Below are 72,089 nucleotides of genomic sequence, written 5' to 3'. Positions count from 1 at the left end.
TTCCCTGAACCCACCCCACTCAATACAGAGGCTTTATTTCTATCACTGATGTTTCTTTTATTTTTTTCCTTTTTTTCGGAGCTGGGGACCGAACCCAGGGCCTTGTGCTTGCTAGGCAAGCGCTCTACCACTGAGCTAAATCCCCAACCCCTGATGTTTCTTTTATAACCAGTGGATGGTTTTTAAGTATTTCTCAGGGCTGGGAGATAGAATAAACACAAACACTTTCTCTTGCTATGGGTACAATGAGTATTTATAAATAGAAAAATGAAATAGAACAAACAAGGTAGAAAATCCAGCTGCAAAATTAAGAATGAGGGACCAGGGAGAACTCTTCCCAGGGAGGTCTCTGGGTCTTGCTTAGAGTTTAAACTGATTAATAAGGAGTGGTCAGCAAATTATAGCTTCATTCTAGCAGAATATCTACTGTGTTTGAAAAGAAAAGTCCATATAGGACCCACACATAGCAACGTGCCTCAAACTGCCAATCAAGAAACACATTCACTGCATGGCTCTATTGCTGTCCAGCTAAGTGTCCAAGAATGTCCTGAACCAGCTCAGACCCACAGTCTTAGCTGGCAAATGAAACTAATCGGAGCTGTCATTTTGAGGGACTGTGAGGACTAGATGAGGTGACAGGTCTCCACAGTGTGTGTACTAAATGGAATGACATTAGAGATCCTCAAGAAATCTCGCAACGAGGAGTATCCTTGGCCTGTCCCTTTGTAAGCCACCATTACCTGCTGATTAAGAACATGACTTCCTGGCTGCGACTCCTGGTTTTATGGGGAACTAGCTGTCAGTCCTAGAGAAAGTTAGCAACCCCTTCATGCCTCAGGTTCCCCAGCTTTACAATAACTTTGGTGATAACATTGACCTCATAACTAAATAGGCCAATATCTGTGGGCTGGCATATCCTGACAACTATATTGTTTCTTAAATGAGTAAGAGGCTGGAGGATGACTCAGTCTGTCAAGTAATTGCTCTGTAAGCATGATGACCTGAATTCATATCTCTAGCCCACATCTGTATTTCCAGCATCATGGGAGGCTTGGGGTGGGGAAGAGACAGGCAGATTCCTGAGAGCCAACCTAGCTGAATCAGTGACCTTCAGGTTCACTTAGAGAACCTGTCTTAAAAATATAAGGTAGAGAGCAATTAAGGAAGACATTGTGTGTTGACCTCAGATCTCCTACTGCAGGGGCATACATATGCACTTGCATGCACGTAGGCATATACCCCTCCCCCATGCACAGGCACACACATATGCATGACACATTCATAAATACCCCCAAACAAACAAACAAACAAACATTGTTGAAGGGACTAAAATAATACCATAGACCACTCTGAGAGAATAAAAGAAGGGTTGGGACATTGGAATGAGATGGAACTGAGGCGGGGATGGGTGTTGGGGGGAGGGTGTAACAGAGAGAGAGAAATCAGAGAGGGTTAAACTGTTGCTTAACACATACTGCTTACCCTTTGTCTCTTCATGAGTCTTTAAATAAGTATTTCTTGTTTTTGTTCTTTTTTTGTGGGAATGGGGCAGTAGCTAAACTACCCCTTTTTTGTTTTGTTTTCCACCCCACAGTTAACTGTGTGGTTAGAAGCTCCCTCCATATCTGAAAGCTGGGAGGTTGGACAGAGAGAGCTTGGGTATACAACACTGAAAGAAGAGTTATAATTAGTCAAAATAAGTCAAGAGATTGTTGATAGCAACAAGGAAGGAAGGGGCTGGACAGCAGAAATCCTATGTCACTCTCCATAATTATAGAAACTCCTGGGTCACAATTGTTTTGTTTTGTTTTTAGAAACCTACAACACTCTACAACCAGAGGTGCGGTCTTGCTTTATTAACGTTTCTTAATATTAGCATATACTTAATCTTTGAATAAAACAAAACTCCTCACTTGACCTCTGAGTGTCATGTATCAATGTTTTCATCCGAAAATGTGTGTTTTAATTCTATCCATCTTATAGTGTATCCTGGGATTGAACAAAGTAATAACTGTGCAGGACTTAGAATTATGTCAGACAAATAGTGAGTGCTTCCTACGTGGTTAATTTTTGCTATTACTGGTGGAAGAAAGGAGAAAGGATCAAAGGGCAAGGGTTGAACAGATAGATGCAGGAATGGGAGGATAAAAGAAAATAATCAGAAGAATACTGGAAAGACTTGTAGAGAACACAAGCAAGAAGCAAGGTGGTAGACTCATCTGTCTTGTGTCCCTGGAAACTTACTGGCCCTAGGACACATGGAAGACAGTCACAAAACCACAAGAAAGTTGAATCAGAGCATAAGACTGTAAGTTTTGGTTTTGAAAAAGCTTTTCCAGCACAAAGAAGTCATGAGTTCACCGTCTCCAACTTCCCTGGTATCAGTGATTTCAGGGAAGTACAAAGGGCTCTACATACAGTTCTCCTTAGCCCACTATTCCAGTGCTCTGAATGTTGGGGAGGGGTAGAAAAGCAGTATCGAGCTCCATGTTCAGCCCTGAATAGAAGGAACCGCTCCACCAGGGATGGCAGCCGGGGAATCTAGAACATATTATGCCCTTAGGAAGTATCTGCAATAATCCTTAATAGGGGAAACATAGGTACACTTAGGGTAATAGGTACTTCTGACTTCTTTAGGAAAAGGCTGCATCTCTCATTTTGAATATTCATTTTGACAAAATTAATATCTCATCCCTGGTTTCTTTCCAGAACCCCAATACCCTGTACTCGAGTTCAAACTGCTACCATTTTTCAGCCTTTTTAGCTCACTTGGACCATTACACAAACAACAAAGTCCTGACTGGGATCTCTGTACAACAGAGCCAGGACCCTTCCTAACAAAGCATGAAACACAAGTGTGAAACACACAGCATTAGAATCAGCTGATATATACGTGTTTTTAAGACGGCTATCACTATGAATGGAGGTTCTGGCCTGGAACTCCTTATGTAGACCAGAATGGTCTGGAGTTCCTCTGCCTCTATCTCCCAAGTAATAGGATTAAAGGTGTATACCACTATATGAGGCTAATATTTTTTCAAAGACTTGTTATATTCAGACATGCACACACACACACACAGACCACCACCACCATGAACAATAACAACAGTAATAACAACAACAAAAACAAAATAACAGGAATCAACAATCATTGGTTGTTGACATATCTCAATATTACTAGTCTCAGGTCTCCCCATAGAAACACACGGGCTAACAGAATGAATATAAAAACAGAATCTATCTTTCTGCTGCATCCAAGAAATGAAGAGATGGTTTAAAAAATATATATATATCTCATATATATAAAATATATATTAATATATAATATATATTATATATCATAAATATATATAAATATAAAAAATTATTATATATAATATATATATCATATAAAGAAGTGAATGAAAAAACACATGATCATCTCATTAGCTGTAGAAAAGTCCTGGAGAGAGACCAAAGACACAAAGGACAGACATGCACATAATAAAGGCTTCTTTACAACAAAGCCATATCTAATATCAAATTAAGTGGAGAGAAAGTCAAACGAATTCCACTAAAATCAGGCACTAGGCAAGCTTGTCCATTTCTCCATACCTAAGCAACAAGAAACTGAAGGAGATCAAGGGGACATAAACTGATAAGGAAGAAGTCAAAATATCTTTATTTGCAGATGATATGATAGCATACCTAAGTGACCCTAAAAATTCCACCTGAAAAACTCTACAACTGATAAATACATTCACTGAAGTAGCCAGATACAGAATTAACTCATAAAAATCATAGCCATCCTATATGCAAACTACAAATGTACTGAGGAAAAAAAAAATCCAGGAAACAAGACCTTCCATAATAGGCTCAAATTATATAAACTATCTTGTAGTAAGTCTACCTAAGCAAATGAAAGACTTGTATGATAAAAAGTTTAAGCCTTTCAAGAAAGAAATAGAAGAAAATATCAGAAGACAGATCCTCTGTGCTCATAGATCAGTAGGATTAACATAGTAAAAAAAAAAGAATGTGTCCGTCCTACCCAAAGCATTCTACAAAATCAATTCAATCCCCATTAAAATCCAACACAATTCTTCAAAGACATTGAAAGGACAATTCTTAATTTCATATGGAAAACCAAAAAACCCAGAATAACTAAAACAATTCTGAACAATAAAAAAAAAATGCTGGAGGTCTCACCATTGCTGAGCTCAAGTAATATTACAAAGCAATAATAAAAAAGTAACATGATATTGACATAAAAACTGACAAGTTGATCAATGGAATTGAATTGAAAACCCAGACATAAATCCACAGGCCTATGGATACTTGATTTTTTTGGTTTCTTGTTTTTTTAAATAAAGAAGCCAGAAACACACATTGGAAAACAGCATCTTCAACAAATGGTACTGAGAAAACTGGATGTCTGCATGTAAAAGAATGCAAAGAGACCCATACTTGCAAGTTGATCAAAGACCTCAACTTAAGAACTGGTAGAAAGAAAGTTGGGGCACACTGTTGTACTCATTGGCACAGGAGAAGACTTGAACAGAACACGGAAGGCACAGGCAGGAAGATCGACAAGATGGGACTTCTTGAAACTGAAGAGCTGTAAGGCAGAGCGCCCTGTCATTTGGACAAAATGGCAGCCTACAGAATGGGAAAAGATTCTACCGACTCTACATCTGATAGAGGACTAATATCCAAAATACATAAGGAAAAAAAAAACAACTCAAGAAGCTAGATATCAAGAACCTAAATAACCCTACTTGAAAATGGTGGTACACTCCTTCTTTAAAAGGGGAACAAGAATACACTTGGGAGGAATAGGGAAGCAAAGTTTAGAACAGAGGCTGAAGGAACACCCATTCAGAGCCTGCCCCACATGTGACCCATACATATACAGCCACCAAACTAGATAAGATGGATGAAGCAAAGAAGTGCAGGCTGACAGGAACCAAATGTAGATCTCTCCTGAGAGACACAGCCAGAATACAGCAAATACATAGGCGAATGCCATCATTAAACCACTGAACTGAGAACGGGACCCCCGTTGAAGGAATCTTAGAAAGGACTGAAAGAGCTTGAAGGGGCTCCAGACCCCATATGAACAACAATGCCAACCAACCAGAGCTTCCAGGAACTAAGCCACTACCCAAAGATTATACATGGACTGACCCTGGGCTCCAACCTCATAGGTAGCAATGAATAGCCTAGTAAGAGCACCAGTGGAAGGGGAAGTCCTCGGTCCTGCCAGGACTGAACCCCCAGTGAATGGGATTGTTGTGGGGAGGGCAGTAATGGGGGGAGGATGGGGAGGGGAACACCCATATAGAAGGGGAGGGGGAGAGGTTAGGGGGATGTTGGCCTGGAAACCGGGAAAGGTAATAACAATTGAAATGTAAATAATACCCAATTTAATAAATATGGAGGAAAAAATGGTGGTACAGATCTAAACAGAGTATTCTCAATAAAGGAAACTCAAATGGCTGAGAAACACTTAAAGAAATGATCAACATCCTTAGCCATCAGGAAGATGCAAACCAAAATGATTTTTTTTTTCAGAGCTGGGGACCAAACCAGGGACTTGCGCTTGCTAGGCAAGCGCTCTACCACTGAGCTAAATCCCCAACCCAAACCAAAATGATTTTAAGATTTCATTTTATACCTGTCAGAATAGCTAAGATCAGTAACACAAGTGACAACTCATTTTGGAAAAGATGTGGACAAAGGAAAATATTCATTGGTGGTGGGAGGGCAAATTCGTACGGCCACTATGGAAATTAATATGGAAATTAAATTAAAATTCCTCAGAAAGTTGAGCATCAATCTACTCCAAGACCCATTTATACTTCTCTGGGGCATATACCCAAAAGATGCTTCATGAGACTACAGGTACACTTGTTTAACCATGTTCACTGCTGCTCTATTCATATTAGCCCTGAACTAGAAATAATCTAGATGTCTCTTCACAAGAATAAGCAGAGACATTGTGGTACATTTATACAATGGAGTATACTACTTGGCTCTTTAAAAATTGATATAATGAAATTTAAAGGCAAATGGATGGAACTAGAAAAAAGTCATTCTGAGTGAGGTAACCCGAATCCAGAAAGGTAAATATGATATGTATTCAGCCATTAACTAAAGGTTTACCAACCTACATTCCATAGACCCAGAGAGGTTAGGTATAGAGAAAGGAAAAAGGGAGACACATGGATCTCCCTGGGAGAGGTAATAGAATAAATTTTATGGGTGGACTGGGGGTATGTGGGGACAGGAACATGAGGGGAGGAACAGGTGGGGAGCTAGGGTTGAAGGAGGCAATGTAGGGAGAGACACCTGTAATTGACGGGCATTTGTGGATGACATGGAAACCTAGTGCAGTGGAAATTTTCCTAAAATATATGAAGACAACCCTAATGAGGTCCTTTAATAATTGGGGAGATAGAGCTCCAACTGTCCATCTCTTGTCACTCAAGGAAGTTTCCAGTAGCACGTGAGTCTCATGAAAGTCCCCAATGACCTAGGCTGTGGCTAAGTCAATGTGGTTGCTTTTTACAAGGTGGGACCCCGTTGCCAAGGACAATACCCACACAACTCATTAAACACGGAGAAGTTGAGCTGGTGCCTACATGGAGCCTTTGCCCATATGTTCCAGTGTCTCTAGTGTGGAAAGCTAACTCTGTAAGCTACCAAAAGGGAAAGTAAACCCAGCCACAAAACCTTTTATGTATAATCTGACTTGTATGCAAGACATGCTAGGGCAATGGTGACACAGAAGTTGTGGTCGTAACCAACCAATGTCTCATTTGCTTTATGAGGTGGAACCCATACCTAACACTGCTCAGATGACCCAGAGACTAGATAGCCCAGAGACCCTGGGTCAAACCAAACACTGCTGGTTTTAAAAACAAAGTAATCCCCCCCCCAAAGACTCCCAATGACATTCTTCTATACTCACAGATCAGTGTCTTTTTCAGTCATCACCAGAGAGGCTTTCTCCTGCAGCAGATGGGAACATACAGAGACCCACAGCCAGACACTATGTGGAGAGAGAGTCCCTGGAACCCACAGCTCTAAATGGGACAACTCTACCAAATATCTCCCATCGGAACTCAGGGAACCCCACAGGATAGGAGACAGGAAGAGTGTAAGAGCCAGGAGGACACCAGGGTAACAAGACCCTCTGAGTCAATCATCAGGGCTGACCTGAGCTCAGAGGCTGGAACAGCAAGCACAGGACGTACCTGGCTCTGCACGTGCTTTAGTGTAGTAATTTTATGGGACTCCTGAGTGTGTGAATGAGACAGTCTTGTGTCTGCTCTTGGCTTCTTTTCCTCCTGTTGGACTGTGTTGTTCAGCCTCAGTGTGGTGGTTTTTGTTTCATCACATTATATTTTATTTTGACATGTTTGCTTGTTATTTAGAAGCCTGTTCTATTCTAATGAGGGACAGAAAAGGAGTGGATCTAGAAGGGAGGAGGACACTGGGAGGAGTTTAGGGGGTGAAACTATAACCAGGACATATGTAGAAAATACTTCTATTTTCAACAAATTGGGGGTGGGATAAAAAAAAGGGGGGCTGGAGAGATGGCTCAGTGGTTAAGAACGCTGACTGCTCTTCCAGAGGTCCTGAGTTCAAATCCCAGCAACCACACGGTCAGTAGCTTACAAACATCTGTAATGGGGTCTGATGTCCTCTTCTGGTGTGTCTGAAGACAGCTACCGTGTACTCATACACATAAAATAAATAAATCTTAAAAAAAAAGAAAAATAAAGAGTAGCATTGGTTCTTAGCCTGCTTGCTGGTGTTTTCCATTATACAATTCGCGTGATCAGCATTAATTAATTAATTAACTACCCAACAAATATTTATTAAGTGCCTACTTTGTCCCAGACATGCACAGATAAGACCAGTTACGACAAGAGAATTGAATAAGTAGATGGAAATACAAAAGAATCATCAAGCTGAAATGAAGCTGGAAAAGAGAAACTTAACTCAAACAAACAGTGCAGCAACCAAAAGGACGATAGGAAGAGGGGAGAGCAGGGACTGGGACAGCAAGTGAAAGAAGAGTGGTTTAATGCACTGAAGCACATTGTTTGGCTCTTAAGTTCTCCCTCTAGTTCAGTAGTTTGAGTATAAATGAACAGACACCCAGGAAGTTCGGTTGAAACTAGATCAAAGGGACATGCACCTGCCCTCCCAAGAGTAATTTCTAAAAAGTTATGAAATAGGAGTTGAATCCTAACAAGGTTCAGAACTCACAGGTTTGCAGGCAAAGGAACCAGATCCATAGATGGTGCTGGGCCATCTCCAGTCAGACTCCCGACTTGTGGAGAAAAATAACTGTTCTAGTAGCTGCTTTCACTTCAGTTTGATGTTTCCGGAGGCTAGAGAGAGGAGGAAGTGTGAGTTGATTAAGAAGCATTACTTCTTAGCCTACTTACTAGTGTTTTCCATTATATCACTACAGTGCTTGTTGATTTTTTTTGGTTCTTTATTTCGGAGCTGGGGATCGAACCCAGGGCCTTGCGCTTCCTAGGCAAGCGCTCTACCACTGAGCTAAATCCCCAACCCCCAGTGCTTGTTGATTATTAGTTAATTGTCCAGAATATTTATTAAGTGCCTACTATGTGCCAGGCATATCATGGATGTTGATAATTACACAGGGAATTTCAACAGATGGTAATATGCGTTGCAGCGAAAAGAAATGCAGGGACCTCTGAGGGTGGAGGCATGTACTCCAGGCTGGGGTGAGTTGGGGAAGATTTCTGAAAGGAAGTGACAATTTAGCTGAGACAAATACACAGAATGAATTAGTATTTTTAGGCAAAGGGTTAATTACATTTTGAATCACAAGAATAAGCCATGTTCTTTGAGTTCAGCATCTCCATGTTCCGCCATCACCTAGTTAACTCCCCTACTCATGTACCAGCACCAATCGTCTCTACAACTGAATGGCACGTAGCCCGTAGTGAGACAAGACCAACTAAGATGAGAGAACCCTACATTCTGAAATCCCGGTGCAGGTGTGTCAAATTCCAAAAGGCAGACACACATTCCCAGGTAGCAAGGCAAAGACAGAGTCGAAGATGGATCTCAAGTCAGAGCCACGGCCAAACTAGATCCAGAGGAGAAGACCTTGCCAGAGCCCAAATCAGATTCAAACCCAGAGCTGGTCCAGAAAGGTGCTCACCTTAGAGAGAACAGGAAAAATGGTTAGTCACAGAGGATCTCCAAGCATCGAGACAGGTTTGTAGGAACTAGAAAAGGAATATGAGAGATGCCACAGAACATCCGGCAATAAATGGGCCTAGTCCTGGTAGTGACGGTTAGTGAAAAATGGTACCCTACTTTCAGAGGGGGATTAGAGAGACAGAGCTTAGTACCCTAGGCACAGAGGGAAATGACACCCCGGCTGTACTATAACCATGTCCCTCTGGAATATTGCAAATACTCACTGAAACAAAATTGACCTAAGAGAAATTAAGCTTGACACCTTAATTTCTGTGAGCTGTGAGCTCCACTGTAAAATCACATATAACACATACAAAAAAAATTAAAACGACTTGTCTTGTGTTGGAGAGCTAGCACAGTGGTTAGCACTGTCTGCACTTCCAGAGGACCTGATTTTGATTCCCAGCACCTACAACTGTCTGTCGCTCCCATTTCAGGGGATCAAACACTGTCTTTTGACCTCCGAAGGCACTGTACGCATGTGGTGCACGGACATACTTGCAGGACAGTTATACCAATAACATACAAATAAACAAAACCCACCTCTTCCCTAAACTACACACACCCAGAGCAGTGACTCTTAATCAAAGTGACTTAGAAATGAATTTCAACAGAGTGATTATGTTCTCATTTCCTTGACATGATCAAAGAAATGAAGGCCCGCTTAAGGAAATAAAAGTAGGCATAAATAGTTTAATGAGATAGGAAGCTAATTGTTAGATGAGACGTGGACATGAAATTAAATAAAGAGGTGGAAATACAAAAGAAAAAAAAACCGAACTGAATCAATGCTGAAAATGAAAAACTTAAGTAAAATAAATATTCAGTGCAAAGCCTCCGCAACTAAATGAGTCACGGGGAGGAGAAAGTAACAGGAATTGAAGACATAGAAAGGAACTGAGATGTTAGGTCAAAGGTAATGACTGGTTTAATAAATAAGTGTGTAAAATGTGTGATATACTTAGGACACCATGGAAAGACAAAACTAATTGGATTCAATATTATTCCACATAATCATACTCTATTTATAATACATATACCTGTGGGTATGCATATGTGTGTATGTACATGCATATACATCACATACACATGAAATTTGTAGGTAAGGCCATGTGTTGAGGTTTATGGGACAGTGGTTCAGGGAAAGTTGGAAGGGGGAAATGGAGTGGGTAGATATGATCATGATACATTATATACTTGTATGACATTCTCAAAGGATACATTTTAAAATATTTTTAAAAGACGAGGAATGTTGGAGGCCTCACCATACCTGACTTCAAGTGATACTGCAGAGTCATAGTAGTAAAACCTGTAGAATAGAACTGGCACAGATCTAGGATTCAACTGGAGTTCAAAATACTCACCCTCACGATTAGGCTCGCCTGAGTTTTTGATAAAGATGCCAAAAATTATTGGAGGAAAGACAGCCTCCAACCTACAGAGCTGGGAAAACCCTTAGGATCTGGCTGTAAGGCATCTTTTAAATTAGTGATTGAAAGGGGGCCCAGCCCATTGTAGGTGATGCTATTACTGTGCTGGTGGTCCTGGGTTCTGTAAGAAAGCAGACTGAGCAAGCCATGATGAGCAAGCCAGAAAGCAGCACCCCTCCATGAGCTCTGCATCACTCCTGCCTCCAGGTTCCTCTCCTGTTTGAATTCCCGTTCTGATTTTCTTTGTCGGTGAACAGTGCTATAGGAGTGTAAGCCAAATAGACTCCTCCCCAACTTGCTTTTGGTCATGCTATTTTGTCACAGCAATGCAAACCCTAACTATAATAGAGTAGCGATAGGATTTATCATTTTAGAGGTCTCTAGGGCCTCCCTGGCCAATAGCTTGTGAAGAAGTAACTCACCACTGGTACTGGGCTTTTCATTTAACAACAATAACTTTTGGGATTTCCTTTTCCAACCCATGTAGGATACCTTTAAAATAAACAGAATGAAACAAACTTGATTTTGCTGCCTTGGTGGGGGGCAGATATCTCTGATTTATTTTGTCACATACTCAGAGGTTAGCATTAAAACCAAAACAAAATTAAGTGAAACAACAAACAAACAAACAAGTAAAACAAACTCATGTAATACCTTTAAACAAAGGGTGAACAGGTTCTCCAAAACTCTGCAGCAGTTCACTTGTGTCACCAGTTGATCTCGAGAGTTAGCAGCTAAGGGAAAATGCTAGCAAGCTCCAATACAAAGTGAAGATGTATCCCTTCCTCAGCTGTCTGGTTTCCTTCTCCTATGGCACCCTATGAGGCTTCCACACATTTCCCCATCCTTATGGACGTGGTGGGGCCATCTTAAGCAGTTCAGGTCAGGGCCCAGGCAGAAGAGTTGAGTTCGCCTGCCACAGCTGTGCCTGACTGGGTCTGATAGGCTTTTGGTCATAACTGTCACCATGGCCACACCCATTATCTATCACCCACAACACAAATCTTGCACATTTGTCTTCACGTGACATGAGAAGGCATTTTTCTTTGTTCTCTATTCACTCTACATTAGCACTTCATAAACCCAACTTACATGGCAATCTTAGTCATCTAGATCCACCAAACCCCCATCCTAGCTCATAAAGTCCATGTTCCCAATGGGGTTCATTGAGGCTACTGAAGTTGCCATTCTAGTCCCAAGGTCTCTGGGAACCACCATTCTCATTCTTATATACTAGGCATCATGCACTCGGTTAATTTCTTTCTTATCACTTCCCTCAGTGTTCCCTCTCCAATGTCTGACTCTTCCTGAAGCTTTCAAGGATCCCAGGATGATCCCTCTGGGGATCCAAACTCAGGTCCTCACGTTTGCAAGGCATATGTTTTGCTGAGCTCTCTCCTAAGCACAGCATCTGCTTTTACTGAGGTAACATAAGACAAAAATTCTATTTATTACTGTTTATCTATTATGCTATATGTAGAGAGCTATCTGTACACCAAAAATAATAATTTCTGGTACATGGTCACAGAGTTCCACCAGTGTTCTACATCATCCTAGTACCCAGTCATTGCAAATTATTCAAAATAATATATAATTTTATTGTATCTTAGTTCATTCTCTTGTAAACGAATTGCCTATAAACATTTTCAAGTTCACACTTTATGGTATTTAAAAATCACTGGAATAATAAATGAGTCCTCTCCATATTTTTCTCTGAGACAGTAATCTCTACAATCTCTTTTGGCTAAAGAACCAAGAGTCTACAAAATGGGAGATGCTTTGTGTCTTCATCTGGTTTCTTCTAAAGTGTTTCATTACAATGAGTTATAAACTGAGTGACTTCCAAATAGTTTTTGGCCCAGTTTTTGAGGCCAGAAAATTAAGAACAAGGTTCTGGCTTATTCAGGGTCTGGTGAGAGCCTCCTTCCTCAAAAGGTCCCTGTCACTGTGGAGGAATCAAGTCAGAAGAAAAAGGCAACTCTCCTGGACACACACACACACACACACACACACACACACCCTATACACACACACATACACACACACACACTACACACACAGAGACACCCTGCATATATACACACACACGCACACACACACACCCTACACACACACACCCCCACACCACACTCTACACACATCCTATACACACACACACCACTCTTCACACACCCTATACACACACACACACACACACACACACACACACACACATACTTATTTTGTGTATGGGTATTTTGTCTGAATGTATGTCTATGTTCTACATTTTTGTCTGGTATCAGTGGAGATTAAAAAGTTGTGTCAGTTTCAGTGAAAGTAGAGAAGTAGAGATACAGATGGTTGTTTTCTGGGAACGGAATCTGAGTTCTCTGAAAAAGTACCAGCCAGTTAACCATGTCTCCAGCCCCTCCAGGGACACAAGTCTCAATGAAGAGTGGTAATTTGCTTCCCTCTAGTGACCTAACTGCCTTCAAAGGCCTTACACAATACCACCATCTTAGAGGTCAGGAGTTCACCATCAATTTTGAGGAAGCCTAAGTCATAACTTTCTGAACTCATCTATATAAAACATGTAAACCATAGTTTCTGATTCTATGTTAATACTTCCACTCAAAATACATTTCTTATAAGGATATTTTATGATGAAAACTTATTAAATAAATTGTACTTAATTATCATTTTTGGGTAAACTTGGCAAACTTAAATGTCACAAAATTGCAAGCTTTATTAATTTAATTATTATGGAATACAAGATTTTGACTTGTAAATTCTTCACAGATATCAAAAGATATGGAATAGCTTAAGTCTTAAATTCTGAGAGAAATGACAACACTTGATAGGACATCAGTGTTTAATGTTTTTCACATGAATAAAAAAAAAATAGATAAATTTGAAGCTGTGTTTTTAAAGCCACCAGCGAGCTATGGAAACAACAGTACATCATGATCTAGAATTCTACGAGCCAACAACCACCAGCCATTTCCCCACTTTATGGGGCATGGAGAGAAAAGACTGAGTCTATGCATGGGCTGAACATTGAGCTGGGGGAGGGGCGGCAGGGAAGAGAGGGGTATAAAAGAATAACTGAAGCTGTTGAAGAACCATATCAGAAGAAAACGGCAACTCTCCCAGTGTACACTCTCTTGAGTATAGAGAGAAAGTTGGACATATGAAATGGTCCTTTTTTTTTCTCAATGGGAAAGGAATATGTGGGAGGCAAGGAAGCTAGAATGATAATTAGTAAGAGGCAAGTTACAAATTTAGTTTTAAAGGCTTTAATTGGCTTTTTTTCTGGTTTTTGATCCAGGAAACCTTTTATTCCAGAGAATAGAGTAAGCGTTCCGATGAGCTGAGCGGAAGTAGCAGGCTTTACCGACAGAGCATCCCCGAGGAAGGCAGAAGCAAGGAGCAAGGTGTAGATTCGCGCCTCAGCTTTGGTTCTAAAGATGCTTTCCCTAAAAGCTTGGGCCAGGAGACAGAGCAACAGCAAGATAACTGGTGAGCGCTGGCTTACTTTTTATTATTATTTTTTCCTTTTTGCTACATATTAAAGAAAATAGAACTTTATTACCATGCCAACTGAACGTAGCTTGTCAGGACTGGGGCCATAGCTTGGTGGTGGGGGTTGCCTAGCACGAGTGAGTTTGAGCTGCAGCATCACCAAACCAAACAATTCAGAACAAGAACTGCCACGGGAAACAACCCAAACGGGCCCGTTTGGAAAACGTTGCTGTTATTTCTCTCTCTTCTGATTTCTGAAACTGGGTAATAAGTTGCCAGTTAGGGAGCTTGGTACAAGTGACTCCATTTCTAAATCCTAGTTTGGTCTGTCAGGAACTGGGTATGGGAACTTAATCCCAAAAGACAGTGTCATATTGTGAAATCATGGCTCATTCCTACTTCTGGGAGAGCTTTCCATGGTTCTCTCCCTTAACTAATTTACCAGGTTGTGTGAAATACCACACTCAAGTGGTGAGATTGGGTCTTGAAAAGGAAGAGCAGCTAGCTCTGCCATTATCTCTCAGGTGTGAAACAACAGAGAGTTGCCAGGAAGTTGATCAAAAGGCTCAGGAGGCCACACCCAAGGAACTCGGCAAAAAAAAAAAAAAAAAAAAAAAAAAAAAAAAAAAAAAAAAGGAGTCTTACTTAAATTGAAACTCAACCTGACTACATAGAAAAAGGAAGCAGGTTGTCTGATAGAAATATACAACTGGAAGCCTTGGATTCCTCTATATACAGTGTATCTAATTAAAAATTCTGTATACATATATGTGTGTGTGATATGTGTATATATATACATATATAAATCTGTGTGTAGATATATATGTATATATGGTGTGTGTGTGTGTATATATATATGGTATATATACAGTCATATACACACAAAATATGACTGATCAGGCTGTCTGTTGACTGCCTGGTCTGGCCACAAACAAAGCATCTGTATCCCTCCAAGGCTCAGGAAACATCCCAGAAGGAGGGGTGGAAAGTGTTAGCATTCTGTCTAAGCTTCATCCCTATAGTTACCTGGCAACAGCCAGGTATGCCTGACACTATAAAAGGGGCTGCTTACCACCTCCTCACTCTCTTGCTCCCTCTTGCTCTCTCTTGCCCCTTTGTTCTTTCTCTCCCCATTCCCCTCCCCCCTTCTCTCCACAGCTCATGGCCAGCCTCTGCCCTACCACCCTCTTAACTCCCCTCCCCATGTCCTGAATAAAGGATTCTATGCTCTATGGTCGTGTGGCTGGTCCCTCAGGGGAAGGGATGTCTTAGCATGGTCTCACTGAGGTACCCCCTTCCCCCAGACCTCCATAGAAAATATCTATCCTCTCTTTATCTTTTTATAAACACAACAGAAAGCCCGTAAGAACAGGAAGGAGCAAGGGGAGAAGAATGGTCCGGCTGCTGCCTTTTTGAACTCGCAGCAGCTTTGATTTTCTACACAAGTTTATTTTTAGCTGAGCGAGTACGTGATACAGAACACTTAGAACACTTGCTTTCTTTTTCGTCCCTCTGATCCCCGTTGGCAGGGATGGAGATCATGGATGCTCTCCACGCTTGTTTGCATTCCGTTTCCCACTTCCGGTACCTGTCAGTATGCTATCACCGAAGCAGGAAGGGTTCCAAAAGCTCCGACTTACCCTGAAGACTGACATGCAGATAATAGCTCAGGGTAGAGGGAGAGAGCTGTCCTTTAGTGGTGTAACCGTCGGCGGCGGGATGCGCAGACTACTAGAAACAAATCCCCACCCATGCTCCTGCGCATCTTACGTGAACTCTTAGGGACGCACGCACAAAGGGGTTGAAAGCAGAAATGGGGTTCAGTTGGGAAGAGAAAAGTGAGACATGGGAAGAGTAATTAGGAGTAGACATGATCAAAATACGTCATAATGAAACCCATTAGTATGTATAATTAATATATGCCAATGAAACATTGAAGATGTTATTGATAATAACAGTCAATAACAAGAGGAAAGAGATAAAACAGGGGCTTGGAGAGCAGGGGAGTGGGAGAGTAGAGGCCTAGCGTGCATGAGACCCTGCAATCAACTCACAGCACTTCTTCCTCAGTGAGAAAGACAGAAATCAGACGACGATGTAAAAGAAAACCTTCACAATCTCGGTAATGTGGAAAAAAGTTGAAAAGATGCAGAAGCATAAATAATAATGTAATATTGTAATTTCAGCAATATTTGGCTTATGCTTAATGAAAGAGAAGACATTAGAGGGGGTGTGGCGCAGACTAAGTTTATCAGAAAAGCGTAAAAGCCTGTGTCTGCTCAGGAACATTAAGGCTGGTCTGACGGGAGAATCAGTCAACAGTATGTGTGAGTAACTCGTCGTGGTGAAAGCCGGAACGCAGATAAGTATTGAGAGCACCACCATCTCCCTCCACACCATTGGTGATCAGAGATACAAAGTGAACACAAGTCTTCTTCTGTCTCGAGTACTTGATCAGCTAAAAATAAAGCAACCCCTCCCCCCCCAAACTCAGATACTGTAGCGCCAAGTGCTGGTGAGGAGGTGGGAAAAGAGGAGATTTAATGTACGGACAGTGGGAATATGCATTTTCCAAAAGAACTACATACACTCAGGAATTGAATATTTCCATAATTTTCCATACAATAATTCCACCCTGGTGTCCACTCAGAACACATCTATGGATCCAAAGACACGAAAAGGTGAGTGTGAGATTATTCACAATAGATTTTTCACAACAACCAGGAGTTAGAGAAACCCGAATATCCACAAGGAACTTGGGCCAGGCACATACAAACCATCACTGAAATCTACCACAAAATATGACATATCCATCAAATAGAACACTCTATTCAAAAACATGCAAAACTAAAGCCACTTGAAGAGGTCTAAAGAGTACCATATGGAGTAGCAGACAGAAACCCCGAGGAAAAGAATAACATTATCTATTTCTATAACTTTAAAGCAATTTTGAATATGCACATATACATGCAAATGCAAACAAATAAATGTATATGCAATGAACCAAAGGGCACGAATTACGAGACAGTCAGGGACTGTGGTGGGCTGCATCTGATCATCCCACACAGGTTCATTCTAATGTCTGTTTCTCAGATGGCAATGATGCTAGAGGCTGCTGAGCTTTAGGGCGTGAGGGCGATCTGCCTGAAAACGATCACAGGGGTGAGCCCTTGAAGACTGCACCTGCCCATAGCTCCGCCTTGCTCTTGGCTTCCTGGTTCCCACGCGTTATGTGGCGTGCTCCTGCTACCATGATCTGAGTTATTTTACCTTTCTCTCCTGCTACGAAGGATCGAAACCCTCTGAAACTGCACCAAAATAAATATTTCTTTCCTTATAATGCTTGTGCCATGTATCATGGTCACAGGATACAAAAATAAAGAATACAAAGATGGCCATAGAAAGAAAGAGTAGGCACGCTCTCCTCTCTGGCCTTAACTTATAACTTGCTACCCATTGAAAGCATGGTCCGAGTTTCTCAGTCCCTGTGGGAGCAAAAGACAGATGCACTGCAGCGGCTCCCTCCATGGTCTGTAATCCACTGGAAGTCTGCAGTATGTCTTTAATAATTATAATTGACCACAAGAAGAAGTTTGTGTCATGGTAGTCTCCAAGAACAAAATTGGATGTCCAGCTCTTGGGGAACACCACTTAAGGACAAAAATAAAACAAATTCCCAGGCCTCCACTCTTGCATGTTCTCTCTCTCTCTCTCTCTCTCTCTCTCTCTCTCTCTCTCTCTCTCTCTCTCTCTCTCTTCCCCAAACTTTATTGCAAGGCTGAGATGCTTATGCAAGAAAGAAATATCAAGAGGTAAAATGGAACAGTTCTTGAGATAATCTGACTGCCCATTTTTTGAAGTTGTTGATGTAGAAAAGAGGATGCTTTCCAACCAAACCCCGGGCTCAGTGGAAAATGCTTCAACTTTATCCTAATCCTACAACCCATGAACATGAATAACAGGCTTGCTTCTGCTTTCTGAGGGAAGCACATCCTGATTTCACCCTCAAGTTGCCTTCCTTCTCTTGGAAATAAAGCCTAATTTGCTAGTCAAAACCTTGTTTCATATTTATGAGTTTGGTTTATTTCCATTATCTCTGGGCCAGAAGTTCTCATAAGGTGATGGGATGGGTGTCTACTAAGAAGCGGATGGGTATCTGTGAAGGGCTAGGGAGATACAAAGCAGAAAGAGGCTGCAACAGGAAGGGACATTTTTCATGGTAGGGAAATCATTGCAGAGTCTGTGGCAAAAGGCTCCTCACATCCGGGTGGACAGGGAAACAGAGAGCCCGGACCAGATGCAGGCTTGACATTGACCCCTCTCCACCAGTGACTCTCTTACTCTAGTTAGGCCCCATCTCCACATTCTACAATCTTCTCAAATAGTTCCAACACCAGGGGAGTTAATTTTCAAACATGAATTTCCTATGGGGGGACATTTTAAACTTGAATTATGATATTCTGTTACATGCCCCTCCCCCCAACTCATGGCCCTCTCATAATTCAAAATGTATTCATCCTCAGGAGTCTCCGACCTCAGTTCGATGATTGGGTGTAACTATCTGCATCTGTCTTAGTCAGCTGCTTGTTGGGCCTCTCAGAGGGCAGTAATGCTAGGCACACCATAGCATCAGTAATAGCATCAGGCCTTGGGGCCTCCCCTTGAGCTGGATCCCAATTTGGGCCTGTTGCTGGCCCGCCTTTCCCTCAGGCTCTTCTCCACTTTTGTCCCTGCAGTTCTTTCAGACAGGAACAATTCTGGGTCAGAGTTTTTTGACTGTGGGATGGCAACTCCATTCCTCCACTTGATGGCCTGACCCTCTACTGGAGATGGACTCTACAAGTTCCCTCTCTCCAATGTAGGGCATTTCATCTAAGGTAGCCTTCCTTTGAGTCCTGAGCATCTCTCACCTCTCAGGTCTCTGGTACATTCTAGACGGTCCTCCCTATCTCCTGAGGTTGCCTGTTTCTGTTCTTTCTGCTGGCCTTCAGGGCTGCAGTCCTGTTCCCTCCACCCTAATACCTGATCATGTTTCCCTTTTTGCCTCCCTGTCTGCTCCCCAACACAGGTCCCTCCCTCTCTCCGTCCCCCCACCACCATGGTTGCATTCTTCTCTCTCCCAAGTGGCATTAAGGCATCCTCACTGGGCCCTTCGGTTTGTTAACCTTCTTGAGTTCTGTGGATTGTATCCTGGGTATTCCGTACTATTTTGGCTAATATCCACTTATTAGTGAGTACATACTGAGTTACCTCACTCAGGATGGTATTTTCTAGTTCCATCTATTTGCCTGCAACACTCATGATGCCCTCATTCTTAATACCTGAGTAGTATTTCATTGGGTGAATGAACCACATTTTCTGTATCCATTCTTTTGTTGTGGGATATCTGGGTTGTTTCCAGTTTCTGGCTATCACAGTTTTATTCATTAAATTATTATAACAACAACCCCACTCTTGGTACCATTTTCTCTATTATTTTCCTTTCCCATTTCAGTCATAGAATATTACAGAAACAATTTAAGAGAAAGCACAATCCATCGCAGTAGGGAAATCATGGCAGGAATTATTAAGGCAGAGCATATGGACTCGTTTTTCTGATACTCTGGAAATTAGAAATCTTGGACTAGAAGCAAGGATGGGCTATATTTCATGATGCCTGCCTCCAGTGGCCTACTTTAGCTAGTCTCTACTTCCTCAAGATTGCACAACCTCCTAAAATTGATCATATTTTACATTTGAAATACTGTCAGTCTTAAAATGTAAATTTTTGAGACACATTGGCAAGCAGAATGTGTTTATAAAATATGTTTATAAAAAAGAATGAGGAAGAGGTGTCTGTACATGTATTGGATAGTTAAACAAGAGAGATACAATAGAATTTTAAGGGAGAGGAAAGCCTCAGGAATTACCTTCTTAGCTCTCACAAGTGCATTTTTAAGAATGGAGGACACAAAATTCGAGAAACTCATGATTATTCATAATTACTGGTCACATAACAATGACAATTATTGTCAAATATTTGAAAACTTGTCATGTGAAAGGGAAGTTAGCTTATCAAAAATCGCTAGGGCAAGAACAGGCAAACCTTAGGAGGCATTATTATATTATAAATATGTAATATTTATATGTAATATACATGTAATTATTATGCACTATTATAGCATATAGAACAGGAGAAACAACTGTTGAAAGGCAGTCCAGGGAAAGTAGATGATGTGTGGGTAGAGAACTTGGGTACAGCAGTTTCGTTTTTGCTTTCAGGCTCAGTCTTAAGATCCACCTTAGCTAAAAACCTTACGTGATGCTTATATAGAAATTCAAACAAAGGTGTCTTCAGCAACTGATGAGTGGCCACCAGAATAATCGCTAAGCCTACAGTGTCTGTCTTCAGCGTACACACTAATCTTATCTGAAGATTACCAGAAGTTTTTGGTTCTATATATGTAAAGAAACACTACTGCTTAGGACTCCTGAAGAATAACTTTCTTGTTTTGTTGTTCTGAAACAACAGTGATTATCCTAATAGTTTAGATTACTTTTCCTAAGAATTTAGAATACCTAGCAAAGAGAAAGAAAATAAATACTAAATTTGTAAAAGCTAAGCTTACCCATTAGGCAGGGTCAGTTCCAGGGAAGGGGGCATTAAATGAGGCCTTCTTTACCCTTCCTGAGTTTGGAATTGAGTTTTGAAATAGAAGAATCACATAGGTAGAGAAAAAGTTTCAACTCCCTTACTAATAAATATGTTTGTCAAATAAGACTAGGTGAGGGGGATAGATGTAGTTGTCACTCAGCACCATGCCTGGTGTTTAAAAACAAAACAAAACCAAACAAAAAGACCTTCTAGGTCAGTGGTTCTCAATCTGTTGGTGTGACCCCTTTGTGGGTAGAATGACCCTTTCATGAGGGTACCTTATCAGATATCCTGTATATCATATATTTACATTAAGATTCATAACAGTAGCAGAATTACAGCTATGAAGTAGCAACAAAAATAATTTTATGATTGGGGTCAACATGACATGAGAAATTGTATTAAAGGGTCGTGGCTTTAGGAAGGGTGAAACCACTGGTCTAGGTTAATATAAACCATCTTTATTGTTATAATGAAGAGATGAGGTGGGGAGGGGAGACTCGGGGGAATAGTTTGGAAGGGCGCAACAGGGAAGTCAACATGCTCACCCAACTCTATCATCCGAGTGCTAGGGGTCAGAACTCTGATCCTCATGCTCATTCAGCAAGCATGCTTTATCCATTGAGCCAACTCTCCAGAACCTAATATTCTTAAGATATTTTCAAGGTAGATACATGTCTATAACCTCACATGTAGGAGCCTGAGACAGGAAGCCTGAGTTCAAGGTTAGCTGGGACTATAGTCTTTCTTCTCTTCTCTTCTCTTCTCTTCTCTTCTCTTCTCTTCTCTTCTCTTCTCTTCTCTTCTCTTCTCTTCTCTTCCCTCTCCTCTCCTCTCCTCCTCCCCTCCCCTCCCCTCCCATCCCTTCCCTTCCCTTCCCTCTTTTCTCTCCTCTCTCTCTCTCTCTCTCCTCTCTCTCTCCTCCTCCTCTCCCTCCTCTCCTCTCCTCTCCTTTCCTCTCCTCTCCTCTCCTCTCCCCCCTCCCCCCTCATCTCTGTTTTAGTTTAACTTTTCTCTACTTGACACTTTGTTAATACATTTCTTTTTATTTTCTGAGACAGGGTCTCCCTATTTAACCCTGTCTGTCTTGGAACCCCCAAATAGAGTAGGCTGGCCTCAAACTCACAGAGATCTGCTTGCCTCTCCCTCTAGAGTGTTAAGATTAAAGATGTGTGCCATTATACCCAACTATTAAGACCTTCTTAATACACCCCTGCCCCAGCTAATATAAACTTCATCTAGGATAAAAGTAACTCTTCCCAAGACCAGCTTATTCATGAGTTTTTCTCTCCCACAGCTGCCAGCAAAGAGTTGTTCTGCTACTGTGCCACACATCAGAGTATACCCAGAAAGCCACACGAAGCAAAATCCTCAAGCAGGCTGTCCTTAGGTTCTAGGCAGGGGTACAAGAATATACCAAGCTCAAACTAAAAATTTTAAATGACATTGCCTCTTTTATGACCTTTCTGTGAGACCATTATAGGACCTTCTTACCCTGAATCACCCACACATTGGCAAAATTTCTAAAAAGAGAATTTGTTATTACAGACAAGAATGGGATAGTTATAGGATGAGGATAGGAATAATGGAAACATGTTTTTTAAGTGTTCAAGGAATTTAAATGTGGAAGAAAGGATGGTTTTTATTTTATTCTGCTCTAAACAGAAGAACGGTGTGGATTCTGATTAGGAGACTGCAATGTGATCATACACACAGAGAAGCCAGTTTCCATCCATGCTTCCTGGCTCATTTTTCCCACTGCCCCCAGCATTTCCAAAGTGACTAGGATCCTGTCAGGTGTTGTGTGACCTCGCTCTGTGACTTTCTGCCCTAATTCACCAGTTCCCTGTTCTCTGTGGAGAGCAGCCTGCATGCTTTGCCCTGACAGCAGTTTTTCCTGAGCCAAGGCAGAATGACTAGGGAGCAGCTGACCACCATCCTGAGACACAGAGCTGACCAGAAACAACAACTGCCACTGTCACCCACTATTACTTATTAGTGCACAGACTAATAACTAACTTATCCACGCTGGTAAAAAAAAAAAATCACTCCCATACACTTTACATGGTATTATATAGCACTGAATTCTCTGCCCAGACATAAAAAAAAATTTTTTTGATCTCTGACCTCATACTGAGTGTGCCCAGAAATGTGCCCACCTCTACATGTGGCAGCCAGTGTTTCCTATATGAACACATGTAAGTTTTCCCCTTGTTTTCTTTGTTTCAGAACATTGATTTGAGAACACCTCCATTGCTCATTTGTGTTCTCTCTCTCTCTCTCTCTCTCTCTCTCTCTCTCTCTCTCTCTCTCTCTCTCTCTCCACACCCCCATCTCTACTCTTTTTATCTTCTGCTCATGTTTATTGGCTTTGCCCTCACCACAGCTCAGCCCACTGAATTTGGTGTAGGTCAGCGATGGGCTCAGGGCTGCCGGAGAGGGAAGGTCTCCTCGCTGCCAGAGGCAGTGACGTCAGCGATGATGTGGAGAAGACATGGATTTAGCCAGGCCCTGGTTGCCTCTGCGATCCCTTCCAATCCTATCTATCTACAGCTGTATAAAGCAAAATGCTTGCTCTTTGAGCCCTGAAGATCTTTGAGGCAAAAATAAGTAAGTAAAGGCAAGAACTTTGAAAGTGTGCCACTGCTCGTTTAGCCCAACACTCTCTACTGATTTTTAATTCTCCCATTTCACTTCCTTATCTTCCAAATCATGTCATGCAATCCTAGTCTCTTTATGATCTGATCACATCATCATCTTTGGGCAGTTTCTTGTACAGGTCACTATTTTTTTTAACTTTTTATTCTTTCTTTGTGAATTTCACATCACACAACCCAATCCCACTCAACTTCCATCCCTTCCTGCCCACCCTCTCTCTGCCTCTGCAATCTCTCCCTAGAAGAAAGAAAAGGAAGAAAATGAACACAAACAAACAAAAACAAAATCTTTCCTTGGAGGCTGTGGTGTAGCACACAGTACATCCCGTTACCCAAACAGCTTAACTTGCAAATGTTCATCGCAGTGAGTGTTCGGTCTGGCTCGAGGCCTCTGGCTTCTATTACACCATCAACACTGAATCCTCGCTGGGCTCCTCTTGGATATTCTGTTGTCATCCTGTGTGGTGGTGATCTTCCAGCTTTGGAGCTACAGGACCTGCCCCTTTACAGACCCCAGCAGTTCATGGTTGGGCAGACATTGGGGTAGACCAACTCAGAGTTCTGGATCTGGACCTGGCGGAAGCTATGTTTGTTTCCTGTGCTGCAGCCAGCAGGGCGATCTCTCTGGCTTTCACACCCTTGGGGCTAGCTATGTCTCCACTATCAGGGCCATTTCTATTGTGTTGCCCAGGTGAGGTGCAGGCTGCTCTCCAGAATGCTGCAGTCAGTGAGGGGTGGGCAGGTAACTATTTTATTTTCTTTAGATCTTTCCTTATTTTCTGTGATTTCAAGTGATCTTATAATTAGGGGACTGCCATGCAGTGGTTCTATTTCTGATTCTTTGGTTATTTCATTACATTTCTCTGCATTTCCATAGCCAGATCAAACATTGCACATAAAATAATCTTACCTTCTTAACTTCTAAAGTCTAAGTTGGATGTCCCTCCTATCTGTTTACCTAGGACCCCATACTAGCATTAAATCGACTTCACATTGTAACTTTGTATGAATGACCCGTCCAGCAGGTCCAGTTACTCAGGGTCCCGAAGAGGCGCTACCTGAGGGTCAAGGAGGGGAGAGAAGAAGGAGACCAAGCAAGGTTCTGTTGTCAAGGTCTCCTTTATTGAGAGGAATGTACAGCATTTAAAGCTCTGAAGCAGGAATTGAAGCAAGAACTGAAGCTTAGGGCGGGGGAGTACTGGGAAGTGGCCAAGGACATAAGGTGAATCTCTAAACTGCAAGATATCCTCCTTAGACACTGAGGCAACAGTCTTCTGGGGACAAGTTCTTTGAAAAGATCAAGCCCTTCTCAGGAATCTGCTCAGGGCAGGGCTCTAGCTTTGCTTAGTTTGGACATCCGGTCCCCAACATTATCAACGTCTGCTTCTATTTTCCAGTGAGCCCCAGAATACAATGTAGCAACTTTCTTGTAATACCTCACTTACATATTTCATAACCATGTTTTGGTTAAGCAGCTGCAGATACAACAGTGGCCCCATAAGATTAGAGTAGGAGTGAAAAATTCTCAGCAACTCTGTAAATGCATCATTCACATATCCGCAGTGATCCGGGTGCTCTCGAACCTACCACACTGTAAGTCCTATGGAACATATGCATGCCGGAGTAATCTTTCTATGCACCGTATAGATTGCCTTTGTATTATTCACATGTTGATTTCTGTACCAGCATGATTACAAGCCAGAGTTTGGTATTGCTTTCCTTTTGGCGACATCATACTCTGTAAACACTCCTTTCAATACCTTTTGATTGGTTTAATAAAGAACTGATGGCCTAGATGAAGGCAGGAAAGGATGGGGGCTTCCGGGCAGAGAGATAGGAACTCTAGGAGTCAGATGTGAAATACTCTCCAGCCAGATGTGGAGGAAGAACCAAGCACTCAGGAGGTAACAAGCCTCACGGCAGAATGTAGATTAGTATAAGTGGACCAATTTAAGTATAAGAGCTATTTGGGAACAGCCTAAGTTAAGGCTGGGCTTTCATAATTCATAAAAGGTCTCTGTGTCATCAGTTAGGTGGCTAGCAGGTCTGAGACAATCCAGCGATGCAGGCATATACAGCATAAGTGTGATAATAAGTGTGATGCTAGTTAATGTGCTTACTATACTATAACTACTGGTTGCTGTTTTAGCGTTTCTGCCTTTCACTTGTTAAGCAGTTTTGCTATCAACCGTCAAGCAGAGCACAGCAACAGCCATTCATCTGTCTGTGTCGTGTTTCTTGAGTGTATCATTTGTTTTTTTTCTCTCTTGTGTTTGATCTAATCTACTATTTTGTTCAGTATGAAGTGAGGAACAATAAGCTAACACACACACACATGTATCACACACACACACACACACACACACACACACACACACACACACACACCATACCATTTGGGCTTGTGAGAGCATATTTTAAGGTGGTTGAGCAATGGTGACATTGCCTACACATTTCTAAGAACTTATCCTCGTTGTTAAGTGCCACATGACTATTTTACTTTCTGTGCTCAATGTAGCTCCATTGCTGGGGTTCGAATTCTGGGCCTCACACCACAGGCAGTTTCTTTGGCTTTTTCCGCTCATACAGAGGGAGAATAGAGGATGTGATACTGACACCTAGTGGGTAGAGCTCGAGGATGCTGTGAAGTGAGCAGAACAATACATCCCGACAAGCTCTTACGTACAGTGGGAATTTAGAAACTGTATGTCAAGTGAGTCAGTAAGTACTGGGATTCTTCAGTGATATGACTGACTGCAGTTAACTATGCTTAGACCCTGTCATCAACCCATATTAGGCCTTCTTATCTGGGGGGGTGTCCTCTCCCCTGGCTGTGTCTTGAGCTAAGGTGAACCTAGTTATAATTTCAGCAACTCCACAGCCTTCAGATGCAGGAGAGACAATGGTGGAGCCATGGGGTCTTTTAAATGATGTTGTCACACTACTTCATATGGACAATGTGTAGGACTTGTTTTTATTTTGAACATTGATCTTTCTTTTTGCCTTCTTTCCTTCCTTCTTTCTTTTCTCCTTCCTTCCATCTTCCTTCTTTCCTTTTTTCTTCCTTCCTCCCTACCCCTCCTTCCCTCCCTCCATCTCTTCTCTCTCTCTCTCTCTCTTTCTTTCTTTCTTTCTTTCTTTCTTAGTATCTGGGTACTTTTAGTACTTTGAGTACCTTGGTAATACTGAAGGTGTGTGATGGTTATTCTTGATAACGCCTTGACCACACCTGGAACTAAAATTCCCAGAGAGAGAGAGAGAGAGAGAGAGAGAGAGAGAGAGAGAGAGAGAGAGAGCACACCTGTGAAGGAATTGTTTGCTTAGTTCGAAGCAGGAAAATCCACTTCTAATCTGGATCTTTGAGTTAGGAAGATGCACACGCACTCCTCTAATCCAGATGTTTCAAGCCAGAGAAAAGGCATGCCTTTAATCCAGATATTGAAGAGGGAGCCTTTAATTGGGGCCACACCTTCTGCTAGAAACCTATAAAGGATGTGGCAGAAAGAAGCGTTTGCTCTTTGCCTGATTGCTCTCACCTTGCTAGTACCACCACTCTTCTCTCCAGCAGCCCCAAAGCTCAAATTGCATAGCCCTCATTATAAATTTGACTGAATTACAGCAAATGTTCAAGTCCCAGCTTGGGAGTGTGTTAGTGGTTAAAGTAAGGGCATTAATTGGCTCAGAACTGGGGCACTACTTGGTTAAGAATGGGAACTTGTAACTTGGGATGGGATGTGCATGAGGATCCTAATGAAGCTGAGAGCTTTGAACCTTCAGACTCTCAAGGATTTATCTCACCTGAGGAAGTCGTACCCTCAGTCCCACACTTTGAAATCTTGCCATTTCCACCTTTGACTAGGGATATTAATTTTTCATTTTCTGCTAACCAGTGATGATGACTTTCTCTGAAGGCAATGCCAGGCTAGACAATACTGATGTCCTTGAGGGCCCACCAGTAGTTGCCTTTAGTCCTATAGCCAGACACAAGGCAAAGCATGCTCCTAGAGGGAAGAGAGAAAGTGTAACCCATGAGATTTACTGTACTACTAAAGAGCTTAATGAGTTTGCAATTCATTCAAGCAGAAGTCTGGGGACTATGTGTGGGAATGGATTTTAAGGGTGTGGGATAACAGCGGAAGGAGCCTAAAACTAGATCAGGCTGAGTTTATTCATCTGGGTCCTTGGAGAAGAGATTCTAGGGGTTTTTTGTTGTTGTTGTTGTTTCTTTTTTTTTTCCCGGAGCTGAGGACCGAACCCAGGGCCTTGCGCTTGCTAAGCAAGCGCTCTACCACTGAGCTAAATCCCCAACCCCAGATTCTAGGTTTAATATGGAATCTTGCATAGTTAAAAAGGAAAGGTGTCAGAATATGGTTGAGTGGTTGACTGAAGCATTTGTCAAAGGATGGCCTCCTGAAAAGGAGTTGGGGATGTGTGATATCCCCTGGGTTAGGATTGATGAAAGGGGAAATTTTAATGCTAGAGTGAGTATGCAGTGTAAAACCTAATCCTTCCGGAGTGGGAAGGCCCAGAAGACGTGCCTTTCACTAATCCTATACGATGCAAAATGGTGAGAATGGTGAAAGGGGCACCAGCACATGTGAAGAGCTTTGTTGTAGCGCTTTTCCTAGGACCGGACATTAGGGTTAGAGATGCTGCTACTCAGTTGGACAAATGAAACATAATGGGTTCAACTGGGCCCATGAGCTGTAGCTTTGTGGGGTTTCCCTATGATCAGTTGATTGAGAAAGGGAAGGCTAGGCCCAGTTGACTAATGATTCTATATGTTATGCTGGCACCACCCAGACGTGGGAAGCTGCAGCCTTAAAACCCCTTTCTGGGACAGCTCTGAGAGACGCTGGTGAAGGGAAATCTTTACAGTCGGCAGAACTTCTGGCCCTACACATGATCCTACATTTTGTTTGGAAGGAGAAATGGCCAGTTGTTCACTGGCTCGTGGGCTGTAGCCAATGAATTAGTTGGATGGTCAGGAATCAGAATGATTGGAAAATTGGTGAGAAAGACATCTGGGGGGAGAAAGAAGTCTAAGGATGTGAAGATACTTTTGTTCCATGTAAATGCTCATGAAAGGATGATTTCAGCCAAAGAGAAGTTCAGTAAGCATGTCGACTGGATGATGCTTTCTGTGGACAGTCAGTCCCTTTCCCCAGCCATTCCTGTCATTGTCCAATGGGCCCATGAACAAAGGACCACATGGCAGAGATGGGGTCATGCATGGGCTCAACTTCCATTCACCTAGACTGACCTGGATACAGCTGCTGCAGAGTGTTAGATTTGCCAACAGCAGAGACCAACACTGAGCCCCAGATATGGCGCCATTCCCTGGGGTGACCTGCCACTGACCTGGTGGCAGGTGGACTACATTGATCTACCTTCTCCATTAAAGGACACTGTCCTTACTGGAGTAGATACTTATTCTGGCTGTGAATTTGCCTTTCCTGAACATAATGGTTCTGCCCAAGCCACCATCCATGCACTTACAGAATGCCCTATTCACTGTCATGGTATTCCATACAGTATTGCTTCTGACCAAGGAACTCATTTCATAGTTAGAAAAGTACAGCAATGGGCCCACAATCATGGAATATACTGGTCTCACCATGGTCCCTACTTGCCTGGAGGAGATGTCCTGATAGAAAGACGGAACGGCCTTTTGAAGACATGGTTACAGTGCCAATTAGGTGGCAGCAGCCTAGAGGGCTGGACAAGCAGGATCTGTACAAGGTGGAATATGCTTTGAATCAGCATCCAGTACATTGGGTCCAGGATTCACAGGGTGGAAAGTTTTACTCACTATCTCCCCCTGGTGACCCACTAGGAAAATTTTGCTTTCTGTTCCTGTGACTTTGACCTTAAGTTCTGGTAGCCTAGAAGTTTTGGTTCCAGAGGGAGGAACGCTCCTGTCAGGAATCACAACAAAATATTCCTTTGAACTGGAAGCTCAGACTTCTGCCTGGCCACTTTGGGCTTCTAATGCCCTTAAATCAATAGGGTAAAAAAGGAATAGCAGTGTTATGAGGGGTGATTGATTCAGATTACCATGGAAAAAATTGGATTGCTTTTCTACAATGGAGGTAAGAAACATTTTATCTGGAGTACAGGGCACCCTTTAGGGAATTTCTAGGGGCTACTGTGTGTTGTGATTAAAGTCAATGGGAAACTACAACAGCCTAAGTAGGCAGGATGACAAAGGGTACAGACCCACCAGGAATGAAGGATGGGCCACTTCCCCAGGAAGAGTCAGGCCTGATGAGGTTCTTACCAAGGATGGAAGAGATACAGAATGGGCAGTAGAAGAAGGTAGCTATAGATGCCAGCCAGGGCCACGTAATGCTGCAGAACCAGGATCGTAGTAGACGTGTTTCTGTTGTATTTTGTTAAGAATGCATTTGTATAGACATTTGTGCTTCTTTTTCCTTACTTTCTTTATTATGCAGTCTAACATCAAGTAAGAGATGATTATCATATTTAAGTGTGAGATACTAAAAGAATGTCTCTCAAGGGACATTACCACCTATTCTAAATGTATAGTGTTTGTGGTTATGTGAGGGATAGTTACATCATGTTAGGTGTAATTATGACCTGTTTAAATATATAATATGTTTGGGACTGTGCATGTGATAGTTTTATTAGGTTTAGGGATGATTATGCTCTGTTTATTGTCTTCATTTGAAAATTAATCATGACAGTGAGATATAAGTCTGTGTCAAGTTGACAAGGGGTGGACTTGGGACTATTTCTGGTTGTCAACTTGGCTATACCTAGAACTAAAACCCCAAGATGGTGGACACACCTGTGAGAGAATTTTTTTTACTTAATTTGAAGTAGAAAAATCCACTTCTAATCTTGGATCTTTGAGTTAGGAAAACATACACACATGCACATATATGCATACACACACATGTGTACACACACACACACACACACACACACACACACACACACACCTTTAATCCTGATCTTGAGGAGGAAAGACATGCCTTTAATCTTTAACATATATATGGAGACAAAGACAGAGAGAAATCTATTCTAAAAGTTTTGTTACTCTACAGAACCCTGTTTAGTTTATTAGAAACTAATTAAAGGTACAGGGGTCAGTGGGTCTCAATTAAATAACTTGTCCACTTGGCAAAATTTGGTGAAACCTGGGGACACTGATTTTTTTCATTGCTGGGGTTCAAATTTGGGGCCTCACAACATAGGCAGTGCCCTACCTTCAGTTATAGAGAGGGAGGATAGAGGTTGTGCTAGTAGGAGTGAGTGGGTCTGTCCAATGAACAGAATAATCCATCGTGACAAAAATCTGCTCAGCTCCAAATGCCAGTCAAGAAGTCTGTCTCCAGATTTCTCTCTGAGGGGAATTTGAGGGAAGTTCAGCAAAGGGGATTACTGTGGCAAGGACAAAAGTCAAAGACTCTTTAGACACAGTTCTGTTCCTGTAAGGAAGGTGGATCCCGGGTTTACTAGAGGAAGAGGCCCTGACTCACTCTTGTCCACTCTCTCAGGGAAGCAAAACCTCACAGCTCATCTCACCAAAGCAGCCACCTTAGATAAGGCTGCGGAGACATGGCTATGGACCATATCCAGCCCCATTGCTATACTAAGAAATAGGAAACTGAAGCGAGCTTTTCTTGGCGGGTTGACTAAGTGGTATTTTATATGTACCCATAATCCTAGCAATTGGAAGGCTGAAGTAGGGGATTGGGCGTTCACCTGGGCTGATAGAAAAACTCTGTTCTTGTTTAAAAGGAAGAAGAACCACGAATTTTAGGAGGAGAATGAGCTCCCAATGTCTTCCTAGCCAGCATGGGCACCCTGTAACCATCACACACTGGCTGGCATCCTAAAGAATCAGAAGACTCCACCCAGGCACCAGAGCTTGTCTCTTAAAACTGAGAATGGATCTGTTCCTCCTGACTTCTGCAGAATTCAGAAAGGCTTGGTCAAAAGAAAACAACATTGGAAAGGCAACATGGGGAATTCTGACACTGTAGTCTCTTCTCCAATGCTGTCAGGCTGAGGGAAAGGTGAGTTTGACTCACTCAGGGCCTTTTGCGGGAAGACTGACGTACACAAGTGCAGTACTGGAAAGGTGGAAAGGGTTCTCTTCCATCTCCCTTAAAAACCATGAGTGTGATTGCAGGAAACAACAACAACAACAACAACAACAACAACATAACAACAAGGCTAAGTACTGTTGGATGGGTGACTGAAAATACTGCCTCTAAGACAGAGTTCTCATCATCAGTGAGATTCGGAGCCTAGGGATTCAGGAAAGTTTAGGTATAGAATCTCTTTCTCTTTGGTTTCTGTATCTCCATCAAATAAAATTCAGCCACAAGAAAAACCCAAGTATTAGGAGCTGACCTTGTAGAGCCATCTTAATTGCAGTAAATGAATGAGGCTTGTAGCTCCAGGCTGTAGACACGTCTGTTCTAAGTCGCTCTGTGGTTTTAAGACTAGACAGCTAGTCTTCCAGACACGATATAGTTGATGCACACATCATAGCAGCTATGCTTGTCTGCATCTTCATTAGAGTTACATAAAATCAAGTCAGTCAAAATTCTATCATGGTGAGAGTGATCTCTTGAAGCCCCACCCTTAGCTGATGAGTTGCCTACAGTTGAAGGCTGCTGAGGGAGGAGTTACTTTTCTTTAGAGAATGTGGCCACTGGTAGATTACCCTTGACCTAGTGGATGGCTCCATATCCATTCTCACATAGTAAGCACTAACTGGACTCAGAGGGCTACCAATAAGAGTAACAATGATAAAAAGGGCATTGAGTCAGAATGTAAAGGGGTTGGTGAATTTCTAGGGGACATGTAGGAAGGCAGTTGGGGTGGATAAGATCAAAAAATGTTGTACATATATAATCTTTTCAAATAATTAAACGATTCTTTGTTCTAAAATTATACAAGGGCATGCAGTGAATATTTTTTGATCTTCCTGGCACCTGAGTTTGCTTCTCTTTGAGGAACTTTTTAATTTATAAAAAGTAGAGTTTACCAGCCAGTACAAAAGTAGAAACTTTCAGATAGCACATTTGTAACCTCCCCTAGAGATGTGAGATGTAGTTATATCACCTAGGGCTGGCCAATCTGAAGCATCAAACTTTGAATTAGAAGCTAGAGATGAAAAGGTGAGGGGGGAAGCAGTTATTTTGGTGGTTGAGAATGCAAAAATGACAAATACTATAATCATGTCACTAAGCACAGAAGAAGCAGTTGGCAGGAGTAAAGTCTATGCCTAATGTTATAGACAATGGTCACAAAACAGTGACACCCAGCATCATAGTTCTTAGGGTAGCTTTGCTATTTTAGCCATGGGCTGTTCTTTCTTTAACCTCCTTACTTTCAGAGAAAGTGATGGCTACTCTTGGCTGACAACTTGACTACATCGGGAATGAACTACCTCCAGAAATGGAGAAAACCTGTGAGAGATTGTTTTTGCTTGGGTGAATCCACTTCTTGTCTGGACCTTTGAGGTAGGGAGACTCTGGATCCTGAGGCAGGAAGACACAACTCTAGTCTGGCGCATACCTGCTGCAACCCTATGTAAGGACACGGAAGACCTTCTGCTGCAAGTCTCTAAGGACATGGAAGAAGGAGCTTTTGCTCTTTGCCCCATTGCCCTCGCCTTGCTAACACATCCATTCCTTCACTGGCATTAGAGTCTACTTCTTTGAGATTCCAGCATCTACTGCAGACCAACTGAGACATACAGCCTTGTGCAATGAGAAACTACTGGACTCTTGAAATTTCTGGTTACAGCCAGTCATTGTTGGATTCGCTTGACTGCAGCCAGCAAATTATTCTAATAAATCCATACATATACATATATATGTATACATACGCATACATCTTCATATATATGAGGATATTTATCATATCCAATATATTAATATTCATTCTATAAGTTGTTACTCTAGACAATCCTAACGAAGAAGGTTTTTCAGAATATCCTAGTAGTTATTTGAATCGAATGACATATTTTCAATAAGTTTCTTTCTTACGTAAAAAAATCCAAAGCTAGCTTTTGTTGATTATAATTAGAAATACTTTGATATAAGTTAGTAACACAACATAGGATACATGGAGCAACAGGACTTCACTGTAAATTATCTAAATACAGAAAGGTACAGGGTAATGGGCCATCAGAGTTTTGAGCTGGGCAGTTGATGTTCTTTGTTATGCAATGATACAATGTTTTTTTTTATATGCATGTGTATGTGTATTACTATGTGCGTGTGGAGGGGAGTGTCTTCCTCTGTCATTCTCAGGGGGACTTGACATTTATGCCAGGCTGGGAAGGCTAAGGAGGAAGGTCTCAGGACCTGTCTGTCTCTGTGTTACAGGTACACTCAGCCACACCCATCTTTTTTTGCAGGGACACTAAGAGTTTGCACCCAGCTCTTCATGTTTGCAAAGCAAGTGCTATTATCCACTTAGATCACTCCCCATCTCCACAATGGTTATTTTTAAAGTATTTGCCAAAGTTGTGCAAGGACAATAAATCGGAAGATGGCCTCTCTGAGGATAGACAGCATGAAGAAAATAGGACTTTACGTAGAACTTTTCTACCCACAACCTGTTATTTAAGAGACTGAACATCTAATCCTTTGGAACTGTTCAATCAAAATAATTTAATGTTTCACTTGTGGTTTAATTTACTACTACACAGAGGTGCAGATGAGATAGGAAGCAGGCGGTGGACCTGCAGTTCCACAGGAGGCCTGTGTTATAAAATGGCCTCAGAGCCAACAGAGAGAGAATCTTGAGGACCAGAGTTTTGCTCAAGGGAGAGCAAATTCAACCAGAGAACTTAAATTCAAAAGTTCTTTGAAGAAGTGAAAAAACCTCCCTGGGACAAGTTCCTCTGAGTATCCCAGGCAACTTTACAACAGCATTACCAAACATGGTTGCTTTGATTGAAGCAGAATGCTGCTTGCTGACAACCACAACTGGAAGAACCTTAGATGGATTCCGTTCTGTTGTCTGAAGCTTAAGAGGCTCCAAAATCATCTTCAAGTCTACTGAGTTTTACTAGCTTGCGTTTTGCAGATAAAATATCGGTTCTTTTATAGAATGATCTCAGACAACAAAGATTTCATTCTTTATGTTTTCTTCCCTCTTTATCTAGAGGGTGGGAGAGAAACTGAGGCACAGAGCCCTTGGTCTTGAGGTGGTCAGGATCAGCTTCCAGAGTAAAGTACCGAGAGTCAAAATGAAAACATCTCCAGTCCCTGTACCTTGTGCTCAGCCATCTGAGATAGTCTATGTCCTTGTTTGTTGTTGTTATTGTTGTTGTTGTTGTCTTTGGGTTCTGTTATTGAACCAGGCAAAGAGTGAGATGCCTGGACTCACGTTATGCATTTTAACTGATGGAATGCCATATGAGGAACCTCCGTACCAGCTGCAGAGCAGGCTACACGCCCCAGAAGCCTCACTTCCTCATCGACTTCGCAGGCACGTCTGTGCAGATCCATTACCAGGGAACTGATTGGAGAAGGGTACAGATGTGCAGTTTCTGCCACAGAGAACTTGGGACCTGGGGCCCAGTTCAGTGTGGATTTCCATTCTTCTATCCTCCTTCAAAAAGTCCTTCCACTGGGTCTATGGGTCAGCTCTCTGGCAGTGTCACACTGGCATAAACTGTGGTGGGGTTTGGTTCCTGTGGGCAAAGAAGACGCTCATGGGTGAAGGGATAGAGAGAAGTTTCACAGGCAAGGAACAAAGCAGCATTCCCTGGGGAAAGGAAAGGCTTGGAGTTCGTGCATTATGCTTACAGTCTGCCACTGTCTGGACATGGCTAGAGCCAGCATTTGGGTCCCCATGAGCATGTCTGCAAATGCGGTCCTATCTCTCTTCCCGGCATAAGTGTGCCGTCAGAGAAATGAGAGAGATTTGTCCCTAGTCATCTGAAGACTTGCGTTGCCCTCCCTCCCCTCCCCTCCCCTCCTTCTCCTCCTCCCCCAACCTCTCTTCTTCCCTCCCCTTCCCTCCTTCCCCTCCTCTGGAAGAAACTCTCTTAAATCAGGACCTCTGTTATGCCATGGTATGCTGTGCCATCCCCACTGCGACAGACTGAATCCTCTGAAACTGTAAGCCAAAACAAAAGCCCCTTAACGTCATTCTCTTATGTACTTTGGTCATAGTAATACAGAAATAGTTAATAGACTTCCCGTAGGGCAAGGAGAGTCAAAGAGAAAAGACAAGCAAGTTCACACCATGGCAGATAGGAAACACCAAAGCAGGATAGCAAAAGAAACCACACCAACATCTATCCTGTTTCGAAGACACACCAGGGGTAGGCCTCTTTCTCCAACAAGGCCCCACCTCCTATCTTTTCCACCTTTTAACACTATGATTGCATTATGAGGCTATCATAGATCAGGAACCTGTTGATCAGGTCAGAACCCTCACCGTCTATTGCCCCTGGAAACACCCTCACAGACACACCCAACAGTGGGCTTTACCAACTTCTCGGGAACCTCTTAATCCAATCAAGCTTGACAACCAGCACTAACCATCACTGAGTTCTTCAACAATTCTTTTCTCCCTCTCCATTTTCCTTTAATCCCACTTATGGTCAGTCCTAGGGTATAGTTTGGAACAGTCAAGAAAGTTCTAGATTACTGAGTTTTTACAGGGGCTAGTAAGATCCTGATGTAGAGAAGTGGTACCCGTTTATCACTTTCAACAAGTATGCCAGGTCTTTTAGATGTGGCCCTTGGATGACTCTCAGAGAGATACTAGCCAGTAGATAGGGACCCATAGCTCGTGAGTCTGAATGGAGGGTTTTGTGTAAGTCCTCACTAGTCCTGGCTGCAGTTGCTCCTTGCGTGATCTAGAGCACTCTCCTAGTCCACCACTCACCGATCTGTTTCATTTCATCTCTACTCAAAAATAAAATAAAATAAAATAAATAATAAAGTCCTTCTTCCCCTTCTTCTCTGTCTCCTATCAGACATTCAGTGAAGAAGGGCAGAGAGGTATGTTACCTGGACAGACTCTGGGACAGGCTCTGTGGCAGCCACATAAATGGTCGTGCAGGGGTCCTGATCTGTCAGGGCATCATGAAGTTCCTTCTCTAGAGGCTACAAAAGAAGCAAATAAAGCATGTTAGTTGAGCAAAAGCTGGGTCCTATCCAACTTGCCCCACAGAAAAGCAGTTCAAGTTCAAAAGCTCCTTAGCCATTTGCTCTAACTTCCTCCCTGGTGAGATTTACTCCCACCTCCTATCTTTTCCACCTTTTAACACTATGATTGCATTATGAGGCCTGGAGCTCACTGTAGCCACTCCCTGAGTTATATCTCAGGGCTTACAACCTCCCAAGGCAACTCCATCCCTTGTCAGTGATTCAAAAAAAGTTTACCAAAATTGCCATACATTTGGAGTTTGGAGAAAAAAATTAACGTGATGAATTTCTGTCTAGGGATGCAATGGGAAAGGAACCCATAAAAGCTGCTTATTAGCCAACTTTTATTCTCTGATGCAACCCTTGTTTCTCTTCTTGGTTGGGAGAATTTTAGTGTGACCAGACCTAAATGTAGAAGTAAACGGCTTTAGGAAATAACTCACACTTTCTGCATTCCATTGGGAAAGTTTACAAAGAAGAGTGTGATAAAAATCACCCGGAGTTTGTTCCAGAACTACGTTGCTGAATTCCCCTTTTGGATTTGTATCTAGGCATAAGGAGAACTTTAAACACAATTTTAGCAATGTGAGCAGATCTTTGTTTCTCCTGTCTTAAGTTGGGGTCACTGACTTTCAGGAATTGGAACAACATCAGGCGTTTATTTCTGCATATTCTTTGTGAATGGAAACCCTTGTAGTGACTGTACAAGGAGGAGCCCTGAGAGGCTTTGGAACTGTTCCTACCGGATGAGCCAGAGCGGTTTAGTTTTCTATGTTCTTATGTTCTGGTTTTGTTTTTACGTGTAGTCTTGGCTAGACTGGAACTCAATATGTAGATCTGGCTGGCCTCAGACTCATAGAGGTCCACCTGCCTCAGCCTTCTGGGATTAAAGCCATGCACCATGAAACCTGGCTGTCTTATGGTCTTTACAGAGATATCATACAGTGATTATGATGAAAAGAAAAATGCTAGCTTTTGGATAATTCTGTTATCATCTTTATAATGATGTAAGCATAATAAACATAAATGAAAGGAATTATAAGGATGTGAGTCTGTACATATTGATATATAAAATAATAATGACGTCTTGTATATTTAAAACATGTAAATTAAAAACAATAAAATAGAATATAAATCAAGATGCAAAATTAAAGTATAGTTAAAATATTGTGCTGGAGGATAATAATAGGAACAAATGTGTGTTAAGAAGTCAGGGATGGGGCTGGAGAGATGGCTCAGCCGTTAAAGGCTAGGCTCACAACCAAAAATATAAGAAGTCAGGGATGTATTTTATAATCTCTGGGGTATCCACTAAAAATAGAGAAAATAGTTGTTTAATTACTAATGCAACAGAGAATAAAGTGGAATAATGAAAATACAATTTTAAAAGATCCTTTATCAAAGAAACTCCAATCTCAGAGACACTCACCAATAAGCCCTGCCAAATATATAAAGAGAGAAATGTGGTAAATCCCAGCCGAACATTTCTAGACAATTACAGGGAAAAATGCATCTGTTGGTGAGCTCACTTACGGCCCCCAAAAGATATGCACCAGCAGAGTCAGGGTGTGCCCCTGTGTGGGACTAAGGCCTCCTCAGGTGCAGATAAGGCCAGAGCATCAAGGTGAGGTCACTGGAGCCTCCCTCCACCTAGGGTGTGACGTCCTAAGAGTTGGAAGGGAGAAGGCAGAGGCATAGACAGGAAAGTTACGTGGAGATGGAAGCAGAAATTGTGGGGCAACCACAAACCAACCAAAGTGAAGGACGCCTGGCACCATCAGATCACACTGAGGTAACTGAGTCTCTCAACAGACACCAGAGGGCTGTGGCCCTGACAAGATGTCAGTTTCATTTTGGATCTGTGGTCTCTGAAACTGATGTAAACAAAATTCTGGTTGTTTAAACCACGGGGTTTGTCATGATTGGCTTCAGCAGCTTGAGGGAAAGAATAGTCAAGCCTCAACCTTTCGTAAGGTTAGCATAATTGTGATATCAAGTCTCACAAAGTCATTGTGAGGAAGGAAGATGACAGGCCAGTTTCACCCAGAAACTAACTGGGGAGAGGGGAAAACAAACTGTTAATAAAGCAACAGGGAAATAAAATTCCTGTTTGTTTATTTTTTTTAAAGGACCAAATTAAATTTGTTCTACTCCAGAGTGCAAAATATGTTTGGCTCCTACAGTGGCAGATAAATGAGGAGAAAATAACCAGAAAGTTAGAGCAACAGACACAAGAAGAGTGTTGGTAAAATAGACCATCAGCTTGTGATACTCTCTCTCTCTCTCTCTCTCTCTCTCTCTCTCTCTCTCTCTCTCTCTCTCTTCTCCACCCCCCCTTCCAACATTGGAATTAAAGCCAGGGCTTCATGAATGCTCATTACTATTTTTTAATTGGAGATTTTTTATTTATATTTCAAATGTTATCCCTTTTCCTAGTTTCCCGTCCATAAACCCCCTATTCTGTCCCCCTCCCCTTCTTCTATGTAGGTGTTCCCCCTCCCCATACACTCCCCTTCCTGCCTCCACACTCCACATTCCCCTACACTGGGGGGTCCAGCCTTGGCAGGACCAAGGGCTTTTCCTTTCATTGGTGTCCAACAAAGCCATCCTCTGCTACACTTGAAGCTGGAGCCATGGGCCTGTTCATGTGTACTCTCTGGATGGTGGTTTAGTCCCTGGGAGCCCTGGTTGGTTGGTATTGTTGTTCTTGGGGTTACAAACCTCTTCAACTCCTTCAAACCTTTCTCTAACTCCTCTAATGGGAACCCCGTTCTCAGTTCAATGGTTGGCTGCTAGCATTTGCCTCTGTATTTGTTATGCTCTGGCTGGGATGCTCAGTACTTTATCACGGAGTTATATCTCTAGCCCCAGACAATATTCTCTTTTTTCATTTAATATTTGAGACAGGTAGGTAGCCTATGTTGGCTAGCCTCAAATTTGCCACAATCTTGCCGTCACCTCCCAAGTGCTAAGATTACAGGCTGTTGTGCTTAGCCTGCCAATATATGTTTTTGATTTATCTTATTTTTAAGTATCAATGGGGATGGGGGGATAGTTGAGACCAACTATGAAGAGGTACATGCACACAAAAGTCTGCAGAGGCTAGAGCAGGGCATTGCATGCCCTGGAGCTGGTGCTACAAGTGGATGTAAACTGCCAGACTGGGAACTGAACCCAGGTCCTCTACAACAAGCAGTGCACACTCTTAACCCTTGAGTAATAGGCCTCAATAATATTTTTACTGTGGAAAAGGACTTACTAGAAAAACTTCAGCAAAATGCACACTGAAGGATGGTGTGCTAAAAGCTTTCCTTTCAAGCCTGGAACCTCATGAGACTGTCCGTGCTACTGGTTCTGGTCACCGCCATGTGGGAAATCTTAGCCCGTGAAACAGGGCAAAGGAGAGCCAGTAGAGATCCATGGTTTGAAGAAAAGCTCATTCTTTGGAGATGATGCAATGGTGTTGGAGAACACCCAAGGCATCCACAAACAAATAAGAGAACGTACAGATCAACCCAGCCGTGTGTCAAATAATAAAAATATTATTGACAACGTCGATATACAAAAGTTAGTTTTCGATATGTGGACAGCAAATAACTAGGAACTAAAATTTTTGAGAAGATGTAGTGTTGATAATGTTTTAAAATACAAAATGCCAATTGACAAGTTAGAAAGATATTATTATTTGGAAAACTATAAAATGTCACACAGAGAAAACTAAATAAGACTTAAAGGATAGGAAAGAATTCAAAACAATAATGATGTTTACTCTCCTCATTGGTCCTTTTGACGCTAAATTAGCATCCTAGTCAGATTTGGTGAGAGGGGCTTAACAAACTGATCTTGAACCATCTATCAAATGCAAAGTACTAGAATTGATCAAGGAAAAAAAAAAACCAAATGGGAAGACTTACTTTATCAGATATCACAATTTATATCTCTAATCAAGACAGTTCAGCCAGTGGATGATGGGGCAGAATACAGAGCATCAAATAGAACCACACACTCATGGGACCTCAGATTATAATAAACGAGGCATGGCAGGTGGGAACAATCTGTACAACAAACGACCAGTAGAACATAGCCATGTGGAAAAAAGGAAAGGAAATAGCCCTTCCTATACAAAACCCCAAAATATTTCTTAGGCATATAACAAATAAATGTGAAAAAGATGCCGGAAGAGTATTTCATTACCCAGAACTGAGAAAAGTTTCTCCAACAGTTATAAGAACTGATGACTGTTGAGGATGAGGTTATAGGTTGTTCTCCTCTGACACTAAGAAGTATTCTTTATCAGTATGTCTTGCTGAGAAATCACTAAGGCAAGCCACACATGCTATGGATCTAACCTCTGAGAGGCTCACTTCTAAAATGACCTTTTGGCTTACACTAATTTGTTAAAAGGCCTAAAACTCAAAGGTAAATGGGGTAGGAGGTTTCAAAGTGGGGGGGTGACTTTAATATAGCAATTAACATATAAGAAGTGTTAATTTATAAGGGGAAAAAGCCATAATAAGACCAACCTACTGGCATAGATGAAAGGCTGATAATAACAATTTTTGGCTAGCATGTTGTAGGATGATATCATTACGCAGCAAGGCGGGTCTAGGACAAGGCGTAGCCTATCATTGGATGAGAAGGAAGGGTAGGTGGGGAAAATCAAGGAAGAAGGGATGAGGAGAAGGGAGAGAATTCAAGATGGAGACGACAGAGCAGGATGATCCAGATCCAGGTGGACTGAGTCAATTTTATCTTGTTTAGGTGGGCGGGTTCTATCTTTATTAATTGGCAGTGAAGTTATTCTGTGGATGTATTGTAGATTGAGAATTTAACATGCCGATCTAGTTGCTAAATTACAAGTTTCTGGAACTTTGATTTACCCGGCCAAAGAGAACACTGTGTGAAAGAAATGACTGAGAGGCAGTTGGAGCGTGCGGATCTGGTTCTGTTGCCCTCGAGGAGTGAGAATGGGCAAGGGACTGCAGAATAAAAGGTGTGTGTGTGTGTGTGTGTGTGTGTGTGTGTGTGTGTGTGTGTGTGTGATGGCAACTACCGCCTAGGGGACTTCATGGAGAGGGTGGCTAAAAGGGAGACAGCCGGGAGAGGTTGACTTGCGGACCAAGTGGTAGAGCAGCAGTGGAGTGAGCAGATCTGGCTCATGGGAACTGGTAGAAAAGCATTCCTTTCTAATTTTTACCTCTACAGCATGTAAACTATTAAAACTCATTTATCAGAAAAGTAAATTGACCCCTCCCTCTGAAGAACAAGTTGGTCTTAACCAGCCAATTGGGGAATCCAAATACTCTCGTCATTCAGCAAATTTACTTGTAGGTGTTTGCCCATCAAATATGTACACATGTTCCTATGAATTTCACAACTATAATTTTCATAACGACCTCAAGCTGGAAACAACTTAGATGCTCATTAATAGCTAACTGGAGAAACATATTTTAAAACAGCACATTAATACATTGATAGCTGATAAACCAATGAGACTTCAAGAACATGCATGAATTTTGTATCCAGATGCAAGAAAAAATACTATTGGATTATAATTTTATAATGGTCAAGAAAAGAAAAAATAATTCATATTTCTAGAAGGAAGGATTGTGGTTATCTCTGGGGAGGAGACTGGTGGCTGTGGTGCAGAGGTGTTCTGAAGGGAATGGCCGTGTGGGTGGTGCTTTATGGCTAGAAGACTCAAACTGAAAGATAATTTCTTCTCAAGTAGGTCAGTAGGTTTGATGCAATCTTACTTTTATTGTTTTTTTTAATACTTGAGAAGCTGATTTTGAGAGACATACTCAGCTAAGTGTACAGTTAGGTGAGAGAGTACTGTTGGGTTTCTCGTGGTTTTAAATGGAGGTTTGTCCTTAATAGGTGTCTGTGGGTGGTGTAATAAACCCAACAGATCAAGCACAGGCAGTGGAAAGAAGCTTGCCCAGGACTGTCTTCTGGGCCTCAGAAATTTATTTATTGTATTACTATACAATTGTCTTTACTTTCATGGCTTTTACTCAAGAATATGCTCCCACCATATCATAAATGGACAGACTGTGGTTAAAACCCCCCGTCCCCCCCAAATTAGCTATGTCTAGAAAACAACGGGTTCTAACGAGGTTAACAAGGTAAACTCCCCATCTCTCACTGCTGACATATCTGTTCCCTGAATCCAGCATGTCTCACAGTTTCTCGGCACATCACTCCCTGCTTAGTTCAGTGGTCATGTTACCTCAGGGTTTCCCCATCTTCCTCATTCGACATGTTGTCATCTTTCATTTGAACCCTCTCTGACCAGAATTATCAGGATGCTCCCTTTCTGGTCATGACTGTCCTCATCAAATAAAGATGCCTTTATTTGGAGCAGGCCAGTGTGCCCCACAACAGCTTTGCCATATATCTCCCTCTTTCCCCAAGCTTGTATACTTCGAGAAAGAAGTTTGACAACTTCTAGGAGCTCTCAACCTAGAAGACCACAGCTGGGAAGCATCCAATGTCATCTGCTTACAACTTCATCTCATTACTACAAAAAAAAAGCAGGATTGCCCAGTGTTTTCTGTGATTTCAAACACTACAGGGGCCCAGTGACACTGGGGGAGCTCTTGTTCTTGACTTTTCTGCTTTCCCAAGTTCGCCTACTCTAGATCCCTCCAGGATCATGGATGTGTGCAAGGCAGCCTATCAGAAATCCCGTGGAAAATATGACAGACACCCCCCCAGGAAGAGCATAGAACTTACCCCTGATTTCTGTACTTGGGCATAGATAGTAAGGCTTTTTTCTTCTACAGGTGGCTGGCAGTGATTTGGTTTACCTGGAGAGAAAGAAATACAGTGGTTACCATCCTCTAGTCCTCACTGTGAGCCCTCAGCTCAGTTTCGTCTGACCTTTCCTCTCCGTGGTATAGTCACCTCCCCCAGCACGGCCATAGGAATGAGGCGCTAGTTCCCAGCCTCTACTCGTTCATTCACAGCATTAGATTGGTTGCTTCATCTGTCTAGGCCTGTGTCCCTTCCTAGCAAATAGAATTATTACTGTAGAAATCGGATAAGATGACAATTGCAAAGCACCTACACTAGTTACTCTAGCACATAGCAAATGTCCAATACGGGCTGAGCATTTTCTTCTCAACACCTCAGGCCCTCTCTCTCTTCCTCCTCCTTCCTCTTCTTCCTTCTTCTCTTCTATCCCTTTCCTTGCCAAAACATGCCCTCATTCTATAGCCCAAGCTGCCCTCCAACTCAAAATGCTCCTCGCCTCGGCCTCCCAAGTGCCGGGAATGGAGCAGATGTCGTGACTTACAGCTTTGGGCGCCATTTTATCGCTGTGACATTTGGTCGCTTTAATCTTGAGTTCTGTGTCTTATTTGTTCTCCTAAGAGGGTTCTAGGTTTCCTGAGGTCACAGCTTGTTATTTATAGCATGTCTTTTACTCTCCAGCTGGCTTCACTCACAGCTCTATTTCTGGAGGGCGTGCTGTGTGTGTGTTGTGTGGGATGGTGGTGTAGGGGGATGATCCACTTGGAAGTGTCTAGAAAACAGCTCGGCACTGCCACTCTTACACTCCTAATCTCGAGAACTAGCTCAAGGCCTGAGGTCTCTGTACATTCATGAGTTGTAAAACATTTTAATTCTTGGACAACACTTCAATTTTTCTTTTTAAGCTACAAAGAAGCTCCTCATCATAAAGACTCAAGTAGGATAGAAATATATAAGGTTATAACCTATAACTCCCTCTCCCTCATTAACCAACCACATTTCATTCCCAGAAGTAACCAATTAAAAGGCTTCCTGTATGTCCATCTTTGGGCAATAGAATGTTTTCTGTGAAGACATCAATAGTCCCTCTGCGTAGGCTAACACTCACCAGTGACAAGCGAGGACTTGAACTGTGTGAACAACGAAACCGAGAAACTGTTACTTAATAGTAATTTGATTAAATACTGGATGGTGCAGTTTTAGATATTGGTTATATTTTATAGGTTTTCCTCTTTTTCACACAAATGGTGTTCTCGGCTTTTCATGCTGTGTATACTTTTTCTAGCCACTTCTCTTGCATGCATCATGCACTAGCGAGCATGCGGAAAGCAGGAGCCTGACTTGCAGAAGACTTGCCGGGGACTGTTGCAAGAGCTGGGCCGAGTATGGACGCTCCGCCCAGACGAAGCTATAGTTTTTAGAGTAAAGTTACTAATGTTAAATAATTATCCTCTTCAAACGCTGGGAGCCTATCACTGAAAGAATAGCTCCAAGACATACACTCTGGTCTGGAAGAGAAACGCCTACTCTTGTGCTGTGAGTGGGGTGGAAGTGTTGATCTTGGGTGTGGTTCTCGGTAAAGAAACAACGGGTGGTCACTGGGGAAGTTCAAGGAATTCTAACGAAGTCAGTGGGTGGTTTTCCTCTGTGGGCATAGCATGCCTGATGGTTCTAATCTCACTGGTGGGTGAGTGAGTAGTGTGTGTGTGTGTGTGTGTGTGTGTGTGTGTGTGTGTGTGTGTGTGTATGAGAGAGAGACAGAGACAGAGACACAGAAAGAGACACAAGGAGAGACAGAGACAGAGAGAGACAGAGACCCAAAGACAGATACAGAGAGAAAGACATAGAAATACAAACACACACACACACACACACACACACACGAGAGAGAGACAGAGACAGAGAGACAGAGAGAGATAGAGAGACAGAGAGAAAGAAAGAGACACAAGGAGAGACAGAAAGAGAGAGACCCAAAAGACAGATACAGAGAGAAAGACATAGAAATACACACACACACATACACACACGAGAGAGAGAGAGAGAGAGAGAGAGAGAGAGAGAGAGAGTTAGCAGAGACATAGAGAGAAAGAGTAAGAATTGCAGGATAGGGGTCATAGGTTCTCAGAAGTGGTTGGGGATGGGAGGAGGGTGCAAAGTATTTCTATGAGATATACTTTCATTTCGCATCCACTAGAGTTTCCAAAGTGATACCTGTCTGCCCAGCCCCCTTCTAGGTATACAGATTGAGACTGTGCTCAAGTCTTTAGTGACTTTTCAACCTTGAGGCCCTCTCAGGTTGAAATTTAGAATTGGTAGGACAGTTCCAAATGATCAAAAAGACCACTGACTCAAGAAAATTTAGATTCTCTTTCTGTTCCCTCCCTCCCCCTTCCTTCCTCCCTCCTACCTTTTCTTCCATCCTCCCCCTTTTCAGTACAGAAACAGGTTTTCAGGAACCAGCTCAACTTGGCTCCAAGTCTTAGGATGTATAGAAAAGATCTGAGTCCTAGACCTTAGCCTTAAAGGTAGCATTAACATTTACTATACTGTAGGTGTAAAACTAGAGAAGTTTGTTTATTTGTTTAATTTTTATTTTTTGAGACAGGGTTTCTCCATGGAACCCCAGCTGTCCTGGAACTCACTCTGTAGATCAGGCTGGCCTCAAACTCAAAAGAGGTCTGCCTACCTCTGCCTTCTGAGTGATGGAATTAAAGGTGTGCCTTAGAAGTTGTCTTATGTGACTGTAACTTCAAACACTTTAAACCTGCTGTTAGTACGGTTTCCAGAATCTTCCAGTATAGCTCTCTGCTAGCCTTAAGACTTAAACCTGCTAACATCAAGAGATGTGTCTGCTTATAGATGTCTGTGTGCACATGCATCATCCAGGAAAGATGCTGTGTGGTGCTTTCTGTGTATTGGCTTGCCAGTCACCACAGCAATACCACAAAGGGAACAATATCCTTGCCTTGCAGATCAAGGTGAGAAGTTTGCTTGGTTACACAGCTCCTTGGTGGCAAAGTGCACTTGAATGTTGTCTAAGGCCAAAGCCCCGTGTTTTCATTGCTTTATTTGGGGATGGTGGTTTCAGTGTTGTAGCTCAGGGCTAATCTAGAATCCATGGGCTGGAGTGATCATTCTTCCTCAGACTTGCAGGCAGCTGTTACTATGAACTTGTCTCACTGCACTCTGCCCAATGCCCACACTCTTAACTAGTGTATTCCTACTACACTAGGAGATTGGAACCAACCTAAAACTCTTCAGAGTTGGGAGGCATTTTGGAGCAGATACCACTAGACATTGCCAACAGATCTCGTGAGCAATCCTTTGTGGAGGGCATAGCAACTGAATGCAGATTTTGGCACAGGTTTGCATGCACTGGGTTGCAAGGCATAAATGGCGCTTGGAAAAGATGGATTGTGTTTTGAGGGTGGGTGGAAGAGGGCTTTAGTGGGGGAAGGGAAGTACCGCTCCCTCAGAGCTCAGCCTTGTGCTGAGCAGAACACAGAGTGGAATGTGTGTGGGAAAACAGCATAGCTTTGCTAGCTAGGCTAGGGGGAAACTCCATCTGCTTTCTTAGCCTCCCTGTCTCACTGTTCTCTTATAAGGCTAAGGAGATCCACTTCCAAACCCTTAGCTCTCAACAGAACTTTTATCTCAATAGCACACCCCACCCCCACCATCTCAGCGACCTCTTTCGATGGAGGAAATGAGATAGAGGTGAGTGGCTGTGCCACGATCGGCATCTTATATAAGCAAAACCAACATCCACATGCTGAGGTAAGGGCTTTCCTGAGAAGACTGTATGTGGATGACATTGCTCCGCTCGAGAATGACATGAGCTATCCGCTTGGCAACGAGAAGGGAAGAGCATCATGTTCTGCCCTCATTAAAGGAAGGCCAACCAAGACGTCTTTGAGTCAGGATGCTGGGATCCAGATGGGTGGAGTGGTAGTCAGTAAGGCTGAGGGGGCACAGGGCCCTGACATAGTGAATCACAGGAAGAAATACCAAGCGCTTAAACTTAGAATCACAGCCTTACTGCCTTTAGCCTACCCTGGGACACGTTTCACGCATGGATCTAAGAAATCTTCTGAATTCTCTTCTCTAGTAAATCTCAGTCTGGTATGCCTCCTGTTTTGACTCCTCCAGGCTTCTGTATGAGCCAAACTTCAGTGCTGAGTTTAAATTATCTGCACGACGTCTCCTACATCAGCAACTTGTGCCTCGCTCTTTCCTCTGCTGTTTCTCTTAACCTGGTACAGGGGCTCCAGAGACTAGAACTGCACTGAACTGCACAAGCTCTCAAGAGGGTTTTATTATTTTTCAAAGGGCTCCCAGCCAGAAAGCTAAGGTAGTAAGATTGAGTCTGTGCTTAGAGTGAAAGCATACACGATCTTATTGTCTGTATACGAGAGTCTGTGCTTGCATAAAAATCTGTTCCACTTACCACTGGGAGCCCAGTATCTTTTCACCAATACTGTTGCTGTGGAAACCAGGATGACAAATATGATGACCCCTAATGGTGCAGCAATATACGGAAGCCACAGACTCGATTCTAAAAAAAAAAAAAATTAAAAAGTCAAAGGTCAATAGCAAATGCTCTGTGGGTTTAAAACCGCCCCGCCCAGAAGTCAGGGGAGTGAGCCTCACCCCGCCCAGAAGCGAGGGGAGTGAGCCTCTGTTTCTGTGTGTCTCCCTGGGGAGACATTTGTTTGTGTGGCTATAGAGATCAGTTCTAGAGCATTAAGATTTCTACCTTCTTACCCTCACTTCACTTACCAGCCCTCACTCTCCCATTTCTGATTTCATAAAGATGTTTCTAAATAAAATGCTGTATTTTTCCCTTGTCTAAAATTAACATATCCGTGTCTCTCCTAAGCCAATCTCTTGTCTTGTTCCTCCATTTTAAAACCTCTAATGTATTATGTGTCCATTTTTGGTAAAAGCCATATGATGGTCCCGTGCCCTTGTCCCCATGCCCCAAACTACTCCCATGAGACAACCGAGGGGGAAGAAATCTGCTTTTCTTCTTAAAAAGTAAACACAATAGTGCTATTATTGCCTCTCAATGCAAATAACCGTTGAACCCACCAGACCGGAACCAAAAAAAATACAGGTAGTGTTTCCTGACAATTGTTATCCTATTCTAAATCAGCAAAGCTAACTGGAGCTTGAAATCACAGGGTCAAACTCTGTGGCTTCCTCTCCCTCAGCCACTGTGCTTAATCCTTTTGAACCAAGAACACCACTTTATAAAATCAACCTTTGTCTCAGCAAGATATGTGGTTTGCCAACATAATATTGGGCAGTTGTAAGCCCTTAACATTCAGTCTCGTATTTAATCAGAACAATCCTAAGGGGGGAATTCTTTCATTATTTCCATTTTTAAGCAAGGAAACATCATGAAGAAAGTTAAGGACTAGAGCTAACACTAGGAGAGGAAAGGTGACCGATTACTAAAGAAGGTTTCCTGGGAGTCAGAGAGGCTCCTGGACTGGGAACAGGCAGTGAGGTCCTACCCGAAGCACAAGGTTTCTGCAGAATGGCACTAAGCTCCAGTGTTACCAGTGAGACCAGTGCAGTACCAGGCATTGGCGCTAATGTGCAGGGGTACTTTATAAAGTTGATTGTGAAAGAAATGGGGGTATAAAACCATCCTACCCAGAAGTATAAATATATAACTATAAACTTCCTGATTGTTCAACCTTTGAGGGATACATCAGAAGTTGAAAGGAAGAACTAAGTGGGTTATAAAGGAGCAGAGTAATTCATTGTAGGCACAATTCGGATTTTTAGAGAACTGATGAAGACAGATAAGACAGAAATGTGGTCAAAGGCTCCAGCCCAAAAGCTACTAGAAGTATTCTTCTGGGCTTGAAAAAGTTCTTTCCTTCCTAGGTTCTCCATATAGTCACAAGACATCTCGCTGCAACGACAGATTCTTTTCCTCAAGTAAACCATGTTTTAACCATGCCAAATACCAACTTCCACAGTCTTGTTCACAAAAGGGAGGAAAGGCAGGTCTGCTGGCTTATGCCTACAGTCCCACTACTCAGAAGGCTCAAATAGGAGGGCTGAAAGTTCAAGGGCTATGGAGCGAGACCCCTGCCTTAAAAAGGAATGAATGAAGGAGTAACAATCATGGATAAGCAGAGCGTTGGCTTCGTGTAACACAGAAAATGAGGAAGGCAGTATGTGAGCTGCTCAACCTGCACGACACTCTGAACAGTGTATGGTGGCTAAGAACTCCATGTATGCACACGCATGCAGGTCTGACCAGGAGTCTGACTGGGTTAGATCCCTGTCGGTGCCAGGGATGCACAGAGAAAGTTCCCCGGTAGAAGATAAGAAGCAGAGACCACAGCCTGAGCTTCATTCACAAAGCTAAGGCGTTGGTCTAGCAAATCATGATTGTAGGGCTTCCTATTTTGAGTTCCTCCTTCTTCTAATATATGCATCTCGAGAAAGTCTATAACATACACTAATTTAAGAACAGACACCTCAACCACTTATACCATTTCCAACGATAATATTTCCTCTGAATTTCATATGAGATTTGAAAAAAAAAAACCAAAAAACCAAAAACACGGCAATGCCTCTGGAACTGGAAAATAAGAGGCAGCTGGCTGTCATGGAAACTTTGCTGCCAAACCCACCTTTCCCGCCTCCCCCGGCCTCCTGCTGGCAGCCCTGCTACCCACCTACCCACATAAGTCAACACCACAGGCACATGACTGATGTTCCAATGTGGGCCTGTTTCTTTCTTTCCAGGATCTCAGGATGAAATCAATGTGTTCCCTATCTCCTGTGACACAATGACCAGTTTCGGTCAGGTAGGAGAGGCCATTCGGCCATCATCTTGGAAGATGTGTTATCAAGTCTAATTTTCCCCCATTGCTGTTTAAGATATGTATGGATATATGGGTAAGTGTTTGTTTGTTTGTTTGTTTGTTTTATAGAACCATTGGCTTAAAATAAACCTTAAAGGACCTATGTATAGTGTTTTGTTTACACAACCCACTGGTTTCGAGTTGAGGAAACAAGTATGTATAAAATTCTAGAAGACATCAGTGGCCCAGCCGGGAAGGGAGGACCTGTAGAGTTCAAGGTTTCCGACAGACTCTGGAGATGGGAGTCCCACTGGGAAAGCAGCCACAGACTCCGATGTCTGGAGAGTGAAGGCCCTTCAGTTGGCCAGCCCATCTCGTCATCATCTCCCTCCACATTCCGCTCCCCTTCCTGATGATGGTTCCGCTGTCCACACACCCGCTCAGGCCACTCTTCCTTCCTCATTGTCACCTTTCATGAACATTCCAGTCTCATCCTGCCCTCGCCTCAGGACTTCAGCATCTCGTGTAGTCAATGCCTCCGAGCTTAGAACCTGTGTTTTCCCACCATGATCTTTGCAACGCAAACCATTTTAGATGACGCTATTACAAGCCACATAGATGCATCCGGCACCATGTGTGTTAATTAATAACTGTGTATTTCAGAGAGTCTTTCATACCCCCCGAGGCCTGTCTCATCACCAATAAAATGGGCATAAAAATATTTAGCCATGGGGTTGTTCTCATGAACCACAATAATAGCATAAATAAAATGTTCAGAACCCATCACGTGATCAATGAATGTAACCTGCTTTTGCCAGTCTCAGTTCTCCAGTAGCCTGCTAGGAAGCTGGAGGACATCTCTGTCATTAACAGAAAGTCTTCCCATCGGTGTAGCAGACCCCAAGGTGCCTATACTTAGCGTTCACCCATTTGGGGCTCTTCACTGACCATGATATAAGCTCAGACCCACAGGGACACGGCTGCTTATCCAGCTTATATGGCTCAGGTTGCCCACAGTTGTCAAAGCTTCTGGAAATGCTTTCCTTGTGTTCCTCCGAGGCCTCGTTTCTACTGCATGCTGCTTGTGCTATTCTCATACAAGGATCCATCCTCCCTCCCATCCATTTCTACACCAAACACAAGCAAGAAAGAAGAACTCGACACCAAGAATCTGTGTTCCTCAGTTATCTGCAGACGATTTGAAGGGTCTCAAGGAGCGATTCTACTGGGAACTGGGAACAAGCTACCATCCATCACCCGGAACGTTCAGATCTTTCTCTCTTCCTTCCTTCCTTCCTTCCTTCCTTCCTTCCTTCCTTCCTTCCTTCCTCCCTTCCTTCCCTCCCTCCTTCCATTTTCCCTTCCATCCTCTTTTCTTTCTTTCTTTTCTTTTTTCTTTCTTTTCTACTTTCTTCCTTCCTTTCTCCTTTCTTTCTTCCTTCCTTCCCTCCCTTCCTCCTTCCTTCCTTCATCTTTCTTTTTTCTTCCTTCCTTTCTTCCCTCCTTCCTCCCCCTCTCTTCCTCTCTCTCTCTCTCCTCTCTCCCTCCCTCCTTCATTCCTTCCCTTCCTCTTTCTTTCTACCATTGTTGCTGAGGGGGCTCTTTCTTTGAGGCTAGGCTAGCCTAGAATGTGCTCTATAGCCTTGCGATTGCATCCCCAGGACGGGTCGTAAGAGGCATGTGCCTGTTCCCTTAGCTGCTGCTCTACTTCTTTATGAACAGTATCTTCCCACTTCTCAGAGTACCCAGGTCACATCTATATTCCTTGGTGTGTGTGTGTGTGGGGTCTCATTGTCTGTCTTTTAGCATCTATTAAAGCATGTCTTAAGTACTGTGTACCCTCCAGAGAGAAATTTCAGTAGTAGTCTCTTTAAAAATGATGTTTTTTCATCTAGTTAAATGCAGAAGATTTTGTCACCAAAGTCCCACTTAGACAAAAAAAAATCTTTAAAGGTAGTCTCTGTGTATTCTTTTTTTTTTACACCCCCTCATTCCATCAGATATAGGACATGACTGAATACAAATAGATCTTAGAGAACTGTCACATATTCCTTTGTCAAAAATTATCAGAGTGCTAAATCTATGAAGGTCTCAGAAGGCATACTGGGTTACTTTCTGGGTGCCCTGAGACAGGAGTCAAAGGAAGTACCAATGACCTGCTTGACATAGCTTTGTAATAACATCACGGATCTGGAAAGTGTGCTTTTTGGAGGCATTCACAACACATGACCTGTGCTCCCATTTCCAAACCAGAAGACCACCCGCTCCCTCTCCTGTTGTTCATTCATGTAAGTGAGGCCTCTCAGGATGGTGGTTCTCAGAAATCTGATAAAAGTCCTTGGCCCCTCAGGCCCTTCATTCACAAAGAAACAGTACCCCCCCTTCTTCCTTTCTTTCCTCTTCCTTTCCTTCCCTTATTTTGAACTAAATGTACGGTGCTTTTCTCCCTGCAGAAACCCCTCAGAGATAGCTAAGTGGGCTGACTGGAAACACCTGCACTTTGCCTGAGTCCCCACCCTGTCGTCCTTCTCCACCATTAGCAGAAGTTGAACAAGAACACCTGCACAGAGCCACACATCCCTCCAAGGAAAAACGCTGCCAATCTTCTTTTCCTTGTTGTCTTTGAAAATCGGCCATCACAGCAACACAAAAGCGTCTCTCCCTTCAAGTTCTTTAATCATATTATTTAAGGGAGATAAAAAAGAAAACAAAACAGAACCCAAGAAACGAATGTAGTTCATCCCGGGAGCCTCTGAGATGTTCACATAACGGTCTGAGGGCACCGGATCTCTTTCCTGCCTTTCATGTGGTTTTTCACAGCAAGGTTTCAGGCATGGAGCACAGCTCCTTGAAGAAGCTGACACTCTTCAAGAGATGCCTTCTTAGTGGTAGTTTCCAGTGAGAATTGGGGGTGGGGAGAGGATACCAATTTCAAGTCTGGGAACATCTAAGAAAGTTACTATATAGGACCCAAACCTTCTGGAGACCCCTCCACGACAGTCTGTTCCAGCTAGATAATGTTGCTAAGGATACTAGGTGACCATTTCTCCCATCCTTTCCTGGCAGTACAAGTCAGCTCTGGACACACAGCTGCCCAGCTAATAACTATACTTCCCAGCTTTCCTTGTACACGTAATAATGAGGTTGTAACCAAGTCAAAGCATCCCACCTCTACCCTTTCGCCCTTGTTTGTCAGGTTTGCTTGATGGGGCTAAAATTGGAGAGGTCGTGACCATGGACATGGAATGCCTAGGTGACTATGGGAATGAGGCTTTGCTAGACTGCAGTGGGGGACACTGGAGTTCCGCCGTCAGTCTTTTCTTCCACTGAACGAGCTTTTTGATAATTTCTTGAAAAAGTTCTTCCTTTTAGTGTGGGCCTCCGGGGGCATTCCCTTCTAGCTGAATATTTAAGATTTTTGAATCAATCAGACATAATACTTTCAAAACATACTGATTAAGGACAGAAGAAAGTCCCACACAGTCCCATACGCTGTCGACCCACGTTAGTGTGCTTCATATGACCTAGATAAAGGTAAGGCCCAGGAATTTAGGCCTTGGCATAAGAGGCTATATCATAATGGACATTGAAGATGAGCTAAGGCCTCACATCAAAAGGATGTGCTAATATCACACTATGTTTGTTCTCAAAGTACCATGAACGACTTTGAGGTTTCCTTTCATTAGAGTGAAAATGTCTTCAAAACCATCTCTTTTTGACTTACTGATTGCAATGTCTGATGAACCGTCAGCCTACCCTGCAGCTTCATTCCAGGGCTGAGGTTTCCCTTGGAGCACACTTTGTAAGAAGTATTTGTTACACTAACTGTTGCTGCTTTGACCCAGGCCTCCACACATAAGGATGGACTATTGTCACAATGTCCTCCTATAACTAGTTTCTCTTTCTTTTGCCTCTTGCTGACTCCAGTCTACTCTCTATGCAACTACTTTGAAATGCAAAGACAATAGAGCTTATTTTCTGTCTAAAATTGTTGGCCCCTATCACCTGCACGATGATGTAGAATGCAGCACTGGACTTCTCTGCTTCTCCCCCTGCTTAGGATGCCTTTGCTCAATGAGTTCGGATAACTTCTCATTCCTCAGAGCCTCATCTCTGATGACCTCTGAGAGCCAGTGCAGTTCATCATCTCTCTTCTATTACCTTGCACATACTTTTGTCTTACAACCTCTCATACCATGTGATCCAGGAAAATTGTCTATTTACAGGTTATCTTCTTAAGAACAAGAACTACACCTCCTTCCTTTTTCATCTTTGTGTGCTTAGTACCGGACATCATGCCGGCACACAGTGAAACCTCAATAGACGTTTTGGCAATGTAAACACATTACTGTAAAAATTAGCAACTTCCATTTGCAAACACAAAGTGATGGACCGGTGGTTCTCAACCTGTAGGCTTTGACCCCTTCATGGGGGTTGCCTAAGACCTTTGGAAAACACAGATATTTACTTTACAACTCATAACAGCAAACTCACATTAGGAAGTATCAATGAAAATAATTTTATGGTTGCGGGGGAGGTCACCACAACATGAGGAATTATATCAAAGGACCTTAGTAGTAGGAAGGTTGAGAACCACTGTGATAGACGAATAAAGAGTGGGTTTTCAGTAATTTAGGTAATTTCCTTTACAGCCCTGTGTAGAGGAAAGGTCATGTTGCAAAATGCCTATGTGTCTAACTTGGATGTGGTGAGGATCTCCTCCATCTTTGGAGGTAGAGGAACCTTTGCTTGAACTATAAGTTAACTGGAATTCTCTTAAAAATCCGTATTTGGAAGTCCTTAGGATGTGACTTTAATTAGAGATGAGAGCTTTACAAAAATAATCAAATTAAAACTAGGGTGTTGTGTAGTACTGTGGCTTAATTACTACCCCTACCAACCCATATGTTGGCGTTCTAAACAACACTAGAATGGTATTTGGGAACAGGCTGCTATGAAGGTAATTAAATTTAAATGAGGTCACTAGTGTGGCTCTTAGCTAACGTGACTGGTATCCTATTAAAGAGGGAAAGGCGACATACAGTGATGCCCAGAAGAGAGAAGCCATCTGCTAGTCAAGGAGAGGGCTTAGGACAACACCTTGGTCTTCAACTTCTAGACTCTTAGCATCCCTTATTAACTAACAGTTCTTGTTGACATACTCAGGAACTGAATCATAAATGTCACCTCTGGAAGGAACATTAACAATCTATTCTTTTCCTCTTCAAGATGGCAAAACAGAGGCCCAAGAGAGAAAAGTCTTGTCTAGTAGCTTTACTGGCTGGATAAGGTCTCCATAGACATCTACTCAGAGTACCATGTTTCTCCACTTCGTGTTCCTCCATACCTTACAGCAGCCTGCTTCATATATACATACATACTTACATACATACATTCATAAACACATACATTCATATACACATACATTCATACATACACACGTTCATTATACATACATACATTCATACATACATACATACATTCATATATACATACATGCATTCATATATATATACATACATTCATATATTCATACATACATACATTCATTATACATTCATACACACATTCACTCATACACACATTCATATATACATACATTCATACATATATTCATACATACATAAATTCATACATACATTCATACATTCATACATACATACATTCATACACACATACATTCGCTCATACACACATTCATATATACATTCATGCATATATTCATACATACATACACTCATACATACATACATATATGCCTACGTACATACATAAGTGTATGAGTCTTCCTCAGGACAGCTTAAATGAGTAAAATCACCTTCAGTGTTAGCTTAGACTATCCTGAGCCAAATGCCCTTCAGCATAAACTTCACGGCGTGTGGAGGTTTTATTATGCATTAGCTGTATTCTTGTTGAGCTATCTGGAAGAATGGGAGGGGAACTCATCTCCATTTTTAGACAGGTTAGTGCAAATGTTTTGCTCCCCTGTTCCTAAACAGGCTTTTACAATGCAAGAGAGCTAGCCTGGCACAATGGGTATTTTTCCCTGTCTCCAAGGAAAGCAACTAGCTCTTTTTTCATCATGATTCCTGAGGTGTTCTAGTGCAATCACTCTTCCATGACTACCTGGAAGGGTTTCGGTACCAGGCAGCTCAGCTCTTACTCAAGCCTTTCATAGTTTTTCTCATTCTCTTTACTTCATTCATAGTGCGAAGATGTTCACACTAAAGTATTCGATGGCTGTGAGGGTTGATGATTGACTGTTTCCATGACATGGCTGCATTAGGTTCATGACAGAACTCAAAGGAATATCCTGGGGTACAGCAGGGGTGTTTCCTATCTGAGAATCTTCTGGGGGCTGGGGTCTCTGTAACAGGAAGTGCTATGCTGAAGACATAATGTAGTTACAGTCCCCTCTCCTCTGTCCCCACCTGTCTGGTGTGCCACATAGAATCCACATTTACTTGGGTTGGAGTCTCCTTGAGATGACTCTTGCCCAATGTCAGGGTATAAGAAAAGCCTTTTGGGGCTCCCCCTCAACCGTCCTGTGACAGACACACAGCCTGGCACGAGAGAGCAGTGGTCTATTCTGTATCTTTGTGGTTAGATTAGCTTACGTAATCAGCATTCTCCTCCAACAGAGCAACGAGGCTTTCTACCCCGGAAAGGAGAAACCTACTCAGAATTTTTTAAGTTTAGGCATTGATTCCACTAGCTGAAGTTGAAGAAGCTTGGAGAGATGCTTAGTTTCTGTGAACTTCAAGTTCCTCCTCTGTAAAACGAAGCTGGTGGTAGCACCCGCTCGGCAAATTTATTGTGAACCAAAGAGACGGTACGGTTAAAAGTAGCTTGCCAGTATCGTGCTGATTCCTCTGGTCCTCTAGCTGGCTCTAAGCTTCACAGTCCACTCACAGCACGAGCCCCTCCCTTACAGCCTGCACATCATTACTGAGCAAATGTCTCATATCTTATATTTACAATGCATTGTTGAGGTGCAGAGATCAGACATCGTATCTACTCCCTGCTCTTGCAGCCTAAGTACTTATTGGTGGTCCAGAATATAAGTAGAGAAGTATTTGGGGGGTGGGGGGTATTTATAGATGGCAAAGAACTGTTTCACCCTAACGGAGCATGGATTTAGGACCTAGGACCTACATCCTGAAATCTCTTTCCTACATATCCTTGAACACTGGATTCGAGGCAGAAGGCACAGAGAAAGTCTTGCTCTTGGAGACCTGAGTCTGGCTCAGATTCTGGGTCCTCCCTCCTTCCCTGCTTGTTCCTTAACTGTGAATCAAATGGGGCCAACACGGAAAGCACCTAGATGTACCTGGAGACTTTGGCAATATAAAGCAAAGGTGAAATATTGTGGGAGAGGATTGGCTGTTGAAGTAGTGCTCTTGGCCTAGCTAGCACTGGATTTGCCATGGATGAGGTACCCGAGTGCTCACCTGAGTAGGATTCTGGCCTGCATTGCTGCCATAGGTTGAAGGTCCGAGAGCGACTGCTGACCGGATTGCTCGCTGTGCAGTTGTAGATGCTGTCCTGATGCTGGTTGCTAAGGATGAGGTGCAGGAGGTGGGAGCGGTTGGCTTGGCTTAGCAGACGGGTACCTGCCTCATCACTCCAGCTGTAAGACACATTATCCCCTCTCTTCACCGTGCAGGCTAGCAGCAAGTGGCAGGTCCCATTCTCCTCCTGGGTTTTGTTTAGCACTTTAATCTCTGGAGTGGAGACCTGTTCTGTCAGGAGGAGGAACAAGGGAGCCATCATTGAAACAAAGGTTCCGGAAGTGTTGACTTATTTGTCAAGAGAAAGTCTAGCCAGATGTCATTTTTCCCCTCACTGAGAAACCTTGAGTGTGAGTTGTCTCTGCTAGGGAACTGTAACTCATATCATCCCTCACCCCACCCTGCTCATTCCAGGAGCCTCTTCAGATAGAACAGAGAAGCGGTTGGCGTACAGTTCCTTTCCGTTAGGATGCTACATGCCTCTCCTGATGCTTGCCGTCTAGATTGCTCTGCCTTGTTCTATCAGGAATAAGATAGGTTTTGACTGGCTTATGAGTACAACATCCTAGACCGTGAGCTAAAAGCATGAACTTTCAGTGGTAGGCTTTCATCAGGCACATGTGTACACATGTGTGCCTGCGTGTGTGTGTTGTGGGCGTGGGTGGTGGTGGTGGTGGTGCAAGGACTTTGTGGGTCTGAAGCAGGGGTGAGGTTTTAAACCTTGGCTACAGGTCCTATCAACCAGACAATTCCAGTGCCACAAGATAGACAAGGTAAAAGGGAGGTCACGTCTGTGTTTAATACAGCTGCTACAGGATCAGCACATCGCTGGCGTTTCGTATCCATCTTCTTTCATTCTCTCAACTATTATGACTAAAAGTAATCATTCCCATTTTGCAAATGAGAAAACTGAGTCTTCAGAGAAACAGTATGACTTAAATGACTATGTAGCTTCTAAGTGGCCAGGCTGATATAAATACCTTAGTCTGATTCAGAAATCAGCCTCTTTGTGTGTGTCTCTCTCTCTCTCTCCTCAAAGAAAATGGCTGCAGAGACCACATTTCCCAACACACCTAGCTGATTATATAAGGTATGACGAAATCAGTAAACTCATAAGAGCAAAAGGACAGATTGTATAACACTTATGTTATTTAAAAAAACATGATGTGCGGCCTCCACAAACACTCAACAGAGGGTTACGGGAACTCTGCATTCTCTGTTTGCAGGAGGAAAGTGCTGGGACAGAAGAGAGTCAAGATGTTTCTCTTTTTCTCCTAGAAAGCTACGGCTTTTGATAAAATGCTGGCTGTGGGCTCCCTCTGCCATCCTTGGTGATATAAGGCATCCTTTGGAAAGAAAGCCCCACACAGCTGTCAGGAAGCTTTGGAAAGCAGACGAGGCTCAGAGCCTAAGGGATAGGAATTGTAGGTGTCTTCAAGGACAGGAGCAGAGGTTAAAGAGGCTCACAAAGTGCTGGATTCAGCTAGGTGTAGGTTCTACAGGGCCACAAGTAAATAACTACATAAGCAGATCCTGGTTCAAATGAGAAAAGAGGTGTTTTTTCACCGCGTAGGTGGAAACCTCCCTCAGGCTCTGGGGTTGGTGAACTGCTTGTGGGTGGAATATCACTCTTTACCCAGAACCTCTACTGTAACAAACATCCCACACAAGTGTGAGCAAGCACGTGTGAAATTGCTTGCTGCTGGAGTCTGGGTCCCTGGCAAAGGGAAGAGGAGTTGGGTTTGTTCCGTTGTAGCCAAACCTTGTAAAAGTCAAGCTTGATAGAGAAAAAAAAGACAATGTTTTTATTTAAAAAATTGATATGCAAACTAAGCCTGTTAGAGGTTTGTTCAGTCGTAGTCAAACTTTGTAAAAGTCAAGTCAATAAAAAAATATTTTTATTAAAAAATGGATATGCAAGTGCAGGCTGACAGGAACCGGATGTAGATCTCTCCTGAAAGACACAGCCAGAATATGGCAAAAACATAGGCGAATGCCAGCAGCAAACCACTGAACTGAGAACGGGACCCCCGTTGAAGGATTCAGAGAAAGGACTGGAAGAGCTTGAAGAGGCTCGAGACCCCATATGAACAACAATGCCAAGCAACCAGAGCTTCCAGGGACTAAGCCACTACCCAAAGACTATACATGGACTGACCCTGGGCTCCAACTGCATACGTAGCAATGAATATCCTAGTAAGAGCACCAGGGGAAGGGGAAGCCCTTGGTCCTGCCAAGACTGAACCCCCAGTGAACGGGATTGTTGGGGGGAGGGAGGTAATGGGGGGAGGATGGGGAGGGAAACACCCATAGAGAACGGGAGGGGGAGGGGTTAGGGGGATGTTGGCCTGGAAACCCGGAAAGGGAATAACAGTTGAAATGTAAATAAGAGATACCCAAGTTAATAAAGATGGAGGAAAAAATGGATATGCAAACTAAGCCAGCCCTTCAGCCACCACAGAGCAGGCTCCCTTCCTTTCAAAACAGGAATCAAATTAGCTTCCACCAATGGGAAGAAAAAACATAAATGTCCATTTGTCAAAGTGCTTCCCTTAAGATTAAATACTTGTTGGACCAGATCCTTCAACTTGCTTCCAATTCCAGACATTCAACTTCTGAGAAAGACCTGAACTCCGAGACAGAACTTTCTAGGCCCTCCAGTGTGAAGTACAAACGTTCCCATCTTTACCATAAAGCTTCAGTTGCGTGCAGGAATGATGGACTGACACGTTCTCTTCCACGGTCACGAAGTACAATCCTTCACTCTCCCTCCTGTTCCCTAGGATCTTCAGGCTTAGGTTTTTGGATTGAAACTGGTAGCCATCCTCCAGGTGATCTGGGTAGCCCCCTTTCGAGAGATCAAAAGACACTATTTTCTTGTTGGTTTTGCTTCCTGGAGACCTTGCCATCGTGACAAGGATGCGGATGCTTGTGTTCGCGCTCTTATTAATCTGATGTTCATTTGTCAGGGCCAGCCATGTGTCACGTCCCAGCTCCTGGAGAATCACCGGGCAGTCCATCATACCTGTACCTGAGGGAAGGAGGGGAAGATAATTCCTTATGATGGAAGAGCTGGAGACACTCACCGTGTTGAGGATAGAGAAAGACAGGCTGAGACTCTCCTCACCTCTCGAACTATCTCATATTACCAGGTCGTGGGCTACAAGAATTACCACCAGGATCCTAACCGTAACTTCAGTATTTCAGAGCCTCCAGTGGAAATCCTCAGGTCGTGTACACCAGGGTTCTCTCAGACTGAACAGCAAAGGCACGGATGGCAGATGTAAAGTAGACGACTCCCTTTAAAGCGACAGTAGTGAGTGACAGAGACAGGACTAGAACCTTAAGCTGCCATTTCTGTGCCAAGATTCAATATGCAGGGTGAGGAAAAGGTGACAGTGAGGAGGAGCCTAGGGAAACATGGTTCCAGTCAGGGGAGAAGAAGCAGAGGTCTGAGGACTGTGAGAACTAGGAAGGAGATGCTCTTTGTGTCCAAACTGGAATCTTGCTTCTCCAACAATCTCTGAGGTAGTTAATAATGGTAAGGATAAGAGATTATTTTGTTTCCTTTTTTAAAAAAAAATGCTGAACCAACAAGAACAAGGAGGGGAAACCCCTACAAAAACTCAAAGCTCTTTCAAACCACTCTCAGGGATTCTAGTGCTGAGTATTTAATACCTCCACTTTTCTCATACCCACGGCCTGCCTGTCTGTCTCCTCTCTCAGGGCTTACCTCCCTTTTTGATTCACTGAAAACAAATAGAAGAAACAAAAAGAAAAGCAAATTTCAATCTATGGAAACCCCAAGCAGCCTATCCACCTGGTGGAATGGCCCTGCTCTATCCAAGGCTGGCGTCTTTCCTAAAGGAGAACTCGCATGCTCTAAGGCTTTGCCTCTGTAACCTACCCCCTGCACTAACAGGTGCCTCCCGGGATTCTTTCACCAACACACAACATACAAACATTTAACTGCCCTCACCTTAAAGAGATAAAAAAGAAAGAAAGGAAAAAGAAAAGAAGAAACTCTCCTCCGATTCCAGGTCTATCCTCAGCCACTCGGCTGTTTTCATTTTCTTTTGAGAAGGTTCTGTTTACGTTTTCAGCTTTTACCTCCTGACCCAATTTTCCCTGCACCCACTCCAAACAACTATTCTTCCCAAACTCTCCTGGGGTCACACTTGTCAAGATCAGTCTGTCACACAGAGCCATCGTTGCTTTGAATGTTTCTCAGGAAGCCATGGCGTAGTTCATCACCCTCCCCTTAAACACCGCCTGCATTTGGTCCCATTACACTTCCATGACTAGTTCTTTTTTTTTCTTTTATCAGTCTTAGTTTCCTTGGGGGGAACTTCTGTTCTTTGAGATCTCCAAATATCAGACCATGCCCTTGTTTCCCTCTCTTTCTTATCTACACCTCGCCAATTTCTCATTTAGCCCCACAGTTTGCCATAACTGCCATATTTACAGTTCTAGGCTGTGGCTAATCCTTCCACCGTAGACTCCACTGCCTACATCGATGGACACTTGGAAGTTTAACTAGCATCCAGCTTTAGCAAAGAACTTGGTTCAGGGGTGACTGTTCGCCCAAGTTTCTCAGGCCAAGAACATTGGAGGAGCCTTGAGCCTGTCCTTTCTCGTCCTCCATATTTAATCTTGACAGAACTGGCTCTGCTTCCCAAGTTCTTCTGACACAGAAGCCCTTGCATGGTATCCCTTCCTGCCTGTCTACTCCCTCTGCCAGCTCATGTCCTAGCCTTTATACCTCAGACAGCATGATCCTTTAAAACCATATCTGCTTTAGGTTTTCTCTCTATTGCTTTTAATATTCCAGGGCTTTCTAGCACTTACAAAGTTCACAGGCCTTGATTCTTCTCACTGCAAACTCAGCATTGCTCCAAATCCATTCCCTGCCCTCGTCTGGCTTTCAGAGCAATATGGCCGCAGATCTTCCCTGCTCTGAAACTTCATCGAGAACTTTCCTACCTCTAGGCCTCTGCACTCACTGTTTATCTCTGGAGAGTTCTTCCCTTATGCAACTGAACTTCGTGGTGCCTTACTTTATTTTAGGTGCCTGCTCAGAGAATTCTGTCTTCTGAGAGGCCTCCTCTGACAGATTGTCCAGGACACACCTCCTGCCCACTGCCCTTGCTGTCACTGCCTGGTGTTAAGTGCACTTTTATTCCTTTGTATTGCTGCCCGTCCCACTCAAATACAGTCCTTTAGAGAAAGAACTTCATGCCACTGTTTGTGTCTGGTGACCTGACACGGTGTTTGGCGCAGGCAGGCTCCGTAATAAATATCCGTTCAATTGACACGCGCTGAAGGCCATTTCGCCCTTGGCAAAGCTCCTGTCTCCCTTAGCCTGACATGTATACAACTGAATTTAACCATAAGCTAATGTTCATGGTAGGAACACATGACTCACGGAGCATAGATGGCTCTAACTGATAAGAGATTCATCAGGGTAGACTAAAACCACCTGCTCCTGCAGCGGGTCTATCTAGAAAAGACCCCTTCTCAATTGTGGCGAAGATGAACTACTGGAAAATTGGGTCAAATGGCCAAAATGTTCTCGACATCCATGTGTCCTGAAATCCCTACACTGTCTACTAAATGACCCAGCCAAAGGAATTAAATATTGGTGGTTTGGGAAAAGAGAAACTGTTTTCTACGTGGGCTAAAGTCGGGATGAGTGTGATTGGCCCATGGTTGTTACAGGAAAGTGTGGTAGGTGTTAAGGAACTCGGTCTTTGGGGTATTGCTAATATTTCCCCTGAAAACACAGTGCTCAGACAGTTGCTTGGCTTAAGTGGAGATCCTTAGGTTCATTGCGTGGTCTGGTACTGTTTTCACAGGGGTACCCTGGGATGCCCGACAGTTCCGGACCACACACCTCCTCTGATGGCTTTACACCTGAAATGTCACAATGGACCTGAGATACATTTGGGTCCCTTGGGTCTGTATATGAAAGAAACAGGGAAGACTGAGAGTCACACATAGTCCCCTGAATGTATGCACATTTCAGGGAACACTTCCATGAATGCTGTTTCTGAAAGAGATCTGAGCATTTAAAAGCAGAATCACTGTCAGACTGTTGACATTTAAAATCGATTTTGATATGGAGAAGAAGGGGGAAGTGGGCACATTTATCCTTTTTAAGACTGTTAACCCTTCAATCTCCCAAACGTCTCCCACACAACCGTCCCTGTGACAGGACGCTGTAGGCTTGTTGTTGTTGTTTCTGTTGTTTGTTTTTGTACTTGTACAGAATTGGTGTGAGGAAGAGAAAAGTAGGGTAGGAAGTAGTCAACTAAACAAACAAATAAATGACAGAAGTCGAGAGAGGGTGAAAGGAAACGGATGAAGATGAAGACAGTCCACACCTAAGGACTGGAATCAAAGCTTCACCAGGAGGAGACCCTAACACCCAAACACATGAGAAGAAAGATGATGTCATTGCTCCCATGACGGCTGAGTCTGGAGGGCGCTTGAGGTCATCTCCACCCAAGCACAAATGGAAACATAAGTGGGTCTGTAAAGGCCTTCAAGTGGAGTCTCTCTTCCTGAAACATCCTCCTGCCTGGTGAGGGTTTTCCAATGAGCCTGTGATTCAGTCAGCCCTGTTTACTAGAAGAGACTGGGAAGGAACATTTCTGCTCGTCACACCGACTCACTTTCCTTCACCGGTACTTCTGCTTTGATGGTGGCGTGATTCACACGGGCAAGTGAACAGTGGCCAGAGACTTTCGGGATTTAGCTGAGCCTTTGACAAAGTGGGGTTCTACCTCAGGCCTCAACTCTGGTTCCATTCTGATATTTTACATTTGCTTTTATCATCTTGCTACATTCTTCTTTTCTTTTCTCCTTTTCCTTTCTTCCTTTCTTTTCGTTTGTTAATTTTTTTAGAAAAGAGACAGGTCCCGTGGGCCTCACAGTTCTAGAGGTAAATGCAGACTCAGGAAGGTCTAAGGATTGTTTGCAAACCTAGATATCCTACTGAGATCCCTAGTCCACAGTTGAGAGTGTTGGGGTTTTTTTTGAGGGTTTGCACTCCTCATTCCCCAGTCTAAAAGCCTGGACCACGCTTTGCCTGGCTATTTCCTTCCATCCTCCAGGCCTTCTGCTGAGGGAAGACCCCACTGACTTCAGGTCTAGGTTAGCTCCCCGCTGCCTCCCTCCACCATTGTTCCAATCGCTCCTTCCCACCTCTCAGCACACCTTTTATCTAGTTTAGCACTTGTCCTCACACAGAAGCTTTCAAGAAGAGGGACTGTATAATTTATTCGCTGTAGATTTCTAACCTAGCAGTTCCCAACATTCCTAACCCTGCAACCCTTTAATACAGTTCCTCATGTTGTAGCGACCCCTTCACCAACATAAAACCCTTTCATTGATACTTCATAACTGCAATTTTGCTACTGTTGTGAATTGTAATGTAAATATCTGATGTGCAGGATATCTGATATGCAACCCTCAGAGGGGATGTGACCCACAGGTTGAGAACGACTGTTCTAACTGGTACCTGGTACACGATGGGAGCCCAAGAAATCCTTCTTGTCAAAGTGAATAAATGAAATGAAATGGGTTGAATGAATGAATGCGTGAATGAACAAATGACACCAGGAGTCTAAGTCCTTCCCTTTCCACAATCAAGATGAATTCCATTTTATCTCTGTAGCATCCCAATGTGGGATGAGAGACAGTAGTTCTCCCCACTTTTCCGATGAGTATTTAGAAGTTCCTCAGCTACAAACCCTAGGTTTTTGGTTACCACAGAGCCCTTGCCATTCTGCCCAAGCACTTACATTGCTGAAGCCCTGGATTTGTATCTCCATCTAAAATACTCCTTCCCAACTCTAGTGGAATCCAACCTATGCATTTAAAGAACACACAAAACACTGGCAACAGTGTCACCCACAGCGAGGATTATAGAAAGAAGGCAAGTCTTCATTCTAATCTATTTTGTTCTCTTGAAGTTTTAGAAACGCACATGCAACTTTCTTCTAATAAACAAAAAAGGTTAAACAAACACCTCTATGATGAAAAAAAAATTCTACTTCCCAACTTCCCATCAAATGCTTCATGTGTGCCTCCCACATTCTCCCATCCATCAATGCCTCTCACTTTTTGAAAAATCCCATTCTCAATTAGATTCCATTCAATTCAACATATACACCTTAATCATAGACACTGTAGCCTTGTTTTCCTCATGGGACCTAGAAACACATTGGATCATTCTTCCCAGTCCTCAAACAGAGCATATCCAGTTTCACTCACTGAAATGTCTAGCATCCAGCCACGTGAGGGCAGAGAAACTGTTAATCTACTCTGCTTATCTTTCCTCATTGACAAAGTTCTAGCAGTAACAATGATGGTGACACCAATCTCACAGGGCTGATATGAGAATTTGAAGGATAAAATACTTAACACAATGTCTTCTATAAAGCAAATATATAGTATTTTGTATTATGTTTATTCAACAATAACAATAAGTGAGCTCTCATACACCAGACATTATATCAGATCCTCGTCAGGGGCTTCTGATTGCTAATTTTGCTCCCTGCCCCTACACGTTGCCTGGTCATATACACTCAAATACACTCAGTAGCTCAATCCTGAATGGAATCTTTGAAAGTCAGTCTATAAATACCCAAAATCCCTGATGCTTTGAAGTCTATTTCAATGCTGCAGTAGAGAAAGGTGAGGTTTCATATCATGGTATTACAATTTTTTGATGAAGTATTTAGATCAATACATTGGCTTAGGATCAGCCAATGGCTGTATTAGGTTGGTCCAAGCCTAGAACCCAAGCATTTATTCCTCCTCTCTTATTTAACATGGATGAAAGGGGTGGGAAGGACCTACATGGAGGGATAAAGCACACACCATTTGGTAAGAGTCATCAGTCATGATACATGTGTCTCATCAGTCATGATACGTGTGTCTCTGTAGCGGCCAATATTGATAATGAGGCTACGCAAATCCAGACATAAGAGAATGCTCTACTCAACATGGCTATGGCCCCAAAGTTGCTCTAAAAATAAAGTCTAGTTTAAAAGATTCATGGTAAACTATAGGATCTGAACTAACTGATGTCTAGACATAATGCAACATCTTTGGTCTTCCGTGTGGAGTTTTCAGAATGTGAAGTTGGAGTTTATGGAAAGACTAGGCACGAGTTATGAAATATCTGTGAGTTAATGATCTATATAGATAAGAGTCATAGGGGTTGGGGATTTAGCTCAGTGGTAGAGCTCTTGCCTAGCAAGCGCAAGGCCCTGGGTTCAGACCCCAGCTCCGAAAAAAAAGAAAAAAGAAAAAAGAAAAAAAAGAGTCATAAAGTTCTGGCAGGAGCGATGAAGGGAAGAGCAGTATCAAAGACCAAAATAAATGGATATTGTTACATAAATTAATACACAGAATAAATTGAAGAAGCCTGAGGCTGACTTTGCAGGAACCCCTGCCTGGGCTGTATCTATTGTAAAGACTATAAATTTTCCTGAGAGCCTAACAAATGTTGACATGGTGACATAAGCCACAATATGTCCATCTTCTTTAAGGGCAAGAAATTAAAGATGACTCCCAGTAAAATGTAAAGGAAAAAGACATAAGAAGTTTCCCTTGCAGTAATTTACCCAAAGATATAACTCTTCATTATACCTCCTGGGTTAAAGCCAGGATGTCATATAGAAGTTGCATAGCGTCTTGAACATCCACACTTACATGCGAAGTTCGCTGTAAATGAACACATCAACTGTCCTTTAGGAGAATTTGCTTTACTTGTGCACTTTTCGCATTTTACAGTTCTGAGTAGGAACTGAAAATTGAGCTGAAATGGGAAGGTGCTGAGTTTTACAAGAATCAACTCCTTCGGGTTGCTTTGACACGACTGATAAGTCTCATTTGCAAAGTACTTCTATTTGGGTTTTATTGGGGTTTCACAAAAGAGAACACATTTAAAAATAGAAACACTGACAAAAATTGGGCTTATTTTAGAATCTGGAATGCAAGGAGAGAATAGTGCCAAATGGGGAGACATGTATGTGCCCTGTCGCTCGCTGGCCAGTGACCTCCTACCCTTAAGCAGAACATTTGCTAAGTACACCCAAGCTGCCACGGACAAGGCTAGACGGGGAGAAAACCAGACAGTCATCCCATAGTACAGTCACCAAGGAAGCCATCAATGGTGGGTTCGAATGGTGTACAACAAGGAAGACCTAACTCTACGTCCAAAGATGCTCGGTTTGACGATCTAAACAACTCTCAAAGTGGAGCTAGACAAGGACCTCCACATCTGAGACTTGAGCAAGAGATTCCGGGTACAGTACCCCCACATCCCTGGCATATTTCAGGGCTTTTCTTAGAAAAGTCCACAATGGATTTGCAGTCATGAAACCCCCATGACCAAAATGCTCTGGCCCTTAGGATTTCCCCCATCCCCTTCCTAAAGCCATCTCTCTGTCAGGCTGTCTCTCACAAACTAATTAAAACCTAGAATAGAGTTGACCATTGCATTCACATAGTCAGTCCAGTATGCATTACTTAGCACTGTTGCTCCCTATACTTTTCCTTACAGTTCCCACGCACTAAGTAGAAAACAATAGCTTGCCTTGGAAAAGAGGAGAGCAGCGGCGGGATGGAAGAGAAGTCCTGCTCCTCCAACACTTCGCCATTAGTTGGGCCCACTGTGGAGCCCTGCAGTTTCCTGACTTGTACTTTCCACATTCTGTAAGCAACCCTGGGCTCCAAAATCCTAACTTCTCCCCTTTTTGGCTCTTTGGAGTCATCTCTAATGAGAAAGCATGACCACATCGCAGCCACTGTCTGTTGTCAGCCAGAGGTCTGAGGTTTTTCACTTCTACCTGTTGCCTCCACTCTTGCTTTTCACTGGACCGTAGTCTTTGCTGGTGTGTGTGTGAGAGTCATTTTCCACAGCAGGGATGTAGGTGAAGTCTCCCGGAGCTTTGGTCCCTAGCCTGGGTCTTTGCCAGAAGGGTATCCACATAATACCAACTACTCAGAATTTCAGCCCGAGTCCCTTCCCTCAGGAGGCTGATTACAGATGCCGCAGGTGCCCGTTAGCTTCTGGTTTCCATAGAAACTGGTGTACGTGGAACAAATCCCTGGAACCTGAGGCTTAAGGAACACACAGGTTTCTTCCTCTTTGAAAGACTCAGTAGAAACCCAGAGGCATTCTCCTTTAAGAGTCAACCGGACAGCCCTCCTCAGCTCTTGTCACTTCTATCCATGAGGCTCTGCTGATTCCAAACTGCTAAACACAGGACTCAAACCCTTCAAACAAATGAACACTCACCTGTTCCGTAGCTCAACTCAACAGCCAGGGAGAGAAACAGAAGTATTCTCAAGGAAAGCGATCGGTTGGGATCCATGACCCAGCAAAGAGAGGAACCCGGTGCCCGGCTGGGAGCTCGGCAGCTGCTTACTGTTACCCCCCAGGCAGAAGCTCTGATCACAGTGCTGCCTTTGCTGACAAGTTCCTGAACCAGCTTCCTGTCTCAACTGGGTGGTTTTTTTTTTCTACTTGAGTCCCCAGGCTTGCTCATATCTGAGCAGGCTTAAATCACTTTATCACTTCATTGTTCTTGAGAAGCCTAAGTCAGGTGTTCAGACCCATGGGAGTTGGGAAAGTGGCTATGAAGTCACATCAGTCAAATCCTGGCTTGGGGAAGAAGTGTGATTCTCCCACCCCTGCCCTCCCCACTCTTTTTTCTAAGCTGTTTCCAGGAAATGGGTGTCACAAGCTCTCTGAGCAGATCTGTCCGGTAAACTCTTCTTGGGTCCTAAGAAAAGATGGACATTGGGTAGACCACCTACAAATTAGGGAATCTAGAGGTCAACTTTTGTTTGTAATTTACTTTGAATGGGATGATAGGACTTCTACTTTTGATTTGTTCCATAATCTCATTGAATACCTCTGCAAGTCACGCCTGGAGCTATAGTCACAGACAAGATGGAGTAGACAAGAGTAGACACCACTGACCGACAACCCATTTTCCTAACAGGCACAGTGGGGCAGCATCAAGCTAGTTCTCTGCTTACTTCAACTTAGAACTCATGTATAAGTAAGGTTTGCTATGGAGAAGGGTTGGAAGAAAAAATTTCCATGAACACTAGAATATGCTATGATCGGAGCTCACAAGGAGATTTTGAAAAGTGAGGCTAGGTGTGTGTGTGTGTGTGTGTGTGTGTGTGGTGTGTGTGTGTGTGTGTGTGTGTGTGTGTGTGTGTGTGTGTGTGTGCATGTGTGTGCGTGTGTGTGTGTGTGTGTGTGTGTGTGTGTGTGTGTGTGTGTGGTGCAGGGGGGGCCTGCCACAATTGTGCATGTGAAAGTCAAAGAACAACCCTTAGGAGTCAGCTTTCTTCTTCTATCACATGGGATCCAGTTATTAAACTCAAGTTACCTGGCCCATGCAGCAAGTGTCCTTACCAAGTGTCCTTACCCACCGAGCCATCTTACTAATCTCCAGGCTAATGTTCTTAGAATCCATTGTCATGACCACAGATAATCTACTCTTGGTCTCCCCAAAGGCCTTAGGCTAGAAAGAGATGGCGTTAGAGGAAAACTGGTCCTTTGTCCTCTTGGTTTTCTCTTCTCCTTCCTCCTGTATCCAACTCCATAATGGTGAATTAGTGTGCTTTGTTCCCAGCTCTACACTCTGTGTCATCACTGTGGGAGCTAGGAATTAACTCCACATAAGGAGTTAATACCATAGATATTGACAAATGATAGAAATTAGAGCTTCCTTCCTTCCGTCCATCCTTCTGTCCATCCTTCTTTCCTTTCTTTTCCCTTTGTTTTTGTTTGTTTGTCTGTTTGGTTTGGTTTGTTGTATTTGCCTTTTTGAGACAGGCTCTCACTATGTAGCTCTTGCTGGCCTGGAACTCACTATGTAGACTCCACTGGTCTCAAATTCACCTGGTTCTGCTTCCCAGCTGCTGAGATTAAAGGTGTGCACCACCACACCTGGCCATTGAATCAGAGTTTTCAAGAATGGTACATGTCCTTGAGTCACACAAGTCCTGGGATGTGTGCTCCACCCTGTGTGCTTAGATCAGGCCCCTCCCTCTCTTCAAAGACTTACACTCATGTTCACTTCATCCTTCCAGAATGAACACTCTACTTTAAAAATTAATCATTTTATTAGTTCTTTGAGAATTTAATTTTTATCATATTTGTGCCCCCTATTCTTCCAAGGATATTCCCCCAGCTTTGTGTCTTTTCTTTTTTAACCCATCAAAACAATTTTGTGCTGCCCAAATATTCTCGGATGTATGATCTTCCGCCAGAGCCTGGTTGACTTAGCAACAACTATGCTCTTCGAGGAAATTGTCCCTCCCTCTCCCAGCAGCTGACAATGGTTAACACTTCCATGGCTAGGGATGGAATTTTGTGCCCCACTCCCATCCCCAAACAGAGATTTGGCATTGTTAAAGCTTGCACAGATTTTATGTACGATGTCACAACCGCTGGGAATTCATATGTGCTCCGTCCGCTGTGTCTCGAAGACACTGGTTCCTTGTAATCACCACCACCTCTGGTTCTTACATTTTCTCCACCCCCACTCTTGGGAAAAGGGGGGTGCAGTATAGACGTTCCATGCGTATGCAGATCTATAATGAAAAGGAACAAGCTGAACAAAGGAAAAATACAAAATGTACAGTTCGGAGAGAAAAAGAGCACCAAAAATTGCAGTAGAGTTAAGTCCGGTACTCAAGAAGATAAAACGTTTATAGAAAAGTTCAATGCTAGATGGAATAAAGGGAGTGGTGACCTCAGGGCAAGACCCCACCCAGCTAAGCTTCTGATTTGTGAAAAGGAATTAGAGAAAAGTTTTAATCCCAGCGCTCCAGAGGCAGAGGCCAGTGGATCTCTGAGTTCAAGACCAGGCACATCCACAGATGGAGTTCCAGGACAGCCTGTGAAGAAAACCATCAAAACCCAGAAGACTGAAGCACATATAACTGAATGGTTACAGATAGGTTCTAGCCCCAGCAAGTAGCAGAACTTGGCAGTTCTAGCCACATGGCTCTGGCTTTATAGAAAAAGATAAAAGAAGGGGGTTGTGGAATCTCCCTCCGTGGCTAAGGAAAGCTGTGGAGGTCAGTTGTGTGTCAGGAGTGTCTCTGCCTGGGGGCCTACAGAGGCCATTGTATGAAGCTGTGAAGGTGAAGCCTGGATTGCCTTGGGACCACAGATGCTGGAGGTACCAGAGCCATTACAAAAGCTGCTAACGGGGACTGGCACCAGCTCGAGAGAGAAAGAAGGGTGTTGCAGCCCACAGAGCTGAAAGGAGATCTGAAGGGCACTTTGACATTCGACATAGAGATACAGAGTTTGGAGTTTGCCCAGCTAGTTTTCGG

At 43.0% G+C, this 72,089-nt stretch overlaps 1 protein-coding gene across 1 annotated transcript; it reads right to left on the bottom strand.

Moving 5' to 3' along the window:
* Positions 1-33,503: 33,503 nt before the first annotated feature.
* Slamf1 (signaling lymphocytic activation molecule family member 1) lies at positions 33,504-69,174 on the bottom strand. The gene is made up of 7 exons (XM_032915360.1): positions 69,022-69,174; positions 60,397-60,738; positions 57,648-57,938; positions 47,814-47,921; positions 43,349-43,422; positions 36,473-36,568; positions 33,504-35,142 (listed from the first exon to the last, which is right to left on the bottom strand). The coding sequence occupies exons 1-7, from the start codon at positions 69,095-69,097 to the stop codon at positions 35,092-35,094; spliced, it is 1,038 nt and encodes a 345-aa protein (XP_032771251.1). The 5' UTR covers positions 69,098-69,174; the 3' UTR covers positions 33,504-35,091.
* Positions 69,175-72,089: the final 2,915 nt, after the last annotated feature.

This window comes from Rattus rattus, chromosome 10 (assembly GCF_011064425.1).
Source record: "Rattus rattus isolate New Zealand chromosome 10, Rrattus_CSIRO_v1, whole genome shotgun sequence".
NCBI lineage: Eukaryota > Metazoa > Chordata > Mammalia > Rodentia > Muridae > Rattus > Rattus rattus.
Note: the sequence above shows the minus strand (reverse complement) of the source record. Positions and strands in the feature narration are given on the sequence as shown.

Excerpts from the sequence above, each read along its gene's own strand:
- Slamf1 (XM_032915360.1), bottom strand. The coding sequence starts at position 69,097 with ATGGATCCCAACCGATCGCTTTCCTTGAGAATACTTCTGTTTCTCTCC. Across the intron at positions 60,739-69,021 it reads TGAGTTGAGCTACGGAACAG|GTACAGGTATGATGGACTGC; the intron begins GTGAGTGTTCAT and ends TCCTTCCCTCAG. Across the intron at positions 35,143-36,472 it reads CTGTCCCAGAGTCTGTCCAG|GAACCAAACCCCACCACAGT; the intron begins GTAACATACCTC and ends CTTTGCCCACAG.